Here is a 72,089-nt window from a genome sequence, read left to right on the forward strand (position 1 = left end):
CTACCAAGTTGACCTGAATTTTTGTTGTCTCCCAAGCTGACCTGAAGGATTCAGTATTTTGTTTTGTTACAAGTCCTCATAGGCAATGTCATACTGAATTTTTGTTGGACACACTATAGCGTTAGCACGGGCAATGTCATAAACTATATATTTGTTTTGTTGGTTGTCTCTGAGCAATTAATTCAACTTTTTCAGTAAATGTGGTTTGGTATTGGGTCGTCGGTTGGCTTTGAATTCCATTTCCTCAGTTAGGTTTATCATGCATTGCGAGAGTATGTGATTAAGGGTCAACTTGTTCTGACCTCAGGTTATCTATTTTAGGGACTTTGCTGCCTTTCTGGTGGACCAAAGTTGCAATCTTTAGGCAAAGTGATCCTGGTGGTGCTGGCAGCCACCATGCATGTTGTGAGGTTCAAGCTTTACTGGTAGAAAATAAACACAAAGAAACAGGCTTAAATCATTCAAAATATTCTTCACTTATTATATGTAGAGATTCAGTTGTGGAATGTTTTGCACATAACATGCATCAAGTAGCAACATCCGTGGTTAATTTAACATTATACTTGCAGAGTTACAGTTCTTAAACTGGTGGTCTGTTCCTATTTTCAAAAGGCACTTCTGTTACCATATGCACTTTCTGGATTTGATCCTCAAGTCAAGTGTGCTGAACTGAAACTGTACTCTGCATACAGTCCTGTCAATGTCGTGTGTTGGAAGCGCGCCATCTGCCTGGAATTCATTGGGAAGGTTAGCATACCAGATACCAAACAAACCAATGGCTTCAACTTTCTAAGGAGTTCATCAGCTGTGACCTATGCTGATGAAACTCTACAGTTGCTCGCGTTTTTCAACATATAATGTGATGGTCGTTTTATGTATGCAGGCCGATGTGTTGGAGTACTATGATCAGACTGTCTCTTCTCGTAGCGGATCCTTCTACATTCCTGCAGTTTTTAGGGTACATTTGTGACATGTATATTGGCTTCTCTCAATTGGGTTATTGTTGAAGTGGCATCATCTTCTCACTATGCTGTTCTGGTGTTGTTCAGGTTCCACAGTTGCTGCAGGTAGTAAAGAGAAGAAGAGTTAAGCAGAGCCTTAGCCGTAAAAACATTCTTTACAGGGATGAATTCACCTGTCAGTAAGCACTGCATTACTTACTGCTTTAACTTCACAAAATTCCCCTTGTATGTGTAAGGTTGTATTCGTTTCTCTCTGCATATCTCAGGCTTTATAGTTTCCCTTTTCATATCCTGAAACAAAATCCTCTTAGTTTTCCTCAAGTTTTAATTGAGAGATTAGTTTTGTATTGAGTGTCAAGAAAGTTCTCAATTTTCATCACCAGCAGATACTACAATAATGGAATGATATATTTTATCTTCTTTTCCAGTTTTTCAAGCCAGCAGCTTCATGCTTAATATATTCGGCGAGGCTTGAATGGGAGATTCAGGGGACGGCTTTGCCCTGCGAAGGTGCCGTTGCGGGATATATAAAAAATCTGGTGCTACAGATTTGATTTGGAGCAATTGAACCAAGCAATTCAGATGAGTCTTTTCTGTTGCCTGATTGTAAGACTGCTTCAGGCGCTCATCGACCGGGTGCGCACTGGGGACATCGACGCCGCCACGAGGTGGACCGCCTCACCCGGGCCTCCGTGAAGTGATTTCCCCTAATTGTCACACTGCTCTCGCTCGATTTGGTGATTGGTAGTCGCAGGATGCAAATCCCATGTGATTTGGTCATGTCTTGTTGGGGGTACTAGAGACGCGTGATGTTTTGCAAGAAATCAAGTATTTTTTTCTCAAATCCACATTTCTTCTCTCTCTTGACTTGGTAGATGCCAGATGTAAGACTCATGATATTCTTTCATGTCTCGCAGGGGGAGCTAGAATACACCTGAGATTTGCAAAAAGGCACGTTATTTTACCGAAATATCTTAGATACTTATCCTGTATATAGATCCACAGAATGGTGCTTTACAGAACTTAATTAGTCTTCTACCCTGTTCAGGTTATACAGATTATGTTCTAGATGGACCTGCTTCAACTTAAGGAGTTCACCATTTCAGGCTAGCTGTGCCAAATGATGCAAAGATCTATTAATTGTTTCAAATTTGTGTGCTCTTGCCTTGTATGTTAAAAGATTTCATTTCCTTGTGCGTTTGTAGGCCAATGATGCAATTGGAGACTGGAAGGAGTGAAGGGACCGTAACGCCTAAGAGGGGGGAAGGGGGGGTGAATTAGGCAACTTAAAATTCTAACTCTAAACTATGGTCTTTTTTGCTAACCTTAGCAAAACCTATGCAAAAGATAAACTATCTAAATGTGCAACTATGGTTTTGCTAGTGTGTTGCTATCTCTACCGCAAAAAAAGGAGTAATACAAGTAATGTAAATGCGGAAGCTAAAAAGCAAGGTAGAGATATGCAAACTCACGTCGACGACTCCGGTATTTTTACCGAGGTATCGAGAAGCACACAAGCTTCTCCCTAGTCCTCGTTGGAGCCCCTCGCAAGGAATCCCTCGCAAGGGCCAAGCTCCCGGTCGGGTAACTCCGTGGATAGTCTCGGACCTTCCCCACACGCAAGTGGGTCTCCGACGTGCCTTCTGGCAAGTCTCTCCCGGATGCTCCCCGCTGTCTTCACTATCAAGCTTCCGGCTGAAATGCCGCGGGCTTTGTTCCCTTCGGTACACGGTGACGGCCACACCACAAACGCGGTTGGTGTGATCTCGCAAGACTTCAAGCCCCTTCGATGTACAACACTTGTGCTCGTAAGCACGGGGTGGCAAGAGGTATGCAAACCTCATTAAACATAAGGCATAAACCTAGAGCAAGCGCATAAGCGGTGGTCTAATCAACCTAAGCACTTATGCTAATCACCTAATAAAACACTAAGCACTATGCATGTAGAGATCACTAAAATAGTGTATCAACACCCATGGTATGTTTCCTCAGCTCCACACACCTCAAATGGCCGGTTGGGGTTGCATTTATAAGCCCCACTGAGAAAGTAGCCGTTGGGGTCGAATTCCCACGAAATTGCTACTGACCGGACGCTGAATCGTCCTGACCGGACGCGTCCGGTCGTCCCGACCGTTGAGCCGGCAATATACTAATCGGACGCTGGCCAGCGTCCGGTCGCCTGCCACCGGACGCGTCCGGTCGCAGATTTGCCGCTCTGGAACCTTACTGTAATCGATCGGACGCTGCTGTCCTGCATCCGGTCGGTTGCCGCTAGCGTCCGGTCTGGGATCCGGTCGCCTGTCTGCCGAGCCACTTGCCCAGCGTCCGGTTGCAGCGTCCGGTTGCTTGTCCAGCGTCCGGTCCTGCATCCGGTCACCACAGTGAGCTCATTTCTTCGCGATCTTGCGTACGGCTTGGCTCCAATCTTCGTGCTTAGACTTTGCTTGATATCTTGGGTCTTCTCTTGTATTTCTAAGGTCTTTCTTAAAGTGTTGATCATCGGATCACCACGTCGCCTTCATCCAAGTCATGTCTTACACCCTATTGAACTACAAAATAAACACTTGCAAATTCATTAGTCCAATTTGGTTGTGTTGACACCAAAATCCAAAGTAAATGGGCCAATTGTCCATTTTCCTTACAATCTTTCCCTTTTTGGTGATTGATGCCAACACGACCAAAGCAAGCAAATAATAAGAATTTGGAAGTTAAAAACTACCTACTTGCTAGGATGCAATGCAAAGGGCAAGGTTATATGATACTAATTGACAGATACCAATTAAAACTTTACTTAAAAGCTTGTCTTGCCCTTGCAAATGTCCTCATATGATATTATGGATTAAAGCCTAGCTTTCTAAAAAAAATTCTCCCATTATTTAGACTCCCATAATTCACTTTCCTCCCTTTCTTGGACCATTACTACTTGTAACTAAATGCTTGTCTTTGATCCTTCAAATTCTCCCCCTTTGGCATCAAACACCGAAAAAGAAGACATTAGTAGCACAAGAGAGGGTCAAACTTCGTGATCCTTTGTGTATAGAGTGAAATGAATCACAAAATTTGACTCTCACAGTATATAGACTAAGCTCCCCCTAAATATATGCATACATATGGTAGAAAGCAAAGCATATGCATAATTAGCAATTTATTGTACAAGAGAGTTTAATCTATAAAATGCATGGAGAAGGCATATAAATATGAAATAAAAACAACAAGATGATGCCAATTGAAGAATGATGCTTAACTCCGGGGACTCCAATTTCCTTTCAATGAGACTACTACACATGTGATAGGTTTGAAAGATTGATACCATTTGAAAAAGTGTTAGTCTCAAGGCATCCAAGTTATAGAATTACTCCCCCTAAATATGTGCACACAAATGTTGAATACTTGTAAAATTTATGCACATTGATTTAAGTATCAAAATACCATTTGAAAGATGACTTTTCATGAATGTGAATCATTTTCAAGAATGATATTCGGGAGAGATTATCTATAATTTGGACTTTGGCACATATTAGATAAACAAAAGTAGGACAAGCTATGTGCCGTGCTCCTAAATAATTTTAAACCATGTAGGTTTGCTCCAAGGGTTGACAATGAAACCAAGCAAGCCTACCATATGATATACCTATTGAATGCATGACAAAAGATTTAAGCATGTAAATGCAAATATAGGCATGAAAGATAACTAGATGCTTTAAGAGTATATCAATTGGAAAACAATGCAAATTGAAATGAATACTAATTGAAAATAATGACATCTAGTTACCTAACATGGGAAGAGGAATTTGGGTCCATAGTATTCACTAACCCACTTGGCAATTATTTTGTCCATCATGATGCACCCCATGAAATGCATCCAAACTTTGCCAAGTCTCCAAATTCCCGAAGTCCGACGGACTTCTCACTTCCCTTTCGGGATCCAAACCTTCTTGGTACTCTTCATGTTTGAAATGATTTCCTTTGGCACCCAAAAGCGTTTGGCCCCATTGTTGGCTTGCTTGTTCACCTTGATGGCCACCACCTTGTCATTTTTTTCTTCTTCAAGAGATAAGGTGTGCAGGCCTTCTTGTCCACCTTGTTGGTGTAGGTGTTGGAGAGCTTGCTTGTTTGTTTTTTCTCCTTCGTCTTTGCTCCTCCCCCATTCTTCACCTTGCACTCATAGGACTTGTGACCTTCCTTGTGGCACACGTAACAAACCACAGTTTATCCTTCATCAAGCTTCTTCACTCCCTTGACGGTGTTATCTTGATGAAGTTGGGTTTGCTTCGTCTTGTCTTTCACTTGAGTCAAGTTCTTGGTGAGGCAAGCTACTTCTTGCTTGAGTTGCTCATTCTCCTTTGCAACCTCTTGTGTGCATGTATCTACAACAACTTTCTCAACATAAACTTGGTTGCACAAATGTGAGTCTAAACATAAATCATTACAAGAAGTAGAGGCATCCCTTTTAGACATGTTGAGGATAGGACTTTTTCTTTTTGGATGCCTTGGTAGGGGTTGTGCTAATGGCTTCAAGATTAGTAACTTTATTAGTTAGCTCATCACAATGTTTGCACATGGTTTCCATTTTAGCAAGCAAACTAGTATATGCCTCTTGTGAGCTAGCTAACTTTTCTTTTAATTTTTTATTTTTCTTTTCAAGTTGCTCATCATTGATTGTGCATGTATTTGTTGTTGCATTAGCCTCAAGTTTCTCAATTTTAGTAGATAGTTCAACATTGAGATTAGCAAAGTTCTCATATTGTTCAAGCAAGATTTTATATGCTTTTTGTGAACTATCTAGCTTTTCTTTTAAACCTTTGAGCTTATTTTGTTGACTAGTGCAAGCTTTAGCATAATTAAGATTTTCTTGCACAAGTTCACGATAAGAAGGCATATCATCATCACTATCACTCTCACTAGAGGAAGAGCTTTCGTTACCTCGTGCCATAAGGCACACACGAGAAGAGCTTGATGATGATTGCTTGCGGCCTCGCCTCTTATGATGGGGTTCTTCTTCACTTGAAGAATCATCCCATGATCTTATTGATGTGAGGGCTTGGTTCTTGCATGCCTTCTTCTTTGTCTTGGGTGTGAGCTTGTTTGGACAAACTTCCACAAAGTGCCCCAACTCGCTGCATCCATAGCATCCTTTCTTTCTTTGCTCTTTTCTTTGATTTGTGAAAATAAAATCTTGAATTTGGATGGGCACACCCTTGACATTGAGCCTTTGGATTATCTTCTCCACCTTGTTGATCACTTTGATTGATTCTTCATCAAGATCGGATGTGGAGGAGGAAGATTGATCATCACTTGAATCTTCATCATCATCATCATCGTCCTCATCTTCTTCTTCATCTTCACTTGAGGAACTTGAGCTTGAGCTTGTCTCAACTTGCTTGCCCTTCATCTTCTTTTTCTCGCTACAAGCGAGAGCTTTGCCTTTGCTTGATGAAGAAGCTTCTTCTTGACCCATCTTACGTGACATTTCAAATGCCACTAACTTGCCAATGATTATGCCCGGGGTCATGTTGCTTAAGTCCTCCATGTTGTGAAGGATGGTGATGATGCTTGCATATTTCTTTTGTGGTAGCACGGAGATGATCTTCCTCACGATGTCCGCATCATCTAGCTTTAATAATCCTATAGAATGGAGCTCATTGATAATTAGATTCAAACGAGAATACATATCACGAACAAGCTCATCATCATTCATAGTAAATGAATTATAGTTTTGCTTTGCTAGATAATGTTTTTGCTCACGGACATTGCTTGTGCCATCATGGAGTTCTTGGAGTTTTAACCAAATTTCATGTGCCGTATTTAAAGTGAATACTTGGTTAAAAACATCCATACTAAGTGATTCAAACAAGTAATTTTTAGCTCTAGCATTGAAGTGCATTTCTTTTTTATCACTCTTTGTGGGTTTTTCGGGATTCTTGATGGGTTTCATCCCATCACGAGTGTCTCTCCATACACCCAAATCAACCGCCTCAAGGTGGCAAACTATTCTAGCTTTATAGTATGGGAAGTTAGTGCCGTCAAAGTGCGGAGGCCTAGCGGTATCCATCCCAATCACTCTAAATAGCGTCGGCTCAACGGCGGTTAAGTCAAAGGTCCAAATTGAGCCAATCGGCTCTGATACCAATTGAAGGGACCGTGACGCCTAAGAGGGGGGGGGTGAATTAGGCAACTTAAAATTCTAACTCTAAACTATGGCCTCTTTTGCTAACCTTAGCAAAACCTATGCAAAAGATAAACTATCTAAATGTGCAACTATGGTTTTGCTAGTGTGTTGCTATCTCTACCGCAAAAAAGGAGTAATACAAGTAATGTAAATGCGGAAGCTAAAGAGCAAGGTAGAGATATGCAAACTCCCGTCGACGACTCCGGTATTTTTACCGAGATATCGAGAAGCGCACAAGCTTCCCCCTAGTCCTCGTTGGAGCCCCTCGCAAGGAATCCCTCGCAAGGGCCAAGCTCCCGGTCGGGTAACTCCGTGGATAGCCTGGGGCCTTCCCCACGCGCAAGTGGGTCTCCGACGTGCCTTCTGGCAAGCCTCTCCCGGATGCTCCCCGCCGTCTTCACTATCAAGCTTTCGACCGAAACGTCGCGGGCCTTGTTCCCTCTGATACACGGTGGCGGCCACACCACAAACGCGGTTGGTGTGATCTCGCAAGACTACAAGCCCCTTCGATGTACAACACTTGTGCTCGCAAGCACGGGGTGGCAAGAGGTATGCAAACCTCACTAAACACAAGGCATAAACCTAGAGCAAGCGCATAAGCGGTGGTCTAATCAACCTAAGCACTTATGCTAATCACCTAATAAAACACTAAGCACTATGCATGTAGAGATCACTAAAATGGTGTATCAACACCCTTGGTATGTTTCCTCGGCTCCACACACCTCAAATGGTCGGTTGGGGGTTGTATTTATAAGCCCCACTGAGAAAGTAGCCGTTGGGGTCGAATTCCCACGAAACTGCTACTGACCGGACGCTGAATCGTCCTGACCGGACGCGTCCGGTCGTCCCGACCGTTGAGCCGGCAATATACTGATCGGACGCTGGCCAGCGTCCGGTCGCCTGCCACCGGACGTGTCCGGTCGCAGATTTGCCGCTCTGGAACCTTACTGTAATCGATCGGACGTTGCTGTCCTGCGTCCGGTCGGTTGCCGCCAGCGTCCGGTCTGGGATCCGGTCGCCTGTCTGTCGAGCCACTTGCCCAGCGTCCGGTCGCAGCGTCCGGTTGCTTGTCCAGCGTCCGGTCCTGCATCCGGTCACCACATTGAGCTCATTTCTTCGCGATCTTGCGTACGGCTTGGTTCCAATCTTCGTGCTTGGACTTTGCTTGATATCTTGGGTCTTCTCTTGTGCTTCTAAGGTCTTTCTTAAAGTGTTGATCATCGGATCACCACGTCGCCTTCGTCCAAGTCACGTCTTGCACCCTATTGAACTACAAAATAAACACTTGCAAATTCATTAGTCCAATTCGGTTGTGTTGGTCATCAAACACGAAAATCCAAAGTAAATGGGTCAAGGGTCCATTTTCCTTACAAGGAGGAAGGTGCTGCTGCAAGAAGATAAATTACTGATATGTAATTATGTTCCATTTTTTCCTCTATTAAAGTACAGGTTCTTTTAGTGCAGTAGTGCAACATTTTGAAAAGCTAATAAAATTCATAGATGTCGCTAAGAATGCCTTCGTGCTGTTATTAATCTCACTGATGAGATCAAATCATGCATAACTTGGTACAAATTTATTATGTCCATGATTTGCAGTGTGACCTTCTGGAAACTGGTCATCTCTGTATGTCCTGGTGTTTCTATTCTACATTTATTTTTTATGACCTTTCATTTGGCTTCTTTTAAATTTGATGTTGAACAATGAATGCATGATTGCATATCATCCTCGATAAGTGCTTTGTGGGCATCGTCAGATGGGTCTTAATTTTGTGTTTTAAAATCCCTCATTTTTTGTTGTTTCTTGTGTTTTGAGTGTCTTTATTTTTCTATCTAATGTAATGCAGAGATCTCTCCTTTAAGTCTCTTAAGGGTGATCTATCACAAAGTTTTGAGAAACGTGCATCTGATTGTTTTGATGTGCATCTCTGAAATGACGTCATTGCGTTAGCACGGTATAACTTATTATTACTTGGAATATATTGCTTGTACAAGCAGTCTAGTTTCTGTTTCAAAAAACAAGCAGTCTAATTTCAACTGGTATGGTTTGTAGATCGAGCCGGTGTGGTGCAACTAGAACATCAGCCCGCCTACCCGTGTTGTTCGCCTCGCCGGTGTCGAGCGGCGTGTAGTGTTGAGGTAGGTAGAGCCGCTCGCCGGTATCGAATGGCGCGTAGTGTCGAGGTTGGTGAAGTCTCTCCCGTGTCGTCCACCTCGCCGGTGTCGAGCGGTGCGTAGCTGGTGTAGTTGATTGAGCTCGGCGCGCTCGTCCGGCATCGAGGCGTCTGCTCTGGCGTGCACGCGCTCCTCCAGCGTCGAGGCGCCTCCTTGCTTGCGGCGTACACCCGACGAACATGTCGGTGTAGTAGTACTTGAGCACGCGGCTGCCCTGCTCATGTGCACAAGCATATACGTGCGCATGCATGTCGCCCTGCAGCTACGTGATCTGTGAGATGCAAATGAAAAGAAAATGGGATCAACCTGCTCGGGTTCCCGTCCTGATCTTCTTGATGAAGGAGCTCTGGCACTTTGATACAAGAGAGTCGAGAACCGGCTCTAATCTGTTTGCAAGCAGCTTGGTGAAGATTTTTTTGTAATTGCTATGTATGAGACTGATAGGCTGAAGATCTGTTATTCACGAGGCATTCGATCTCTTCAGTAGATCGAAGGATAATGTTTGCCGAGTTCAGTAGCTCGAAAAACCTTGGGCGTTTAGCATGAACAGGCCGGCTGTTCAGAGCTGCTATGACGTCCTCCTGAATAATGTCAATGGTACTTGGTAGAGGGTGATGACAAGTAAATAGTTTTTGTATTCCTTTACCGTACAGACTCGAACCTAAAGATGGCCTGGTGGTTTGAGAACTGATGGAAAGGCGGCATGGCGTTGGGGGCTTGAGTGTTTGTGTTGTGTCTGTGAGTGTCCTTGGCCCAAGAGTTCGTGTACAGGGCTTGGCCCATGATCTGCAGTGCTTTCTGATACGGAAACTCTAAGTGACGACCCGTCGCGCTTCTGCGCGAGTGCGCGACCAGCGCTCACGCGGCCTGGCCTGCCTAACGCCCATGTGGCCTGGCCCGCCTAGTGCATGCGTGCGTATACCGTTTGATAGTGTTTGCATGATTCACGTCATGTGACCGGCCCGCCACCCAGTGCATATGAGTGTAGACCATGAGATGTTTTCGCTGCAGCTCCTCATGAGAGATGGAGGTAGGCTGCTCTATACATTTTTGTTTTGCTTTCTTTCTTTTAAAAATACAATAACTTTCTTATATTTAGTCCGTCGTTAGTTTTATATGCACAATTGTATTTCTTATGATGAGATCTATAAAACTAGACCCATGGTGCCTATATTTTAAAATATATTCTTTTATAGTGGTTACTTATGTTGTATATATAGTAGCTACTTACGTATTTTATAGATTATGGTACTCAAAATAAGTGGCCACTTGCTAAAAAACAACTTGCCGCATACTCAAAATTACGCTTGACAGAAGCTCTAATTTTAAACGAATTTGCGGAATGGACTAGTATTGTTGAGGCCCCCGATTGACATTTTTTTGTGTTTTCTTGTTGATCCGAGTATTATGATAAGTATTTACGTATTTTACGGAATGTTTTTCTTTAGTTGTCATTTTTCTATTTGTTAATTTCAATTTAATTTTCTAGTTGTCGATTTCTGTTTCAGTCATATGTTTCAGTTTTTTGTTTTTTATTATATCTACTTTAGTTTTGAGTTTGTATTTGTCATTAACCGTTCAATTTTCAAGTTGTCAATTTTAGTTTCATTTTCTAGTAATTTCAGTTTTTGTAATATGTTTTAGTTTTAGTTTTTTATTGTGTTTTCTTTATTTTTTTCTATTTATCAATTTAAGTTTTATTCCTGATTATCAATTTCTGTTTCAGTCTTACGTTTTAGTTTTTTGTTCTTTATGTGTCTACTTTGGTTTTTAGTTTCTATTTGTCAATTTCAGTTTTATTTTTGGATGCCAATTTCAGTTTCTGATAATTTCAGTTTATGTAATATGTTTTTGTTTTTTGTTTTTCATTGTGTTTACTTTAATTTTCATTTTTTAAATTTTCAATTTCAGTATTATTTTCTGATTGTCAATTTGAGTTTCAGTCTTATGTTTTAGTTATTTGTTTTTTGTTGTGTCTACTTTAGGTTTTAGTTTCTATTTGTACTATTGAGCCACTTGTGATGACATCTACGAAATAAGACTATGATACATGTGTTTCAAAATAGTTTGTATGTACTGGTAACTTATGTTATATATGTAATAGCTATTTATGTATTAAGCGTGTAACAACCTATATATTAACCTTCCAACAAATTATGTATACTAGCAAGCGTGTAGCAACTTACGTATTATTAAACGTGTAGCAACTTAATTTTCATTTTTCAATATTTTTCATTTTTTTACATATTTGTACTATTGAGCCACTTGTGATGAGATCTATGAAATAAGACTATGATGCATGTGTTTTAAAATAGTTTGTATGTACTAGCAACTTATGTTATATATGTAATAGCTATTTATGTATTCAACGTGTAGCAACCTATATATTAGCCTTCCAACAAATCATATATACTAGCAAGCGTGTAGCAACTTACGTATTAAGCGATTTTTCAATATTTTCATTTTTTACATATTTGTACTATTGAGCCACTTGTGATGAGATCTATGAAATAAGACCATGATGCATGTGTTTCAAAATAGTTTGTATGTATTGGCAACTTATGTTATATATGTAATAGCTATTTATGTATTTAGTGTGTAGCAACCTATATATTAACCTTCCAACAAGTTATATATACTAGCAAGCGTGTAGCAACTTACGTATTAAGCGTGTGGCAACTTATTTTTCATTTTTCAATATTTTTCATTTTTTACTTATTTGTACTATTGAGCCACCTGTGATGAGATCTATGAAATAAGATCATGATGCATGTGTTTCAAAATAGTTTGTATGTACTGACAACTTATGTTATATATAATAGCTATTTATGTATTCAGCGTATAGCAACCTATATATTAACTTTTCAACAAATTATATATACTAGCAAACGTGTAGCAACTTATGTATTAAGCATGTAGCAACTTATTTGTCAATTTCATTTTTCATTATTTGTTGTCACTTTCAGCTCTAGTTTATTGTAATGTTTTGTATAATAATTTGCTCTCCTAGTTAACGGCTTATGCAATGCTTGTTTTAATACTTTGCCCCTCTATGTTGCAGCTTGTTTTTGAGCCGTTATTCTCATTAGGGGTTAATATCTTTATGTAAATACTATTATAACAATTTTATTATATTCCTATGATAATAATTTCAGTATATTTTTTAGTAACAACTTTAGTATTATATGTTAGTAACTTCTTTGATAAATCTCCTAACACATATTTACACATAAATTACTCCTAAAATAAACTTATTTTAAACATAGGTAAGTAGGGTCTAGTTTTGTTCGTTTCGTCACGTAGAACATATTGGTGTAGACAGAATTAAAAACAGATACACGATTTAAAATCCGTGGCAATTCAAAGAAAATACGGAGTAGTATTTTCTTTTCTTGGTTTGCGTGCTGACCACATGCAGGCAATGGCGGCAACAGGCTTCTCGGGGCACAGCCGCACAGGCTAGTCGGGGCGTTCACTGCCTCACTGGCTTGCTGCGCGCCGGTCCCCACGTGGGCTGGGTCTCGCGCGCTTCAGGTATGCGCGACGGGCAAGGATGAAAACGATACGGTACCGAACCGCATCGTTTTTTATATTTAATTCGATCGAAATCGTATTTTCGAACAAATTTGAATTTGATTCGAAATTCGAAATACCAAATTTGAAATCGGAACGAAAACGGTTTAGATATTTTTTTTTACCGTTTTCTACTTTTCTACTTTTAATTCGGAATATCTCAAATTCGAAATTCGGTTTAAACCAAATTTGGCCACTACAAGTCTAACCTTAGAAAAATTATATTTTTTTCATACGATCTCGGATGAAGATGATTTTTATATGAAAATTGTAGCTCTCGACGAGATCTACAACTTTCTAGTTCTTAGTTTTTTCATTTGATGTCTTGAAGATGTTCAAAAAAATTAAACAAAGTCAGCAGTATATTAATCACGTACAAGCGCTTGTTGCCTTAAAAAAATCATATCTTCATTATGTCGTGTCGAATGGAGATACTTTTTATGAAAGTTGTAGGACTTGTTAATTATTATATATTTGTTAATTGTTATGCACTTGGTCCTACAGGTCAATATTCCGTATTGATTTTTCGTATACCGACCGTGTTCGACATAATTCCGCTCGAATTAGTTCATTTTCGAAATTTTTGATATTCCATAAGTTTGTGTTCGTTTTTGTGTCCGGCTTTACCGCTTTCGTTTTCGTTTTCGTATTTAAATGTAGAAGTAGAAAACGATTGACATGTTTTCCGACCGTTTTCATCCCTAGCGACGGGTCGCGCTATATCCATCTCCTTTGTGATAAGCCTCGTCGTAACCCAGGACCACAGATTTATCAAAAAAGAACCAGGACCACAGGATGTAATCTCCAAGTGACTGGATATTAATTAATAAACAATCTTGTTTTTGTTTCTTCTCTCTTCTTTTAAGTTATTACATGTTCGTTTGATCGTTTCTGTGGCTTATAAACCAGCTGATGTTGTTTTATTATGAGAGAAAAATACTATATCATAACTGATAAGGCTGACTGATACGATGCGAACAGACTGATTATTATTCTTTGTCCGCACTAAAGGCCGGAGGAGCATCCATGACGGAAGTGCCCTTCGCTGAGAGAGCTGCTGCCATGGCAATGTGGCGGCACGACACAAACAAGGATTCGCAAGAACGGTGGCAACGTCAAGTGACCAAGGCACGGCGCGACGCCGCGTTGGTGTCCCAGCTGCCGCCGCACATACGTGCCAACAACAACCGGCCGGTTTAACATCAACAACACTTCTGTGGCATCGCTGCTCCTTGTCGTCAGCTGCGCCGACGACTACGAATGTCCTAGCCGGCAGCACCTGAAGGCCAGGTCAGATTAGTTCACGTGGTAGCATGAGTTGCATGCGCCAGTACAAGATGAGCTAAAAGGAAAGAAGCTATAATCAAGACCTGTACAGACGACGCAGAACTTGCATCGTATGTAACAAGAGGAGTATCCACGACAATTTCCTATATGTCCAATACTTGGTTTGGACACCGCAGAAAAGGAAATTGCCAGCCCTATCCCTGAAGCTAGACATACACAAAGCCTTCGACGCGCTCAGCTTGAGCTACCTCCTCGAGGTGTTACAGGCATTAGGATTCAGCCCACGTTGGCGTGAGTGGGTGTCCATCCTTTTCTTCACCACTTCGTCGAGAGCATTGCTAAATGGCCTTTGGTCACAGGAGGGGAGTCCGGTGGGGAGACCCTCTGTCGCCCATGTTGTTCATACTTGCCATGGACCCGCTGCAGCGCCTGCTGGACTTAGCAACACAGCACGGCGTCCTCACCGCCATGCCTCTGCCTGCGGCAAGATGGAGAACGTCTATGTATGTAGACGACGCAACAATATTCATCAACCTAATAAAGGATGACCTGGAAGCCACCATGACCATTTTGCATGCATTCGCAATGTCTCAGGCTTACACATAAACCTTCAGAAGAGCTCAGTCCACCCTATCAGATGCCAAGACATCGACATGGATCATGTATTGGTCTCCTTCCTAGGGTCAAGAGATCCTTCCTGTGCCGCTACCTGGGGCTGCAGCTACATATGAGATCCTTGTAGAAAGTTCATGTACAACCACTCATTGAGCGCATCGCCAAGAGGCTACTGGGATGGAAAGACAAAATGCTCAACAGAGCAGGCAGGCTAACCATAGTCACCTTGGTACTCTCTTCACGGTGTTCCCACTGGTGGTTTGGGCCAAAAAGAAGATTAACAAAATAAGAAGATCCTTCCTTTGGAAAGGAGATGAGAATGAAAACATGGGACACTGTCTAGTAAATTGGCCAACGGTATCATGCCAAAGGAATTGGGAGGCATGGGGTTTCCAGACTTGGAGAGATTTGGGAGAGCCCTACGTCTCAGATGGTTATGGCAGGAATGGGTGGACGGATCAAAACCTTGGGTGGGAACGGAAGTGCCGTACAATGACACTGACCGCCTTCTATTCAACTCCTCTACCACAATCACATTAGGCAATGGAAATCACTACAAAAAATACCCTTGTACATGACGGTTTACTTTGGTCACAGACAAGCGAAAATGCGTCACAGTTAACTCATGATGACGATCGAGAAAAACGTCATGTATTCCGCGTCGTACATTTGTTGGACCAAAATGGACCATCACAGATTGGCTTTTTTGTTCGTCATGAATTAGTTGTCTGTCTCCTATACCCAGCCCATATCGAAGCCCAGATCCAAACCATAGTGACGAAAAAGAACATCACAAATTAGTACCAAATCATCACAGCATTAACCATGCAATCAATATTAACCATGCCACACATTAAAGCACACTCATGAAACACACATAAACTGGAACAAAGCTCACAATTGATAAAATATTGCTCATCATTTTCATTGAAACCATCAACATTTGTACTTGTACAATATTTCACACGAAATACTAAGGCAATAACCAAGCTACACTCAAGTACCTACAAAACTAAGATGTTGGCTTGTACAGCAACAACTCATATGATTTGCTCGCACAACAAAATCTTTCGTGACTAATGAAAACAACCACCATGAGCGCCTTGATCCTCTTGCCGCAATTCACATATAGCCTCATCAAACATCTGCAAACAATACTTGATCAGTAATAAAACTCACATGTGCAAAGGTACTATCTTTGAAAAAAGTGCAAGGGTCTTTTGGCCAAGTTAAAACTTCTACATCACAACTGTTATTTATTTGAAGATTGTTAACTTAATAGGAAGAAGACAGGAGCATATTGAGAGCCTAGATAGGCTTACACGACATGAGGTGAACATAACAGCATAGCACTTAGTCAAGTGTTTGCACTAGATCTCTACATTTAAGACTTCTGTAAAATGATTGATGAATGAATGGATCGATAAAGATATTCACCTGAACAATCATTTGGTTTTCTCTGCATGAGGCATCATCTATAGAGGCAAAGAAAGAAAAAGAAAACACAATTAGTCTTTGAGGTACATGACAAACAGAATGCATAGACTTGCATCAGAAAACATAGCTGAACTTAGCAGATCAGTTCGTTAACAAATCAGAAAACATAGCTGAACTAGTTATAAGACAAGTTCTGCAAGCAGATCAGTTCGTTAACAAATCAGAAAACATAGCTGAACTAGTTATAAGACAAGTTCTGCAAATCTCCTAATTTAATTTATCCTATGCACACTAAAGCTGGAAACATAACCAAAATAATTTGGCTTGGCAGTTGCATTTGCACTGCTAGTATAGTAATTTTTTAACACAACTAGTATAGTAATTTGCACTGCTAGTATAGTAATTTGGAAAAGGGGTACCTCACTGTTGATAGAATATCGTCGACAGTCCTCCGAGGGGTATCCCACGAAGGTAGATTGATCGGCAGAGGAGCGCGTGATCAAGAACAAGAAGGCAACAGAGACACACAAGTTATACAGGTTCAGGCCGTCAGTATGACGTAATACCTTACTCATGTGGTCTGTTGGTTTGTATTAGCTATCGTATGATATGCCATGATTTTGGAGGGGGTCCCTGCCCGCCTTATATAGTCTGGGGGGCAGGGTTACAAGTCGGTTAGATCTAAGAGATAACCAGAAAGTAATAACATATTACAAGAATTATGGGATCATACGTATCCTATCAGATCTCGTAATATCTTCAGGATATCCTTCCCATATCTTGCGGGAGGCGCCGAGTAGAATCGTGTCCCGCAAGGCTTCATCTTGTGGGCTAGGCCGCCCTCTGGGGGTGCAGCCCATGTGGTCCGCCGTGGGTATCCGGGGTCGTACCCCCCATAGCTAGTCCCCGAGCGCCTTGTACCCGTTGTGCAACGCTGTCCTGAGCGTGTCCGAGCAAGTGCAAACCAAAGCCGAGCAGTTCGACTCATGGTCCAACCACCGTGATGAGTCGCCGAGCAGTCACGAGCAGTTGCCGAGCAGCGTGCAATCATCGCCGAGCAGCGTGACCCACAGCCGAGCAGCATATCCCAAGTATGGCTTGCCATAAGGGTATAAGGAGCTCTAGTCCAGAATTGAAAATTTCTTCACAGTGGACCAAGTGTGCCCACTTAGAGTCCGACCACGAGAAAAGGAGATAACTTTCTTTAGCTTCAGGAGGCACGAAGTCTTCCAGAAAAAAAGCACATTCACCACGAGGTGAAGTGTGCCCACTTAGTCCCCGAGCCTGACAGTAGATGACGTAGACATGTGGTGCCAGGGTCCCAAGCAAAAAATAATAGAAAACCAGCCGAGCAGGCAGCCAGTCCCCGGGCATAGCCCCCAAAACGAGATAAAGCACTTTCACCGCAAGGTGAAGTGTGCCCACTTAGTCCCCGAGCCTGACAGTAGATGATGTAGTCATGTGGTGTCAGGGTCAGAAACAGAGAAATAATGAAAACCAGCCGAGCAGGCAGCCAGTCCCTGAGCTCCAAGCGAAGATATCGGAGAAATCAAACCATGGAGAAAAAGTCGGAGTAACGGTTGTACAGTAACAGTTACTGAGCCTCGGTAAATGGCGGAGAAATCAGCGAGCAACAACAGACGACAGCGATAAATGAGCGACGTGGGCTACGGCTGCATGAAAGCCCAGGTTGCGGCCCATTAAGCCGCGTCGGAGAATTTGGAGCGGCGCAGATCGTGGGAGTGGTTTCCTAAAAACCCTCGAATGCGAAAGGGTCGGGAAAAAACTTTATAACGGTGCTGCCGCATACCCCGTTCCCACCTTTTCCACTTCATCTTCCTCCTCATCTCCCGCATCCCCGAATCCGCAACCATATTTGCCTCCGCCCCCAAACCCTAACCAGATCTAGGAGATGGTGCCGAAGAAAGGATCTGCGAAATCGAAGAAGGCCAGTCCCAAGAAGGTGGACACCATGGCCTAGCGCGACGAGGAGTGGGTGCTGTCACGAATGGGAGAGGCGGAACTAAACAGATTGGTGGAAGCCAGCGTTCTCCCTGACCGTGCTACCGCCGGATGGCGGCCAGCCCTCGGTAAGTCCTTCCCAACACCTCATACTGACGAAGCAGTGGTATTCGAGGATTATTTCTGGCGTGGGTTAGGATTTCCTGTTCATCTATTTCTGAGGGATCTGTTGGAGCTCTAGGCGGTTAGTCTGTGCAACCTCCACCCTAATACCATTTTGCACATCTCAATCTTCATTCATTTCTGTGAGGCATACCTCGGAATCCTACCCCACTTCAATCTCTTCCATCACCTATTCTGGCTGAAGAAGAGAGGCGGCGCTGGTTCCAAGGTGGTCGGCAGGGTGTACCATCAACTCCATGATGGGATGGCGAGTGAATACCTCACTGTGCCGCTGAACACATCACTGAAGGGGTGGAATGCCAGGTGGTTCTATATGAAACAAAACCACCCAGCAGTCCGCTGTGACACCGACCACATCCTAGAAAACCAGAAGAGTTGGTCGGAGATGCCGAGCAACGACGATATGGAACAAGTAAAGGAACTCCTTGACTTAATAAAGAGCGTGAGGACCAATGGCGGATTGGTGGCGGCGAGTTTCATAGTGCGCCGCATTCAGCCATGCAAAGAGAGGGCGCACCCAGGCTTCGAATTCAAAGGGGAGACCGACGGTACCCGAGAGAGGCCGGAGATACTGTCCAGGAATGCTGTTGAAGAGTGGACTGCTGAGCTGTTCACTCCACTTGCTTCATTCAGATTGTCAGGGTACACAAAACCCTTTAACTACAAGAATCTACCTCCTCAGGTGAATATCCCAACTGTATATTTCCGAAAAGTTTTTTCTTTTGTCATTACCGAGCAGTAGACTAATCCACTCATGTGAAGATCCATTCGCAGGATAGGGCGGTATACTTCTCGGGCGTACCGAGAAGCGATTGGCCGCCGGCAGGAGATGCACGACCACCAGCGTAGCCTGAAGAAAGCTCCATTGGCGTCTCTTTAGAATCTAGAGGTATGGACGTTGGTCGGACGGAGAGTCCCCCACCGGTATCGTAGAAAATCCAGGGGAAGAGGCCGGCGGAAGACGAGCTGGCCCAGAAGAAGAGGAAAACAGCAGCTGCTGCTCCCCCACAAACCAGGCGGCATCTCGCTTGTCGACGATCAGACCAATCGAACACGAAGGACCGTGCTATTTGATTGGTCCAACGACGATGAAGTTCCATCGGCTCCTCTACCGAGCAGGGAGAAGCCTCTTCCCGAGCATTTGGTGGAGGGAGTTTCTATGCAACGGACAATAGAAGTCCCTATGGGGCAAGTGATGGAAGTCCCCGAGCAACAAGCAGAGGTAAATCCAGAGGAGTAGGCAGGAAAGGTCCCAGAGAAGTAGGCAGAACAGAGGTCGACTGAGGAGGAGTCGAGAAATCCCCAGTAGAGCACGAGAGTCGACCCCGCAGCTACGCCTAGAGGCTCAGGTAGGCATCGCCGGTTCAAAAAATTTAACCGCCAGACCAAACCGTAAGCGTCCTTGTGATGGAATGACTTTGCTGTAATTTCTTAATTTCTATGGTGACTGACGAACTGTTTTGATGCAGTGCAAAACGAACGACGGACCCAGCCCCATCCGTTCAGACTGAGCAGCAGTCGGGAGCTGGCCCTAGAGCAGGGGTGAAGCCTGTGGACCCCATCCAAGAGTCCCTGAGTGCTCGGCAGCGCGCAGGAGAGCCCAACACTGCCCCTGGTGGACTTAGCAGTAGCGAGCAGTTGTCGACGACGATGAACGTGTCTGCGGTGGCACCCTCGACAACGGCGGAATCTGGAGCGGAAAATCTTGTGGTGCCGATGGAGCCGACGGCACTCCCCGATGCTTCAGAGGGCATGGTCAGTCCTGTTATCCGGCCATCGAGTCCCTAGATGGTCCCTCTGGCTACAACAGAGGAGGACGTGGTGGAGGAGATCGAACATGACGAACCTCGCCCCCAATCAGTCCGGATCCTCCGAAAGCGCGGCGACGATATTGTAATTGTCGAAGAGGAGGACACCACCAAGGAATTCAGGAGACTAGAGACCTCCCTTACCAGGGTGATGAGGCAGATCAAGGTTAGTACTATACCTTGAAGGGTCCTGGTCAACGTCTGGAATTGAATATCGACACTATTATTGTGCATTTGCAGGAGATAACTCAGATTGCTGAGCAGCGTTGACAACTGATAAAGAGGATGGAGCCCCTCGCCGAGGAAAACAAAAAACTCAAAGAGGCGATGAACCTCTCGGAGAGAAACATTCAGAGAGCCCGACGCGAAAGAGACCTAGCAGAGTCCAATGCGCGGGACTTGGAGTACCAGAATGGGGTCCTGGCTGGAAAGCTGGCTGCCTCGTCCAAGCAGGTGCAGAGCCAGTCCGAGCAACTAGCCGTTGTCTCCGGCCAACTGAAGAGTACCTCCGAATAGTTGGATAGGGAATCCAAGCAGCTAAAAAGTGTATCCGAGCAGAAAGCAGGTTCAATATATCAGCGATTGTAATTTCATATTGCTATACAACTGTATTTTTGGTGATAATTGTTGCACTTGTAGAGCAAGACGCTGAACTCGGCCGACTGCGCCAAGCCATCGATCAACTTCGCCAGCAGAAGGCGAAGGAAACAGAACGGGCAGACAAATTGGCTGAGGAGTTGAAAGGTGAATTCCTCCTGGTCGGAATTACTTTCAAAGTAGCTTCCTTGTATGATAGAACATTGTAACGTTTGCAGGCTATCGTCATAAAGCCAAAGCACAGTTTGATGTGGTGATGCAGGAGGCCAAGATCCAAAAGGAGAACTTCGATGTAGTAGTTGCCGCAATTAAGCCGGTGCTTGACTACGTCGACCTGGAACCAGCTTCACAGATCGACGGCAGGCGGCAACGTTCAGACACCATTATCCAAAGGTGCAAGGCAGCGTGGGAGAACTTCGAGATCTTCAACCGCGATGCCATTGTGACTGTCGCTACTCACGTTCTTGCGGTGGTTCGATCCCACTACCCAACCATTGACATTCCATCGATAGGGTGCGGTTTCGCCGAAGGACTGAGCGATGCGGAGACACAGAAGCTGGAGGATGAGGTGGAGGATGTAGCGAAGAATCTAGCCGATGATATAGACCTATTCGGCGAGACGGACGGCAATGGTGGAGCACAATGATCTGCTTGGTGGATATCATCTATAATTTCTGGACAATGTAGTTAGAACGCGTGAAAGCATAAAAAACACTTATATACATGATAAATGTTATAAAGTGCATGTGTATGCAGTCAGATTGTATTTCGGCGAAAAAATCTTCGTAGTTACGACCATAAGGTATTTATACAGAGTATAAGTAGAGTCAGAGCAGTTAGTTCGCTTCTGATCTCCATGGCCTCAGCTAGCCCGTAGTCCATAACGTCGAGCGCAGAGCCCGTGCACATGTAGGAGGTACGGACGTAACCAAGGAACCGCAGCCAACCACCCATAACGCAAAGCGCGGAGCCCGTAGCACGTGTAGGGAGAGACCGAAAACTGGGTCTTTTCCAGAGAGAAACAGAACAGAACATGCTCTGCTCAGCGTTATGGAAATAACTTGGAGATATGGACAGCATAAGCAGCATGTGAGCATTTAATTCTATGCTGAGCTCTAGGCCTTAGCTAGCCCATAGTCCATAACGTCGAGCGCGGAGCCCGTAGACGTGTAGGTAGAACAGGCGTAACCAAGGAACCGCAGCCGACCACCCATAACGTAGAGCGCGGAGCCCATGTCACGTGTAGGGAGAGATAGGAATCTGGGTCTTTTCCGAATAGAACAGAAAAGAAAGTCTGCTTCTCGCGGATCGGTGACGTATCTTTGTAGATTTGGAGTAAAGTGTTTGGTGTTTTGGAGAAATACGTTGGTGAGTTGGAGGAAAAGTATTCGGCGCTATGGAGAAAACGTGTTTGGTGATTTTGGCGAAAACATGTTCGGTGATTATGGCGGATACGTGTTCGGCGAATATGGCGGATACATGTTCGGTGATTATGGCGAATACGTGTTCGGCGATTATGGCGAATACGCTTTCGGCGATTTGGAGAAAACATGTTCGGCGATTATGGTGAGTACATGTTCGGTGATTATGGCGAATACACTTTCGGTGATTTGGAGAAAACATGTTCGGCGATTATGGCGAATACGTGTTCAGCGATTATGGCGAATACGCTTTTGGCGATTTGGAGAAAACGTGTTCGGTGATTATGGCGAATACGTGTTCGGTGATTTGGAGAAAACGTGTTCGGCAATAACGTTGGAGTCTTGGAGAGACGCAATCAGCGCGGTTATGGCGATTTCATATTGGTGTTCGCTCTGAGGTGGCATAGAGCTCGGCGACCGTAGGTGAGTGTTAAACCACAATGGAGACAACATGGAGACAAGTTATGGAGAACAAAAATTTATTCACCACAAAGTAGAGAGTACATATCTAGAGCGTTTCAAGGATAGAAACGTATAAGGTGCTCGATGTGCCATGAATTGGGAACATCGATCCCATCTAAGTCACACAGGCGATAAGACCCTGGTTGGGTGGCCTCTTTGATGACATAAGGCCCTTCCCAAGGGGAGGAGAGCTTGTGCAACCCTTCGGTCTTTTGTTTTCTACGGAGAACGAGGTCACCGACGGTGAATGAATGACTTTTTACGTTGCGGTTATAGTATCTCCGCAAGCCTTCTAGATATTTAGCTATGCGGACGCAGGTGATCAGGCGTTCTTCCTCGGCCCGGTCAATGTCCTCTGTCCGAAGAGCTGCGGCTTGTTCATCGTCATAATTCTCCACCCTAGGTGCTCGGAAGGTGACATCTGCTGGTAGTATGGCTTCTGAGCCGTAGACCAAAAAATATGGAGACACACCAGTGCTGCGACTAGCTTGAGTACATAGTCCCTAGACCATAGCTGGTAGCTCCTTGAGCCATCTGCCCGGATGCTTTTCTTCTTTCTGGTATAGCCTCTTTTTGAGGGCATCAAGAATCATGTCGTTCGCCCGCTCAACCTGGCCATTGGCTCTCGGGTGGGCAACGGAGACGTATTTAACAGAGATGCACCGATCTTCGCAGAAGTCCCAGAAGTGATGGCCAGTAAACATGGTTCCGAGGTCGGTGATGATGCTATTTGGAAGGCCGAATCTATGGATAATATCTTCGAAGAGCTCGACTGCTTTTTTTGCGGTAGCTGAGATGAGCGGTTTGTACTCGATCCACTTGGAGAATTTGTCGATGGTGACATAGACATCCCGGAAACCACCCGGAGCTACCTTGAAAGGCCTGATCATATCTAGTCCCCAGCATGCGAAAGGCCAGGAAGCTGGGATGGTCTATAGTTCTTGCGCTGGTACATGTATTTGCTTGGAGAAAAACTGACATCCTTCACAACGTCGGACGATGTCTTCTGCATCGGAGATGGCCGTGGGCCAGTAAAAACCTGCTCGGTAAGCTTTGCCGACCAGGTTTCTCAAGGCCGCATGATTGCCACAGGAACCAGAATGAATTTCATGAAGCAGCTTCACTCCTTCATCTTGAATGATGCATTTCTGCAATATCCCTTCCTTGGCACTCTTCCTCATCAAGTTACCGTTCACCAGCACGTAGTGCTTGCTTCGGCGGATTAGGCGTTCGGTGTCGATCTTGTCAGCGGGTACTTTAGTGTTGGTGAGGTACTTGATGAACTGCTCCCTCCAATCGGCGATCGGCGAAGGCACCGCAAGAACCAATTGCTCAGCAGGGGGAACCTCCTCAACTTCCTTTTCTTCTGTAATGGATGGCGCCAAGAGATCTTGAACGAAGACCCCGGCGGAACCGCGGCACGAGAAGAACCTATTTTTGAGAGCTGGTCGACTGGCTGATTTTGATCTCGTACCACGTGGTGGTATTCGATACCGTAGAACTTCCCTTCAAGCTTCCCGATTTCGGCGCAGCATGCATCCATCTTCTCACTGGAGCAGGACCAGTCTTTGTTGAGCTGGTTAATAACCAGCGCGGAGTCCCCGTACACCATGAGATGTTTGACACCGAGCTCAACTGCTATACGGAGACCGTGGAGGCATGCTTCATATTCCGCGGCGTTGTTGGAGGCCAGAAAGTGTATCCAGAGGACATAGCGGAGCTTATCTTTGGTCGGTGTAATGAACATAATGCCCACACCCACACCATTGAAGTTAAGGGCACCATCAAAGTACATCACCCAGTGCTCAGGGCAAGTGGCGGCAATGGGTTCTTGGATCTCAGTCCACTCAGCAATGAAATCGGCAAGCACTTGTGACTTAATGGTAGGTCTACTTCTAAATTCGATGGAGTAAGTGCCGAGCTCAACAACTCACTTGATGATATGGCCATTGGCCTCTTTATTGTGGAGAATGTCCCCCAGAGGGAACTCGGTGACCATAGCAATCTTGTAGTATTTGAAGTAGTGTCGGAGCTTGCGCGACGTAATTAGAATTGCATATAACAGCTTTTGTACCCGAGGATAACGAGTTTTGGGCTCATTAAGTACCTCGCTGATAAAATAAACCAGACGTTGCACCTTGTAGGCATGCCCAGCTTCCTCGCGTTCGATGATGATAGCAGTGCTGACAACGCGAGAAGTAGCGGCGATGTAGATCAGAAGAGTTTAATCTAGTCATGGCGCAGTCATGATCGGAGGCCTTGTTAAGAACAATTTAAGTTGCTCAAAAGCTGTGTCTGCCTCCTCTGACCAGGAAAAACGCTCGGAGGCTTTGAGTAGCATGAAGAAAGGTAGCCCTTTTTCGCTGAGGCACGATATGAAGCGGCTTAAAGCAGCCATGCAGCTTGTAAGCTTCTGTATATCCTTGACGCATGTCGGCCGTTTCATATTGGTGATGGCAGAGACCTTGTCAGGGTTAGGTTCGATGCCTCGAGCATTGACGATGTAGCCCAGTAGTATACAGGATGGAACTCCAAAGATGCACTTTGAAGGGTTCAGCTTCCATCGGTACTTGTTCAGGTTGGTGAAAGTTTCTTCGAGGTCAGCGATAAGGTTGTCAGCGGTCTTGGTCTTGACGACCACATCATCGATGTAAGCTTTGACATTGCGGCCGATCTGTTGGTCAAGGCACATCTGGATGGCCCTTTGATAGGTAGCCCCGGCGTTCTTGAGTTCGAAGGACATAGTCGTATAACAGTATGCCCCGAAGGGCGTGATGAACGACATCTTGATCTGGTCTTCTTCCTTGAGGGAGATCTGATGATAGCCGGAGTAACAATCAAGGAAGGAGAGTAGTTCACAGCCGGCGGTGGAGTCTACAACCTCGTCTATCCGAGGCAAACCAAAGGGGTCTTTAGGGCAGTGTTTGTTAAGATCAGTATAATCAACACACATTCTCCATTCTTTATTATTTTTTCGAACGACAACAAGGTTCGCTAACCAATCTAGATGATACACTTCTTTTATAAATCTGGCCGCTAAGAGCCGTTTTATTTCTACCCTAATAGCCTCCTTCTTGTCTGGCGCGAATCGGTGGAGTTTCTGCTTGATCGGTTTAGCGGTCGATGAGACATTCAAGAAGTGCTCGATCTTCTCCCGTGGTACCCTCGGCATGTCTGTGGGTTTCCACGTAAACACATTGGTGTTGGCACGTATGAAGGAGACGAGCACGCTTTCCGATTTGGGGTCAAGGTGAGCCTTGATCTTCATGATCTTGGAGGGGTTGTCGAGGCTGAGGGTGACCTCCTTGACTTCCTTAGACTTGGCGGAGGCACAAGGAGGCTCTAGCTCTAGGATCTCCATGTCATTGGCGGGCGCCATCTTGGCTTCGACGACCACGCTAGCCATATGGATGGAGAGGTCGGTGGCTTCAGCGAGAGCGAGACTCTCTGTCTCACAGGCGTAGGCAACAGAGAGGTTGGCCCGCAGAGACAGGACTCCTGCAGGCGAAGGCATCTTCATTACCAGATATGTGTAGTGCGGCATGACCATGAACTTGGCCAAAGCTGGCCGACCAAGTATGGCGTGGTAGGCGGTATCGAAGTCGACGACGTAGAAGTTGATATGCTAGACGCGGTAGTTGCTTGCCGTGCCGAACTATACTGGTAGGGTAATCTCTCCCAGTGGTCTGGATGCCCTGCCAGGTACCATGCCCTAGAAGGAGGAGTCCAAGGGTGTGAGATCTGTTATCCCGAGGCCCAGCTCTCTTAGGGCCCCGACGAAGAGCAGATTCAAAGCGCTCCCACCATCGACGAGGACTTTTCTAAAGAGCACCTTCTGGACGGTTGCATCGAGGATGCCCTATGTAGGGTATGTCCGCCCACTGGTTGGCCCTGCTGAAGGTGATGGGGACCTCGGACCATGGGCGATAGCTAGGGTTGTTGGTGGTTTCCTCTGAAGTGACGGCGAGCACTCGCCGGGTGGCGAGCTTCCGTTCTTTTCTGCTTTCGGTAGAGGCGAGGCCCCCAAAGATGGTGGCAACCACCTTGTCGTGGTCCTAGAAGGCATTGTTATTGCCCCTAGGTGGTCGGCGGCCTCTATTCCCGCCGTTGGCGTTGTCGTCTAGCTTTTTGTCCTAGAACTCCTTGGCCAAACCGAGGCAGTCTTCCATCTTGTGTTTGGCGTTATTGTGGAGGGGGCACGGGCCGTCGAGGATCTTCTTGTACTGCTCATCGTAGTTGCGCTTGGCGCGCGGCTCATTGACGGCAGCGACAAAGTGGTCTGGCCGGCGACGGTGATTCTGGCAAGGCTTAGATCCTTCTGGTCGATCACGGCCGCTGTCCCGGTGGAAACTGTGGTCGTCATAACGGCGGTCATTGTGGCGTCGGTTGTCGGGGCGGTCGTCATAGCGGTGAGGCGGGCGATTCATGCTCGTATCTTCGTTGAAACACACCTCAGCTTCCTCCGCATCAGTGTACTGGTTGGCGGTCGTGATCATCTCGCCGATGCCTATAGGTGGCTTGCGATTGAACTTGGAACGGAGCTCGTGGTGATGAAGTCCTCGGACGAAGGTGGTGATGACCTTAGCTTCCATGATGTTGGAAATAGAATTCCTCATCTCAGAAAAGCGTCTGATGTAGCTGCGGAGGACCTCGAACGGCTTTTGGGTGATACGATTGAGATCATGCTTGGTGCTCGGCCACGTACATGTAGCCATTTAATTGTCAGTGAAGACTTTCTTCAGCTCTTCCCAAGATCCGATAGAATCCAGGGCAAGGCTTGTGAACCAGCTCATGGCGGTTGGCGTGAGCATGACGAGGAGATAATTTGCCATGACGTTGGTGTCTCCTCCGGTAGCGCGGACAGCAGTGGCGTAAGCCTACAGCCACAGAGTTGGGTTCATCCTCCCTTCATAGGGCTCGACCCCGGTGATTTTAAAACCACGAGGCCACTAGAGTGTTCGGAGCACCCTGGTGAAAGCTAGGGGCCCTTCCGGGTTGTCGGCGCCGTTGTCTATAGCGTTGCCAGCAGCGATCGGCTCTAGAGCTGAGTCTGGATTACCGTACTCTTGCTCATACTCATGGCGGCGGCGTACTTCTTCTTCATGGCGACCAAAGCAACGTTGCTCGATACGCCGTCGTGCATCCCGAAGGTTACTGAGGTGCACACGAGCATCCTATTTGACCTCCAGGTCGTGCTGGCAATGATGCTTGGCGCGGTGGCCCCCGATTCCCCCCTGGAGAGGTAGTGACTGGTCGGCGAACCGGCTTTGACTGGGGCGGCGATTGGATCTAGGCACAGCTAATCGGTGAATCGTGCTCGTGGAGCACGAAGGTCTGTGATCCTCTTGGATCTCATTAATTTGATAGTGTGCCGCTTTAAGCATAGCGGCGACCTTGGCGAGCTCGGGCATCTGTGGTAGGCGGGCGAGCTCGTTAGCGGCCACCGCCAGATTAGCGCTTGGAGTCTTGAAGACGTCGTGGCTGTCAACGCGGAGGAACTCTTCGTCGAGGTTGCAATGGAGCGACCTTCCTTGCGAGTCAAATTGGTTGTCACGAGCGGCCTCGGCCATCGCAAGGGCGCGCTCGTTATCGCGGCGTTGTGCGCGGTTGACGTTCCTGTTTTCACGAGTGACGCGTTCCTCATCGGTTTCGCCGTTCTGAGGGGAGCTGTCGATGCTGACGTTGAAGATCGCCCCCCCCCCCTGGAAAGGCGGGAGATAGAGTTGCTCGGTGAAGGTTTCGGCGAGGGTCTCCGTGGAGCCCTAGGATTCGGAGTCCGGATTTTCCTCCAGGATGGTTTGGAGGGATGCTCCGGGACCTCGGTTGGCATGCTGATCAGTGATCTAGTCGGCGAGAGGATGGATATCCCCCACCTGGTTAGTGAATTTGCCCCTCAGGGCGTCTTGGTAAGTAGCGGCGGTGTTGGCGAGCCCAAAGGGTAGGGCCGTAACCTCCGGAGTTTGCCGAGCAGCTTCCGATAGCTCCGGATCAGAGGGTGATCGGTGCTGAACGAAAGTGTCCAGAGCTGACTCGGCGATGGAGAGGCAATCGGCGAGCTTTAGACCGACCCGATCGATGGATTCGATCAGATCATCATTGTTGATATGCCTCCTCTGGTAACGAGGAAGCGAACGGCGAGTCGTTGATGAAGACGACCTCGGAAGTAATTCCAAGATTGGATCTGCAGTCGCAGGTGCGGGGGTGGTCAGCGCAGAATGGATCTACACCGGCTCGAGGAGCTCTCCGACTCCGTCAACGTTGATGACCCACGAGATGGATCCGACCGTGAAGATCTGGCCGGGCTGCGGGAGGGACGAAGAGCCTGCAGAAAAAGCCATCTTGTTCGACAAGAAAACAGCACGCACACCCCTACCTGGCGCGCCAACTGTCAATAGAATATCATCGGCAGTCCTCCGAGGGGTATCCCATGAAGGTAGATTGATCGGCAGAGGAGCGCGTGATCAAGAACAAGAAGGCAACAGAGACACACGAGTTATACAGGTTCAGGCCTTCAGTATGACGCAATACCTTACTCCTGTGGTCTGTTGGTTTGTATTAGCTATCGTATGATATGCCGTGATTTTGGAGGGGGTCCCTGCCCGCCTTATATAGTCCAGGGGGTAGGGTTACAAGTTGGTTAGATATGAGAGATAACCGGAAAGTAATAACATATTACAAGAATCGTGGGATCATACGTATCCTATCAGATATCGTAATATCTTCAGGATATCCTTCCCATATCTTACGGGAGGCGCTGAGCAGAATCGTGTCCCGCAAGGCTTCATCTTGTGGGCTGGGCCGCCCCTGGGGGTGCAGCCCATGTGGTCCGCCATGGGTATCCAGGGTCGTACCCCCCACACTCATTGATGGTAGCTGCATAAGTTAAAATAGCTAGTGAAAGTTGCATCACAATTCCACTAGGCCTGTGTTGACTAGTTCACATTGGCCATACGTGCCTACAAATGCGAGGAACAGATCCCATGAACACTAGAAACTCTTAAGTACTGAGTTCCTGGAACGACTATCTGGAACTAAAGTTTCTACTACTACTGATTGTAGTTTGCAGTACAAGTGATAAGTTCTAGAATAAAGGTCGTTTGTGCATCTCAAGTTCTCAGAAATCATATTGGTAACAGAGCATATAAAAAATCAAATCGACTAGCTATCTTCTATAATCTAGATTGCTGCAAATTAGCACCATACCTTGTTGAATTCCAAAAGCAGCAGTAGAGCAACAACCATTATTGGTGCCAAGTATCGATTGAGAAGCATCCATTATTTAGTACAGAGCACACAATATACATTAGGTTGGAGAACTAATGTCAAAATTATGATAATAATATACCTGCAATTTATAAGTTCAGATCTCATAACTGAGACTGAGATCCTATGTTCATCAAAGAATTTCTCCTAAATTCACATGTACATGAATCAATCTATCATAAACAAATATGTTCTGGACATAAAGGTCTACCAATCTTGTTTAAGGACATGGATCAAAACCTACAGCGTTTAGAAGTTGCAGGGGCTCAAATTCGGCTAAAAACACTATAATTTTGGTACCAAATTCAGAGTTGGGTTCAGCTAAAATCTACTATTGTTTAAGAGACAAAAGCATACCGTTGCAGGCAACAGGAGAGAGGAGCAGCACAACTGCAGAGTGTGGGACGTGGGTGCCTGGGCGGCTGGCTGTGGCCTCCGAGCACCGGCCAAGGGCAGAGGTCGTAGGGCTGAGGCGGCCAGGCGGGGGCGCACCGACGCGGAGCAGCTGGCCGTCGGCGGAGGACCAGGTGACTCGGTAGACTCACGACCCTACTAGCGAGGACGGGACGGTCGGCCGCCCCTGACGGCAGCTACCCTGCCACTCGCAGCTTCAGCACGAAGCTCCGGCACCGCAGATGAACACCGCCCGCAGATCCATGCTGCCCGCATCCCCGCACCGCCCGCAGCCCCACGCCGCAAATCCTCGCCGCCACAGCCCCGCGTCGTGCGCACCTGGATGGAGAGAAATGGATTGGGGAGGGATGGTCGGAGAGGATGGCAGGGAAGGTGGAGAAAGGTTGGAGACTGGGACATGTTTGTTGCTACGGGGAGAATAGGAGAGGATAAGAGGGAGGGAGTCACTGGAGGAAAATTTTTGAGTCCCATAGGCGCGCACGGACCACGAAAGTTTGCGAAATATTTTTTCTGTGCGCTCAAACACAAAACGTCACAGACTAGGGATTTCAAAGCACTATTATTTGTTTAGCAGAGGACAAAATCTAAAACAGATCAGTACTCATCGAAAACAACGCTGCATCTCAGTGGTTAGTTCCCTACCCTTGAATACAAGATGCCTGCAGTTTGACTTCTGGCCGTGGCAATAGTTTTTGCACATTTACTTTCAAAAAAAATATTTTTTGCACATTTAACCTCATTGACAGGCTGGTGCCATCTTCTCCTAGGGTACCACTTCCCTGTTTACGAGGGAATATGATCTGTGACGTCCAACCGTGACGACAACTAAACCAGTTGTCATAGATGTATCACCTCAGGAATGAACCGTCATAGACGATAGAATTCTATGATGCTTTCTTAGAACGTCACCAGTAAACCGTCATGTAAAGCCCTATTTCTTGTAGTGAATAAGGCATGTTTTTGGCACCATATCTGGCAAAGAAGGTGAAGTACCCAGATATTTCGCACCACACTTGTTCAGGCTAGTACGAAGAAAGAACAGGACAGTGAGTCCAGAGCTACAAAATGTTAACTGGATCCGATCCCTACGTGCACGTCTCACAACATCTATACATATCCAAGAATTCATTGGGCTTTGGATCAGATGTGGACGACACAATTACTTGGAGGTGGACGGCCGACGGAAAGTACTCCACTCACTCAGCTTACAGGATCCAGTTCTAAGGGTCCCATAGAATAAAATTCCATGACGAACTCATTTAGAAAGCGCTAGTGGAAAACAAATGTAAAGTACATGCCTGGATACTGATGCATGATAAGTACTAATGGCGGATAACCTACAGAAGAGGGGATGGCAACACGCCAACACAGGATTATTGTGCATTGTGTAATGAGCCTTTGGAGACCGGGATTCACCTATCCTTGCTTTGTCCCTTTGCGAGGGCTGTTTGGGGCGAAGTGCTATCTTGGGAAAATCTCAATGTGCAGTTGCCACACCAAGACACCGCTTCCATGTCCGAAGGCATGAAACAGCAAGAAAGGTGCCAAAGCAAGAGCGCAGGCGTTTCAATGGCATACCAGTTTATATAATGTGGAACCTATGAAAGGAGAGGAATAGACGGACTTTTTAAAACAATCACAAGACGGCACAGCAGGTCGCCTCTCTGACAAAGGAGGACATTGAACAAAGGCGCAGGGTGTTTTTCATTTGTGGGATGAATCATATCCAGTGGAAAGGGGGATTTTAGTTGCCTACTAAAACTGGGCTGTCACTTTGTTTGCCATGTGTACATAAAGCTCTTTTTACTTAATTGAGCGGCAGAGCTCCTATCTTTTATAATTCTTTACGGGTTCTGCTATTTAAATATATGTGCACTTTTTTTTCAACGTTTGCAGTAATAGTAGCACTACAAATATTAGACATAAATACTTTTTGACCACAAATAGCTTTTCTCTAGACATTTACATTACAAATAGCTGATAGGTCAGGGGTGTACTTCAGTGATAAACTTCCTACTACCATTGATTTCCCTGTAAAGAGCTCTAGTAGAATAGGAACTGTTTACACCAAAATTTGGGAAAAAGAACGCATGACTCGAAGCTTTCAGGATTGTATCATTAAGGAATCGATTGGATGAGAATCAGTATCAACTGATTTAGATGTAATGTCAGAATCGGCTATTTTATGGATGACGTCAGCAGACGGCGTCAATGGGCTATACTTGAGTGGCGTCAGGGAGACGTGTCGAACTCTACAAATAAGGAAAATTGGGGTCCAAGTTATTATTAAGTTAGAAAGTTTTCTTTTATTCCAAGAATTGTAATGAGTCGTATTTGAGTAGGATTCATATTTAGGTTCTGGGTATAAATATTAGACCTTGGTTATTGTAAAAAGGGGACGAACATTCAATCAATACAATCTTACCGACTTTCGCCATCGCATTAGGAGTAGGAGTACTGTAGATCTCGGCGAGTTCTTCGGCAAACAGGGCTGCATTGACTGATCGACCTCCCGCGTGCCTGTGAGTACCATCACGACTTGTATTGTGCTTGTAAAGCTGTATCAGTTGATTGATCTTTTATGAGCCATAATATAAATTAGTTATCGATCTGTATCGTAGTTTATAAGGCTGCATCAGCTGATTGATCCTTTACGATTCATAATATAGATCAAAGTTATCGATCTTGTGTTAAATAACTCGTTGTTTAATACAATATCACCAGTTATCGAATCTGCTAAGATTAGTAGGATTTCCTTGTTGTTTTTTTGTTGATTCACCAGTTATCGATCTTGTTATAATTAATGTTTTCTTAATTATAATAAAATCACCAGATTGAGATAGAGATAGATCGGCATCATATCATCTTAATTGGTTGTCTTCTAGTCTGATCACGCTTTAAATCTTATGATTGATGGCTTAATTCTGCTAGATCAGCTATTCTATTTCTATTCCAATCAAACATAGCATGCATTCAAAGACATGTTTTAATCTTGAATAAACTCATTAGTTAACAAGATCTAATCTAATGACACTACTATAACTGCATCGATCCGGTCGAACCTCACTGGTAAGACTTTAGATTAGAAATTATCGATTAGTGGTCTTGTTCATGATCAAGATATGTACTTTGTTTGTTTGCTATGACTGCATCGGCTATTTTAGTCGATTTGCCTATACCCTCACGCATATAGCATGTTTTTATGAATCTGTCAACATATAGATGGTTTTATAAATTCTTTGGCTTTAGTTTGTTATCATTATCATAGTTGCATCGATCCGATCGAACCTCACTATTGATGATAATAGATTAGATTCAAACTGTTTGTAGATTCATTTATATCCTACAGTCGATTTGTTCGCATGTTATACTCTTTTCATGGATACGCTGGATATCGACTGTTTAGTCGATAGCCTCATTGAATCGGCTCTCTAGCCGTATATTTGGAACTGTTTGGTGCAACACCGACATGTTCCACCTTAAATTACTGATAAGATTTTCTTTCCTTGTCAATTGTAGGTCAAATTGACTGGCACGTCGTTGGGTTTTCAGAATCGACTGGTTCTGTGTTGAAGCCAAGCAGATCTCTGGTCTCGTTCCACTCAGATCTTTCGGCTTACTATGTGTTGATCACATCGCCATATTTTTATGTCAACCGGAGCTAAATTGCAAATATCACTCTCCACCTTGGAAGTGGAAAGGCAGGGTCTCCATAGTCTTTAATTCTGTTTATTTAGGCAAATATTCACATAAACGGTGAAACCTCCCCCTCCCCCCCCCCCCCCCCCCCCCCCCCCCCTATTTTAATACTAGTCTTTTACAATTAGCTGACTTTTGCACAGTTGTACTACAATGGTATTTTAGTGCGGTATCTTCATAAATTCATTGACTAATTCTTGCTGCACAACCACAACTGCCGCCGCAGAAATGGCCATCTAGGCGATCATATTGGATCGCCTCCACATCACACTCGAACAACCTGATCGCACTCTTTAGAGTTGGCCTCTTTTCTGCATCTTCATTTAAGCACTCAGATATCACCTTTGCAAGATTTTCAAGATGGCTACAAAATTTCACATCCAAGAGCTTCTCTAACCCACAATTTCTAATATGATTATTAGGTACCTTTTCCCTTGTGAAGAGTTCCAGTAGAACAACTCCCATACTGTAAATGTCCGCCTCCTTAGTCAATACTCCACTTTCAGGAAATTTGTGATCCATATAACCATTGTTCTCCTCTGTTTCAAATCTTTCCTGTGCAGACTTTTTCATAGAAAAATAAACAGAAGCGCCAATGCTTGAAATTTTTATTGGGACATTCTTCAAAAAAATGCCCTGGGGAATATCTCCCACAAGTATGTTCGAAGTTCTGACATCTCCATGGGTAATGCCTAGTGAATGCAAGTAATCAAGACCTGTAGCAATAGATATTGCTATATGGAGACACTCTTCAGAGTTAATTATCCAGTTTTTGCAACTATCGCCAAAAAGGATGTCATGCAGGCTCCTCTTAGAAAACTCATAAATAAGGATTGGCATGTTACGATGATCTAACCAGCAGCCCTGAAACCTAATGACATTCTTATGGTCAATTTTTGACTGCAGTACCATCTGACGGGAAAATTCCTCCATTGATTCATCGTGAACTTCAAATGACATCTTTATTGCAACAAATGGCATTCCGTTCATGTCTCCTTTGTACAACTTTCCCATAAAACATTCAGTTGGAATATTCTTGAAGTAGCTCGTCACCTTATATATTTGTTCATCAGTGATGAATCTTGTAAAGCCAGATTCTTTCAAGAAAGACTTCAACCTTATCACCATGAGTTTTTCTTGCTCTCTTTGAAGCTTCTGAAGACATTCAGAGACATCTTTCATCTTTGGCCTTTCTTCTAACTCGAACTTTAAACACTCGAGTGCAAGCTTAACAATTCCATCAAGAACCTTGATATTCTCACTAGAAGCGATCTCTTTGTCAAAAGAATCATGAGTTTTAGCATGACCAAAAGATTTTGCAAGGAAATTTTTGTTATTATCAATAGCCTTTTTTCTTGTGATGAGCTCTAGAAGAACAACGCCAAAACTATAGACATCACTTTTTGTTGTTAGGCACCCAGTTTGACAAAACATGGGGTCTATGTAGCCCATACTTCCAATAACATATCCTGTGTATTCATCTGAACCCATGGAAAGCAACCTTGATATTCCAAAGTCAGAGAGTTTCGGCATATACTTGTTATCAAGAAGTATGTTCTCTGGTTTAATGTCACCATGAAGGATCGGATGACTCTGAGAGGTGTGCATGTAAACAAGTGCTTCTGCTACTTCTGTGGCTATCTTTAAGCGTCTGTTCAGGGATAGGGGTATTTGTTGGCTTGAATTCTTGCCGTGCAGAAGGTCAGAAAGATTTCCATTAGGGACAAACTCAGTTACTAACATTGGAGCATCTGCTTCTATGCAGCAACCCAACAATCTAACAATATTTTTGTGGCTGAATTGAGATTGTATAATCACTTCTTTTGTGAACTCCTTCTTGTTTGCTGTAAAGATATACTTTTTTACTGCAACTGGACGGCCGTCGTCAAGTCTCCCTTTGTACACTATGGAGAAACCTCCTTTTCCCAGAATAGTGTTGTAGTTGTCTGTTATGCTCACTATTTGTCTTTTTCTGAAGCACTTAATGTTAAGCTCGCTATCTGCCTTTCCCAGTACTGAACCAGCAAACTTAGTTAAAAATAATCGGAGTTGTCGATGTTGCTCCTCCATATTCTATCACAAGTTAATCCAATTGTCTGGAATAGAACTATGTTAATAAATTGGATGGCAAAAGCATCTGGTGCAAATTTACATAGTCACATTTGAGACCCAAACTTGCATAGTCACATTTGTAAATTCAAACATAGGGTTATAGATACATCCAGCAACCAAACACCAACTCTTTGCATTCTATTATGCTAGCTTAAGATAATGCTTCGTAAGGCCCAATGTAGGCTCAAGCTAGTGCAAGTGAGCAATAACACCCATCGCAAGACGTGGTTTGATTTCCATTGGCGAGGTGAGGGACGAGAGAGAGAGAGAGAGAGAGAGAGAGAGAGAGAGAGAGAGAGAGAGAGAGAGAGAGAGAGAGAGAGAGCCTAAGACCCATAGAGAGAAACTCCAGCTATGATGAAATCTAGCCTTCCCGATCCACCAAAACTAGGAGAGTACCCTCATGGTGCATTCGCCTTCCCCCTATCCAAGTTTAACGGCCAATGAGCGGTTGTAGGCTCACCAGGGCGCCCTTCCATGGGGGAGCAACTCATTGTTGGTGATGCATTAGGGTTGGCGAAGAGGCAATGAGGGATCACTAGGGAAGTCACCAAGGCAGTACAACACAAAGGAGGGAGTGATCTGGGGCCTCGTCCTGCTACTTGGATTAACAAAGTGGGATCATGGATAAGAGAAAAAGCGACAAGCGGAGGAAATTTGAAGTGTGTGGGCCACCCTCCTAGAACATCATTCAGATATTTATTTTGGAGTGTCGTAGATATGACCCCTGATAATTATCATGGAGGACATAATTGGCTCCTTGGACATAGGATGGGCCCGGCCGACTACATGGAGTCTAGAAGACATCTTGTGTACCCAATAGTGAAAAGAAGACTTAATTAACTTGGGCACTTAGTAAAAGTGCATCTAGATCCTAAGTGAGTTTTGGCGGATTGAATGAAAACACGGTTAAGGGAGTAATATACTTGATGATATTATATGCAAGTGTTTAATCCCAAGTTGATCGTTGTATTTGGGCTCAAATAAAGCAAATGACATGCAAATGAAAAATAAGTTCAAGATTAATGAAATGAATGACAAAAGAGAGACATGGATGGATGTATATCAAACAGTCTCACACATGAAGCTTGTTCATACTATGGTTTATTGAAATTAGGACTTCATATAGTTGATCTAAGAGCAAGCATAATTATTAAATGAAGAAGGGGACATGACTATGGATGAATCACACATAGAGAGCTTGCTAAATCAAATTAAGAATGTTGATATTGGATTTCATATTCATCAAAGAGCAATGATAGGTTACTTGATCACACTAATCGTTTTCATATATCCAAGGATGAAGAAAATTGATCAAGGTCATTGCATTCCAAGAAAATAAGACATCAAAGTTTGAATGGTTTCAAGATTGATATTCAAGTAGGCACTCAAGAAAGAATCATACTAATGAAGAAATGGTTTTCAACTGAGTGGTCAATGTTGATTGAAGACAAGGTATGACTTGATGATGGCTCTATTGTGTGAAAGTGGCAAGGAATGAGCTTCAAGGGGATGATGAAGGGCAAATGACGGCTTGGCGGGCGAGGTACCATGGATAAGGTGAATAAGAGAGTACTTACATAGAGCCAATGTACTAATCAAGCTAATGGGGAGTAATGTTTTGTGGAGGATCAAGTCATTGTAAGATGACGAAATGACATTTGGATGAAAAGCATAGTCTTGATCATATGATTGGAAAGGAACACATGCTCACAGCAATGGAAGTGTTGAAGACCTTCAAAATGTTGAAGATTGAAGTGACAACACAATTTCAAGAAATAGAGGCTCAAGTGTGGTTAAATTGTGTATCTTTGACCATGAGTATAGGTATGGCGTGCTACCAAGAGATAGACAATACTAGTTACTAAACAATGCCTAAAAGTGCTCAAAACAACTTATGAGAGAGACCCAAGTGATTAATGCTAGAATTAGGATTTCGTGGGTAGTTGCTGGGAAAACTGGCCATCCAGAATTTTCAAAATAGTAATGGCTAGTTCTAGAAAACCGACTAGCCTAGTTTCTGAAACCGGCTAAGATGGTTTTCATTGACTATGTCCCAACAGCTAATTTTTGTGTGAGCCCTATTTATACCCGTCCCATGCCCCTTGGGCTAGCTGTTTATGCTTTCTAAAATAGCCAAAACTTCATAATGGCCTTGAGAGCTCTCCCAATCCTCTATTTGTTGGAATTGTCTGTAAAGTGAGATATCATTTGGACTAGAGAGTGAGAATTGAGTTGCGAGAGTTTGTGTGAGAACTTGCAAACCCATCCTAAGCCTTGAGTACTTTTGTAATATTGTCAAGTTTCATGGCGAAGCACTTATTGCTCTTAGAGGTTTGCTCCTAGATGGCTAGGCGTCACTAGCGAGCATCCAACATGTGGAGTGCCAGGGAAAAAATTGTGCGGGCTGTGATCTCACCCCTGGAAGGGAAAAGACTAACTAGTGAATCAAGGAAATGAAGTGGTTGAGAGCAACAGGCCAGAGCTTGACCGACTGCTCATGGCTTCCATAGCAGAGACATAGGGTCCTAGTGGGACCTAAACTTCGAAACAAATTGGTTTCTCTCTCTCTCTCTCGTTTGCTGAACATTTAAATTTTTATCATACATTTGTGCTTCCACTTGTGTCTACTTGGTTGTGCATGTTTGTCAGCATAGGGGTTGTGTGAACCTGTCAAGAAACATATGAAGAATCTACAAGTTTGGTTTTGGGTATAAGAGACGTGGGGGAGACTAACATTGTTTGCAGGCTCACTGAAAAATCAGCCTAGCCGTTCTGGAAACCAGCCAGGCTAGTTTTTGTAGTCTACTGAAGCTCCAAAACTAGCTAAGATAATTCTGGTAGACTCAGTGTAAATTGCTCAAAATTGTTGGATTTTGTTTTTGAACCCATTCGCCATCAACTCAATACTTTTACTCGGTCATGACGACATGAAACACCGAGGCACCAAGGCACTCGAAACACTCAGACTTCACTACTACAGCAGAGATTTCTAGGGGCGGCTGGTGACCCTCTAAACCGTCCCTAATGAAGGATGGCTACAAATGCCAGATTTATAGGGGCAGTTGACTAGCCGCCCCTACAAATCAGTTTTTTAGGGGCAGTTGAATATTTGTAGGGGCGGCTGAATATAGAGTTATTCCTATAAATTATTTTCTAAAAATTCATGAATCCGAGCCAAAAAAATACGTTTTTTTAATTCGGGAGGCCCCTAAGGGTTAACCAAAGCCTTCATTTTTCCACGTAAAATCATGCGCTACATGGCTGCTGGGGCTGCTGGGGTTCGAACTCGTGACCTTAGGTTCGTAGGTTCCCTCCTCTAACCACTCTACACTACTACAAAAACAAATTTGCGCAGCGTTGCGATAACGCTCTCCGCGGCGGGCTCCTATTTTTGCCCGCTGCGGTAAATCCCACGATTTACCGCGGCGGGCATTTTTTATTTACTGAGGCGGGCACTTTTGCCCGCCACGGTAAATCGATTTACCGTGGCGGACCTCTTAATATGCCCGCCACGGAAAATACCTATTTTCCGTGGCGGGCATATTAAGAGGTCCACCACGGTAAATCGATTTACCGCGGCGGGCATCCTATAAAGCCCGCCTCGGTTAAGGCCGAGGCCCAATAGGCCCAGGGCGAGGCCCGTAGCGGGTACTGGTATAAAATGAACACTTAGGGTTTCAGTCCTCTTACCTCTCATTCCCCTCCGCCGCCCTACGCGCAACAGGTCCCCGTCCAGATTCATCCACTCCTCTTCCCCTTCGTCTCGGTCAGCTCCGCCCCTTTTCCCCTTCTCGTTGTCGCAACCGCCGCCCATCCGGGGCTTGGATTGGACTTCCCCCACTGCTGCTGGTAGGCAAGGAACCCCTTCCGCTCTTCGCTCCGACGGATTTGCTCGTTCCATTTGTCTCTGGTAGAATCTGTTCGCCTACCGCTGCCTCGAATCCGTTTGTCTCCGGAGCAGCGATGGAGCACTAATACTTACAATTTTCCGATGGTTTGTCATGTTCCTAGGTGGATGTGCCCTTGACTGCCCAGTGCCCGCCCACCCGCCCGCCTTCCCGCAGCAGCAATGGACGACGGGGACCTGGATTTGTCCAACCCGGACACGTACCTGTGCCCGACGCTCGGCACCGACCCGCCTAGCAGCTGCTCCATGGACAGCTACTTCGACGAGATCCTCAAGGACACGGAGCACCACGCCTGCACGCCGCCGTGCCCGGTATCTCTCTCTCCCTCTCTCTCCTCTCAGTACCTCCCTCATCTCTCTCTCGTAGGCGAGGAGCTGCGTGGCGCGCAGGGATGGGTGATCCACACGGCGGCGGATCCAGGCGGCCGCGTCGAGTCCCTACGACGTGGATCCACACGGCGGTGGATCCAGGGCGGCCGTGTCTACTCCCTGCTCCCACGACGTGGATCCACACGGCGACGACACAGATCCACGGCGAGACGGCCCCAACCTGCGGCAATGGCGCAGATCCTGCGAGGATGACCTCCCCGGCGGCAAATCCGGCAAGGTGGAGACCCCGGCGGCGGATCCAGCGAGGTGCGGTGGCGCCAGTATTGGGTTGTGAATGGCCTCGTCAGTGGGCTCGAGAATGGGCTCGCTGGTGGGTTCCTGGGTTTTTTTTTTGTTTTTTTGAAACGTTTAACCGCGGCGGGCATCCTAACGTGCCCGCCGCAGGAACTCGATTAACCGCAGCGGGCAAAGCGGTCCGCCGCGGGAAGGCCATGATTTACCGTGACCTTTTCACGCTGGCGGACGCGTTTGCCTGCTGCGCAAAAGCAAATTCGCCCGCCACGGAAAACGTTTCTGTAGTAGTGCTACCTAATAATCACTTGTGTCTATAATGTATTTTGGTTCCCAATATATTATCCTATACCGAGCATAAATTGATTGTTTGAGGCCCTAACCGAAATCAAATGAAAAAGTTTTCAACTACAAAGTTTTCTAACTTTTTGAGATCTACAACTTTCATTTTGATAGTTTCACCATCCGAGGTCGTTTAAAAAATTCAAATTTCAATTTTTTGAAAATTCAAACGCAGTTTTTCTTGACAAGATGATTTCAAATCAAAAGGTTGTCAACTACAAAGTTTCATAACTTTTTGGGATCTACAACTTTCATTTTGATAGTTTCTCCATCTGAGGTTGTTTACAAAATTGAATTTCAAATTTTGGAAATTCAAACGTAATTTTTCCTTAACAAGATGATTTCAAATAAAAAATTTATCAACTACAAAGTTTCATAACTTTTTGTGATCTACAACTTTTATTTTGGTAGTTTCTCCATCTGAGGTTGTTTACAAAATTTGATTTTTAAATTTGAGAAATCCAAACGAAGTTTTCCTTGATAAGATGATTTCAAATAAAAAATTTGTCAACTTCAAAGTTTCATAACTTTCCGAGATCTACAACTTTTATTTTGGTCATTTATTCATCCGACATAGTGGTAGCAACATTATTCACAAATGTTACATATCCCTCTTATAGTTTATGAAACTATAAGAGAGGTATGTAAATTTTATGAATAATGTTACTACCACTTTATCGGATTAAGAAATAACCAAAATAAAAGTTGTATATATTGATGAGTTCTACAACTTTTATGTTTCTGACTTTTTCAGCTGAAATCGTTTAGTGTTCCAAAATGACGTTTGAAGTTGTCATTTTTTTAAATTCAAAATTCAAATAGATAAAACATAGTCACATGAAAAGATGGATAAAATAATAGCTGTAAGAACATAATAAATTGATAAAGCATGATTTTTGAAAATTTTAGGGAAAAAATCATCAAATTTGAAGTTAGTATGAGGGAGAAAGACTAGTTACAAGTTTTAGCCAGAGATTAAAAAGAGAAATCAGAGTTCTTTGATAATTTCAAAATTAAATTTCAAATAGTATTTTGAAGTAGTAAATGATTTCAAATGAAAAAGTTGTAAATAACAAAGTTCCATAATTTTTTGATATCTACAATTTTTATTTTGGTCCTTTCTCCATCCGAGGTCGTTTGAAAAAATTCAAATTTTAGTGCTTAATTTTTATTATTCAGCATCTATTTGCGCCCCTACAAATCCGAATTGTAGGGACGACTCATAATACCAGCAGCCCCTACAAATGGATTTGTATGTAGGGGCGGCTCATTTGGCCACCATTTGTAGGGGCGGCTCAATATAGAGCCGCCCCTAAAAAAAAAGAGGACGTTGCTACAAATCGTTTTTGCAGTAGTGCTTGAAGCATTCAGACCCCAAAGAATTCTGACTCAGTCTGGAACATAGTTTGGCAAGAAGAGAAGCATTCAGAAGCCAAAGAATTCAGGCAGAGGTTATAAATTTGGGTAAGAAGAGAAAGAAAAGGTAGCTCAAATACGAAGGACTCGAGTGCTATATATGGTTGTAGATAAGACCCTGGATATCATCATGGATGGCATACTGGTTTCTTAGACATAGGGTGGGTCAGGCCGACTACATGGTGTCCCGAAAAATTCCGAGGTATCCCTACCACCAACGACTGATGTGATACATCATCCCCAAATCTTAGGGCAAATCCAACCTGTAGAATTCTACCCTTGGACAATAAGAGGGCTTGGGGTCCGACTATATAAGAGGGCCTGGCGTTGCAACTAGAACCAAGAGATAAATAATCAGAGGGTAGCTGCCGGATGGAAAATAAAGGAGGAAAGTGTCACCACTATAAACATGGAGGGCGCACGTAAAAAGAAAAAACCATGACCTGGTGACAATGCAGTCTAATAAAGCAAATTAAAGAGGAAGCACGACCGAGGGATTCAGAGATTATACACAACCAAATAAGCAAACAGAGGAGGCGTGTGCGGTGTGCCCATACCTATAAGTCTGTAATGACTGCAACTAGCCACGTCGACGGTGCAGAGCTAGCTTGCATGCGAATGCGAATGCAAGCAGTGGATGGATGGATCACTATCGGCGCCGCCGGTGATAGAGGAGCGTCGGACGCTCGCCGGCTTGCTGGGGCGGGATATATGAGGAGGTGGCCGCCGCAGATCTAGACGACTCGGGCCGCAGAGACGACTGACTTGACTGCGATGGTTGTTGTACCCGTGACCCGTCGTGTTAGTTGGGAAATGATAGCTGCAACTTTCACATGCAGACACGTTAACCCACCTAAACAAGGCGGCCATTAACAATGGCAATTGTCAACTGACATAAAATAACTAAAATCCAGCTAGGCGTCACACATAACGTGACCCGTCGTGTCAGTTGGGAAATGATAGCTGCAACTTGCACATGCAGACACGTTAACAAACCTAAACAAGGCGGCCATTAACAATGGCAATTGGCAACTGACATAAAATAACTAAAATCCAGCTAGGCGTCATTAACCCACCTAAACAAGGCGGCCATTAACAATGGCAATTGTCAACTGACATAAAACAACTAAAATCCAGCTAGGCGTCACACATAACGTGACCCGTCGTGTCAGTTGGGAAATGATAGCTGCAACTTGCACATGCAGACACGTTAACCCACCTAAACAAGGCGGCCATTAACAATGGCAATTGGCAACTGACATAAAATAACTAAAATCCAGCTAGGCGTCACACATAACGAGGACTGTGTTCTGGAGGAAAGCAGGCATGGAGATGAAGCGTTCGGAACAAAGGAATTCTCACTTCCATTCCGGAGGAAAGGTAGCAGTCCATGTACGTTTCATAGGAAATAAAACATCCCACTCTCATCCAAGGGAAATAAATCTTAATGCTCGCTCTCGTTCTCCTGCTCCTGCTGGATCCTGCGTTTGCGGTGCTTCCATGAGTTTGTCACAATGCTATGGCATGGTGCACTACTACAATAAGCATTTGTAGCGGCGGCTGGCGATTGTTTGTAGAGGCGGCTCGGCCAGCCGCTCCTACCATACCGTCTCTACAAATCATGTATTTATAGGGGCGGTTCCCAGACCGTCCCTACAAATCGTTTTGTAGGGGCGGCTAGTACAATACCTGTTTGTAGGAGCGGTTCAGTCTAGAACCGCCCCTACGGTACATTTTTTCACAAAAAAAAATCAAATTTACAATTCAAATTCGACCCGAACATATATATATATGGAGAGTATATTCAGTAGCCAGCTACCAAATAAGTTATTCTGTAGCCACCTCCATTTACGATAATTTTATATACTAATTTACGATAATGTCAATACATCACTACCGGAAACCGGCACTTTGCCGAGTGCCGGAGGCTTTGCCGAGTGTATTTTATCGGGCACTCGGCAAAGACGGTCTTTGCCGAGTGCCAAATAAAATACACTCGGCAAAAAAAAACACTCGACAAAATTCGTCTTTGCCGAGTGCCTTTTTTCTGGCACTCGGCAAAGATGTATTTTGCCGAGTGTTTTTTTTCGGCACACGGCAAAATGCGTCTTTGCCGAGTGCCTTTTTTCTAGCACTCGGCAAAGATGGAGTTTGCCGAGTGCCTTTGTTTTGGCACTCGGCAAAGAGGCATTTTGCCGTGTGCATTTTTTTTGGCCCTCGGCAAATCAGTTTTTCGAATCAATTTTTGAGGCCCTAAATGAATTCAAATGAAAAACTTTTCAACTACAAAGTTGTATAACTTCTCAAGATCTACAAAGTTTATTTTGGTCATTTCTTCATTTGACAAAGCGACAATAACGTTGTTCATAAAATCTACATCTACATCTCTCATATCTCTCATACTAGTTTCATCAAAGTAGAAGAGAGATATATAAGATTTGTGAACAATGTTAGTACCACTATGTCGGATGAACAAATGAACAAAATAAACTTTGTAGATCTTGAGAAGTTATGAAATTTTGTAGTTGGCAACATTTTGATTTGAAATCATCTTGTCATGCAAAAACGACGTTTGAATTTGAAAATTTTAAAATTTGAATTTTTCAAAAGACCTCGGATGGAAAAACTTCCTAAATGAAAATTGTAGATCTCCAAAAGTTATGAAACTATGTAGTTGACAACTTTTTGATTTGAAATCATCTTATCATGCAAAACTATGTTTGAATCTCTCAAATTTGAAATTCGAATTTTTCAAACGACCTCGGATGGAAAAACTTACTAAATGAAAATTATAGATCTCGAAAAGTTATGAAACTTTGTAGTTAACCACTTTTTTATTTGAATTCATTTAGAGCCTCAAACAAGTAATTTACTCTCAGTTTGCCGAGTGTCGTTTTTCTGACACTCGGCAAAGATGGACTTTGCCGAGTGCCTTTGTTTTGGCACTCGGCAAAGAGGCATTTTGCCGTGTGCATTTTTTTTGGTCCTCGGCAAATCAGTTTTTTAAATTAATTTTTGAGGCCCTAAATGAATTCAAATGAAAAACTTTTCAACTACAAAGTTGTATAACTTCTCAAGATCTACAAAGTTTATTTTGGTCATTTCTTCATTTGACAAAGCGACAATAACGTTGTTCATAAAATCTACATCTCTCATATCTCTCATATTTGTTTCATCAAAGTAGAAGAGAGATATATAAGATTTGTGAACAATGTTACTACCACTATGTCGGATGAACAAATGACCAAAATAAACTTTGTAGATCTTGAGAAGTTATGAAATTTTATAGTTGACAACATTTTGATTTGAAATCATTTTGTCATGCAAAAACAATGTTTGAATTTGAAAATTTTAAAATTTGAATTTTTCAAAAGATCTCGGATGGAAAAACTTCCTAAATAAAAATTGTAGATCTCCAAAAGTTATGAAACTATATAGTTGATAACTTTTTGATTTGAAATCATCTTATCATGCAAAACTACGTTTGAATCTCTCAAATTTGAAATTCGAATTTTTCAAACGACCTCGGATGGAAAAACTTCCTAAATGAAAATTGTAGATCTCGAAAAGTTATGAAACTTTGTAGTTGACCACTTTTTAATTTGAATTCATTTAGGGCCTTAAACAAGCAATTTACTCTCGGTTTAGTATAATATATGAGGATAGATAACGGAATGTAGACACAAGTGATAGTGTAGTGCAGTGGTAGAGCAGCAGAGACGCTAGGGAGAGGTCGTGAGTTCGAATCCCGCCGGCCGCGTTAGCCGCGGATTTTGCGCAAAAAATGCAGCGACTTCGATGGAGGCAGGCACGCGCTGGCCGGTTGCTGTCTCCCCCGAAAAAAAAATTTCGGGTTTTTTTGCTATTATTTTTGGGTTTTTTCGCATTTTTATTTTGCCGAGTGTAAATCTTTGCCGAGTATTTTTTCGGCACTCGGCGAAGTCTTTGTCGAGTGCCCGACAAAAAACACTCGGCAAAGTCTGTTTGCCGACTAAAATTCGCCGAGTGTCGACACTCGGCAAACCCTTTGCCGAGGGTTTTTTAGGCTTTGCCGAGTGCCCCTGGCACTCGGCAAACCTCCTGATTCCCGTAGTGCATAGGCCCCGTTCGCTTGGAGGAATCTGGATGAATCTGGAGGAATCTGTGAGAGAAAATCAGTCGTCAACAGTTCATTTTTAGCACCAGCCGAACAGGCCATATTTACGATAGTTGGGTTACTATAACACATGGGGATATTTACCATAACATTATAATAAACCACTTAGTAAGGAGTTATTATAATCTCGTAAATTAACATCGTAATTATCGTAACTCAAAGTGGCTACAGAATAAATTATTTTGTAGCCCGCTACAAGGTAGTAGTTCTATATATATATATATATATATATATATATATATATATATATATATATATATATATATATATATATATATATATATATATATATATATATATATATATATATAATTCAAATCTGACCACAAGCACAAGAGCATTATATAAACTACCATTACAAGTTCAATTCACAAGAATATATACAATCCATCATTAAATAGACATAATTCAGGATCATCATACTTGCTTGGATCATCAGACAACAACTTGCTTGGATCATCAGACAACCAGCTCATCTAGCTGCTCGTCAAGCTACCTAACTACACACCTGAATTGGAGATTGGGATCATCATACTTGCTTGGATCACCCGATAAATTTTGGTATAAGTAATGTAGGTGAGCTCACCATCTCATCTATTCATTTATAGAGACATGGTTATTGTCCAAAAACCATCATAGGCCAAGCATCCTGTAATAATATCTAAGTTTAGTGCATCATATTGGTAGAATGGAAGACTGAAACATTTTCATTTGTAAAATGCAAGATTGAACTCTAAAGCTAGCATGTATTTAACAATATAAATTTAGCCTTTTTTATCCAACTATTTACGGTCTCTTCGAAACATTTTTTAGCATGATTGGCGGGTGCTCTACAATTACTTGGTAGCACCTTTTCAATTACTCTACAATTCTGTGGACACCTGGAGCTAACTAAGTAAAAGCAGAAGCAGCATCAAAATGCTAGACCTGATTTTGCTTTAGCCCCAAACTACAAAAGGTACTCATAGAGCAATCAATCAAGAAGGATAGTGAGTAATTTTATTTTCATCTAGAATGAGAGGTTTTTTAGTAACCTGCACATTCTATCGTGAAGCCTCATCACAGTCTATCCTTATCAATGCACAAGGCACAAAGCACTTTTCACGGACTATTCTTGAGATAATTAAGTATACTAACCAAGAGGCACAAGACAAACTTACCAATGCAATAACTGGAGAGAACCAGTCACCTTTCATTTCGGATTTTTACTCCACCACTGGTAAACCCTCAACTATCATCATGGTTTTCAAAAGACTGCCTCCAAATTAAAGAACAAAAGAAGTGATTGATCAACAAATTAATTTTAACGCGGTAATAGAAACTTTGAAGTGTAGCTACAAAATCTAACGCTTACATGCATTGGCAGCATCTTGGTTAGCAGAGGAACTGCTAGTACTCTTTTTTTTCAATCTGCATAGGAGAGGCACATCAATTAATAAGTAAAATGGTCAAAAACTAAGTAACAAAATAGAAGAAAATGAGACATTCATTTACAGAGCCTTATAATTTCTGTATAGCATTCCAAACGGTATCACATAATAAGGCACATTCCATACTACAGTATCGCATAACGAAATGTTGTTTTTATACACTGAAAACGAGATATTTGTAATGCTCTGTAATTTAATAAGGCACATTTCAGATCACAGTATCAGATGACGGAGCATAAATGCCAGGAGGCTTACTTGCACCAGTGATTGCACGAGCTTGTATCACGCATGCATATAATTTTTTTAGCATTAACCATCACACATGCACTCATGCAATAGATGAAGACTAATCTAGTTAAATTAAACATGCTAGCATCACATGAAAAGCAACTAAAAGAACCATATCGTTTCTTAATCCCAACCTAATGGTACCTAAGATCATAGACCTCAGGTTCATCCATCTGCATTGAAACTGAGAGCAGTAATAGAAAATTGAAGCAAAAATAGAAAAAAAATCATAAGGACATGGCGCTTCACACCTGAATGCCTAAATCCCTAAGCACATACATCCGATCCATGAAGTAAAATCAGAACCAACATGTAAATGCAATTAATGGAGAGAAGCACACACCTTTCGTTTGAGGATTATCACTTTGCTGAGGGGAAATCCTCTACCACCTTCCTGTTTTCAAAAGATGGAAATGGAACCTGATTTTGCTTTAGCCCCAAACTACAAAAGGTAGTGATAGAGATCAATTAAGAAGGACAACGGGTAATTATTTTATTCATCTATAATCAGAGGTTTTTTAGTAACCTGTGGATGGCAACTCTCTTCTCAAAGCTAACCAAGCCATGAAGCAGATGGTAAAAACAACTCAAGCATTATCCAAGTAATTTCACCTTATCATACACACAGGACCAATGCCTGTGCAATCTCCATCCTAACTTTGATCTGTTGCATCCTCTCGGCAATAGGCAGGCACCTCCCTAGGTTGGCTGTGTACGTGACCACCAATCACAAGAATAATTAGAAGAGAATGGAATGGACAAGAACACCTCATCGGAGTAGGGAGCCATGGTGAGGAGCCGTGCCTGCTCTGCAACAGACAACTTCAGCCCAACCTGCAAGAAATGGCCCTCTATAGTGGCACCCACAGCTGGAAGCCTCCATGCCAAAATTAAAGGAGGAACATAAAAAAGAGCAAGGGCCAACGAACCTGTGCGGAAGCCGAAATGAACGGAGGAACACGTGCCCATGAGCGGAGGGAGGTGGAGCACTAGGGGCAGACACGCGGGAGGTAGTGGCCTGTGCCATCACTGGCCCACGGTCGTCCACCATGCCACTGCCGCCCTTAGCCTCCGGCGGCTTCGTGATAGGTGACCTGCGCAGATCCGATGGGAGGACGATGGATCCGGTCATGGAGGCACCGGATCCGCCAGATCCGCCGGGGGCCTCCGCCAGTAAGGAAGACCGAGCCGACAAGTCTAGATTGATGTCCATCCCGGCGCCGGCGAGGGAAGGGGAGGGGGAGCAAGAGAGGGAGCAAAGCACCTTAACCTGCACAGCGACTGGGCAGCAGTTGTTCCATGTCCAGCTCGCATGCGTCCCACGGCACAGTGGCGGCGGCCGGCCGGCGCGGCCCGCGCCCAGTCGGGCTGCAGGCGGCCAGCGGGCCTGCTCGCAGCGCCACGCTAGCACCGCGCCACCACGCCACCTCCGCATGGGGGCCCGCAAGCCATGACGCTGGGGCCACCACGCTGCCACGCCGAACCACCACGCTTGGGCCCTCCCGTGCCGCTAAGAGAAGAGGGAAGGAGGAGAGCGGACACAAGAGAGAGAGGGAGCCACCGCCGAGAGAGGAGGGAGAGGGAGAGGCGGATGTGGATGCATGAGAGGGAGTTAGGGTTGGAACCATTTTTTTGCTCGGGTGGGAAAGAGTGGCCGAGGTGGAAGAAGGTGGCTGCTATATATACAACGGGCCGCCCCTACAAATGGACACAGCAGGGGCGGCTGGCGACTCATTTGTAGGGGCGGCTTGTATTACTAGCCGCCCCTACTGTGCCATTTTGTAGGGGCGGTTGTTGTGCTGGAGCCCGAGCACGCCACTGTAAGGGCTGCTTCAATGCCAGCCGCCTCTAAAAAAAGCTCCGTTACTACAAACTGTTTTTCACGTAGTGGTGGCATGGCCGACTCCGACAACCGGAGTGCATGAATGCTCCACAAACCTCAAACCAGTCAACTTGCAGTGGTGGTTGAGGAAGTTATTGTCATGCCATAGCTGGCGCAAGAGACAACAAATAGTTGTAGCACCGAGTTTTAAGGACAAAACCAGATGCACACCATATGTGAGCCTAGGAAGTCAAATCTCATATATAGCTACAAATAAGGGTAATATCAAAAGAAAATGCTTAAATACATAGCATATTAGTATAAAGATTATAACCTCAGAGTATAGACAGCGGAAAGACAACTCCAATCTTCAAGCGAAGACTCCAAATCCACAGGGACAACTGACTGGTTGATCACAAGCCTAATTACCTCCAAACTCTAGCAATCTGGTACCCATCCGGGATTTTACCAAAGATTTAAAAAGTTAAGCAAGCGTAAGTACATGTCGTACTCAACAAATATAACATGGGGTTCATGAGGCTCAAAAGGCTGACACTGGTTTAACTATGACTAGCTTTTAATGAGCCATCTTTTAGCAATTGAGTAGCAACAAGTTTATCACAAGCCCGTATAAACATATGATCAGGTAAACATGAATAATGAATAGCATACACAATTAATCATTAGAGAGCATCTTTTTCATCAGTGTTTATCATCATTAACCATTATTGATCATCTATTCCGTAAGGGTTCCAAGGCCGCTCGTGACCGTGAGCACGACTGATATACCAGTTTTACACTCTGCATGGGTTGTACACTTTCACTGTGAGTCATGATTTACCCTTTCGCCCAAGGTGGCCAACCTCTTGACCCACTACCAAGGAAGGTCAGCAGGGTTCACTATGAAGCATTTCAAAGGTTCGTCTAACAAGTTAGGGCCGCTAAGGTTTCCCCAACAGTAAGCATGAACCCCCCCTCCAAGGAGTGACTAACAAAATACAAAGAAACCAAAGTGCACCCTCTTGGCAGGCCGAGATTATACAAACCGGAGCCCCTCTTGCGCTATAAAGGTAACCTCTAACAAGCTAGAAAATATCCTCATACTGAGCTAAAGCCAGAGCCATATAGCCCTCACAGCTGTATTGTAAGTCTCGAATGATCACTTACAGATAAGTCATCAGGGAGAGGAATCTAGAGCATTTAGAAAGTAGCTAAACACTCCAGCCCCCTATTTCCATGTTGCTAGAAAGCATCTTTTAGTGTTTATTGCATATACCATTAGTCAAGTTACAAGATCACGGTTTTGGTTGAGCACTAGCATCAAACTATCCAATGCAATAACCCAAAGGTATCAAGGTACAGGGTAACAAAGTACTAGGAAATCCTTAGTGGCAGTCAAGGTAGACACATGCAGCATGAATTAAATGATTAAAGGTGTATAGGACAACAAGGAAGATCCCATGCTATACTTGCCTTAAACACCGATCCTTCGGTAGGCTTTAATCTTCAACATTCTTCTTCTTCTTGATCACCACGTATATCTCACCGACTGGACATGATCATAAAGCACCACACAAGCATCCATACAATCATACATGAAGCAAACAATAGATCTAAATTAGAACAGTACACCAAACATAAAATCAAGATAAAAAGTTTGTGAAACGAATCTACGTCTCATTACGAACACACAGACGTGAAAAACACACTAATCGGAGCTACGGTTGAAAAGATACAACTACCGATAGATTTGCGTTATACGTGGAAAAGAAAACTATATGATTAATTTATTTTAACTATATAAAAGCTTATATAAATTGAATTAAGTCAAATTTAGATTCGAATTATAAAACTAAAGTAAAACAAATCATATTTTATTTACAAAACCCAGTTGCATAATTATTAATCAAGATATGATTTAAACCATGAAATTTCAGAAATAGTAATATGATAACCACTATTACTAACGCGTATATCTCATTGCTATGAATCTAATGCAACTTGAATGGGTCAAAACAGAGCTAAAACGCAGAAGATATGAAATAAACAAGATTTCCTTTATTAAAATAATAGATTAAATCTAACCTCATATTTCAAAAGTTTAAAACATATATAACAGTAGTATGAACATGTAGATTATGAAATTACGAACCTAACGCAAGTTGAACGGGTCAAATCGGAGTTAAAACGGAGAAGTTATGGCTAAAACAAAATTAGTGGCAAAACTGTAAATAGGTGAAAACGTATTTTGGATCTAAACCGAGGAAACTACGCTTTCCAAAGAAGAAAACGGATTCTGAAAAAGTGATATGTACTACGGGTTCAATAATAGAAAAACTCAAGGGCTCTTTAGCAAAAATGTCTGCGAAGGGGACCGTTGGATCTACTTTGGACGGCCGAAAACAAAAGCAAGGGAGAGAGAGAGAGAGCGCGGCTAGAACAGTAGCTTGGCGCGACGGTGGCCATTAACGGCGACGAATAGCTCGCCGGCGTGCACAGGGAAGTGCCTACGAGCCACGTTTCGACACGGGGAAGGCACCGGGAGAGGGAGCGAAGCACGATGAACTCACCTAGAAGGTTATCGTCGATGGAGATGGCTTGGTGAAGGCACGAGGCCGGACAGGGCGGACGGTGACCACTTGCAGGCATTCGGCAACGTCTGGTGAACAACAGAGAGCAGCAGAGAAAGAGGGGAAAGCGTAGGAAGCTTCGTACCCTCGACACGGAACTCGGCAGGAGTACAAGAGCGTCGGGAAAGCAACGACGGTGAAGGGCTGCAGCGGCGGGTGACTGGCTCCTCGGCGAGATCCGTCGTAAGTAGGACGGTGATGCTAGTGCTTGGGCGATGTTGCACTAGGGTTTGGGGAAAGCGGCGCTGGTGCGGCTGCTATTTATGAGGGGCAAAAGCATGGCGCGCAAGGCACGGCAGAGGATGGGGCAGCGACAGACACTCGGACGGCAGCGGTGGAGTCCGTGTTGCTCACGGGTGGAGGTGGGAGATGGAGCTGACAGGCGGACCCAGGCTGTCAGCGAAACAAGGCGGGGGAGGGCGCTTGCACGGCAGCTTCGGAGCTAGGCCGAGCGGAGAAGCGGAGCTGGGCCTTCGGGCAAGGAGGAGAAGGGCAGCCCACGGAAGCTAGGAAGAGGCAGTTGGGCCACAAGAGAAGAGAGAGGATTTTCTTCTTTTCCTTTTCCATTTTCAAACCGAATTCAAATATGAATCAAATCAAATTGGAATAGGGTTTAAAATACAATTTTCAGTTTAAATAAAAATGAACAATTTTGGGTAAGTTCCCAAAAATAAATTTTACAACTTTAAAAAAAATACTTTTATTTTCAAATTCTCTTTTTCTTTGTTTTCTTTTTCTTCACAGCCATTTTTAATTTCATTTGCAAAAACAATTTAAACCACTCAATCAAATACATCAAATGCAAGGGCATGTATGCACAAACTTGTTGCTAAACCTTATGATGAATTTTAATTTAATGAAAAAAATTTATTTCCCTATATTTCATGAGCACAAAATTCCAAATTAAATCATTTTAGCTCTATTTCCAAAAAATTCAAAATTTAGGGTGTTACAATAGTGAAGAAGAAACTGAGCAGCAAATGGATAAGGAATAAAGGAGGGTGACTCAATGGACAAGAGCAATTGCTGTGTTTGCTTATGCTTAGGGGGAAAAAGAGAAAGGGCCCACTTTTGGGCCCACATGTCAATGTGTTGGGCGAAATATTGGTTGTGCTTTCCCTCAAAAAAATATTGGTTGTGCCACTGTTTTTACTTTGGTAAATAACACTTGTTGGTTCTTATATTTTGGTTCCTGCATTCCAAACACCTCTTCTAAAAGTTTTCTACGATTTCCAATCCTATGTTCTGTCAAAAACCCTCATACCTCGCTCATGTGTTTTTTTTCCTATTCCTGCATTTTGCAATCATCCTTTTTTCTAAACAGGCACGTTTCCCATACGACTGGTTAGAAAAAACTCTAAGTCCTGTTTGGATTGCAGCCTCGCAGGCAAGCTCCCCGCTAGACAGCCATCCTAGCCCTAGGCGCGAGAAATCGTATGCCTGGAGCCGCGCTCACGCCAAACAGCTTTGCCTGGGTCTGACCCAAACAAGCCAGTACTTGGGTTTGTATAAAATGTTAGTAACATTTGTGTATGCAAATATGTTTATCATGAAAATAGATTTAACGATCTATCTAATCATACTAATTTGTACCATAAATATTAATATTTTTTTATATATTTGGTCAAAGTTGATTAAGTTTGACTTCTCAGAACGGGAGAATGACAATTTAAAAGGACCGGATGGAGTACTTATCAGTCTTTGTCGGCACCTACAGGATAGAGGATTATGACTAGGTATGGAACTCGTCATACCTCAAATTCCCGAGTCCTGCCTGACTTCCGCCATTGTTCATTCTTAGCTCCGGTGGCTGAAGAAAGAAGATGAGACTCGGTCACTTTGGCTGTAAGAACGGTTCATTGGGCTTTTCTTGGGGTGACCAGTGTGATTTCCGTAGCCTGAGCCCATGTGCTTTACCTCCATCTGCAGCTGATCGATCCCCACGTCCTGCAGTATTTTTTTCAAGAACGCGCATTTGCTCGTATTTTATTAAGAAGGAGTTTAGAGTATAAAAGCCCAAGAGATTACTCTGAGGTACCGTAGCCTTCTCGGAGCGGATAAAGGAAAAAAACGGAAAACCGAAACGGCGCACGAGCTTGTGATTTACATGAAAGGATTTTGCGACCAGGCGGCTGACGAACTAACTAGCTGCCCCCCGCGACGAAGAACATCGACAGCGCCGAGAAACCTGCTGCAATCCATGCATCCGCCTCCTGGATGACGAGCTGGTGCAGTCAGTGCGGCAGTAGATGCGCTCCATCGAAAACACGCCGATTACGCTCCTTTCACAAAGACCATGCGACAAACATGAGAGCTGAATTGAAGCTCTTGCGCAGAGATGATGGCGCATTGGCTCTCTGCTGCTGCCACCATACCGCCAGGGTGTCATCACCATTCGGTGCCCAGTGTTGTAGCCCCACAGAACTGAGCAGACGAAACCAGACCTCGCGACTGCAGTGGCGAATCTGGATTTTAGCTTACGTAATGCCGTCCAAAAATTTTCATATACAATTCGATAAATCAATTTTAGCAATTCGGTAACAATTGTAAATTTTGCAATGTGATTTGGTAAATTCAAGGAATAGGTTGAGAACATCCACTAAATAAAATATAAATAGTTCAAATATAGGCATAAAAAGAGTACCAAAGACTTACAATTCAGAGCAGGGCGGAGGGCGGCAGCCGGCAGGCACCAGGGGCCATGGCGGCAGGGCCTCACCAACTCGACTCACCGGTCTGCTGGGCGTCAGATGTGGATGGCGTGTTCCTCCATGGCTCCGTACTTAGATTAGGAAATTGAAACGTCGTATACAGAGTCGGAGACTCAGAGCGCATATACCGTATGGGTTCACTTGCCGAGTGGGCCGCGTTACATGGGCCTCCCGTCATCACATGATGGTGTTCAGGTATGTTTTTTCATTTTTCTTTCCTACATACAAATACAGCGTACACACTATACTATGGCCCTATTTGGTACAACTTACAAGCTGCTTATGACCAAAATAAGCTGAAATCAATAGCTAAATGCCACACTTTTAAGCAGCTTATTCTAGCCACGCTTATTTCCACAGCTTCCATTTGTACTAAAAAACAGAAGCCGGATTAGACCAGCTTATTTTGACCGCCGCTTTTACTCTATTTATGCAGCTTATCTGATAAGCGCTTCCCAGATATGATGTACAAAACAGGGCCAATATAGTGTGTGTGTGTATATATATATATATATATAAGCACTACTTGCTGCCGTTCTGCAGGGTATGCCGTGCATACCCGGCATACCCTGTGGCTCCGCCACATTCTCGTGAACGAACCAGGGATCTACAATCATTATGTGGATGAGCTTCTCCGGCAGCCTCTCCCTCACCACCCTCTTCCTCTTCTCCTTGGTCTTCTTGGCACCGGCCGGCTGGGCCTCCTCTTCCGTAGTGGGCTTCGTCGCCGGCAATTGAGATCCTTCCTAGGGTTCCTCTTAATCAGGTCGTTGTCGTGGTCACCCCCCTCCGACGACGCCGACGCCGTTGGCTCCTCGTCCTCTTCCACTTGAGGTTACGGTGGCCACGGTATCCCATGGCGCGCAATTGCCGCGATGGATGGATGGATGGAAGGATCGAGCGATGGATCGGAGCGATCCCTAACAACCTCACCTCTCCGCGGTCTGGTAGTTCGCGACAAAGATGTGGCGACGGCTAGGAAGCGAGATCGATCGAGGAGGCGGATCCGAATGGAGTTCGGAGAACATATATGGCACGCTTATCTCTGCGGAAATGCACCTCGATTCTGAATCCAAGTCGGAGCCTAGGCGGTGGCTGGGCGGCCTGCGCAGTGCCAAAGAAACACTCGGATGGATGGGTTCCAACCGAATGACTCAAGCGTGGTGTATGTAATTTTACTTACGAACACCACTAATGATTATTTGAATTTTGCTAAAAAAACTAATGATTATTTGACATTTCCATGTTGACGAATTTTACCTTCTTTTTAGTTCAGCATGATTGCAAAGTTGTTTTCATGATCTAGTGAAGCTCACCTTTGGGCATTTTCCTCTCTCTCAAGAGCATGCTAATCACCTCATATTACTTCAGTTCTCAGCATGAGGCTCATGCTGAATACATTGAGATAAAAAGTTTGGGATATCATGCAACCACATACATTTAGAATTTAAAATCAAAGCAAACTTGGCTGTATAGTGCGCAGCTCGTTTATCCGGTTGTGCTTTTCACTCTGACGCGTGGACCCTGATAGTGGCTTGCATGAGATGGAGATGAGCCCATTTCCAGCCATAGATAAGTGCCATGGCCCGATCCATGAGTCAGGCAATACGACATATCTCTCTCACTTTTGAAAGGGATATCAACGACAGAACACACACCATGGCATCCTTAACAGAAAAGTAAAAAACAAGCACAAGCTGTAGTGGCATCTTCTTCGTGACCCGCAACGCCTCGACGCAGAACTCTCCGTCTTCTCGCAAGCAACAGCAAATAGGAAAGGACAACCTCCATAACCATCCTCTCGAAGATGCATCAGTCTTTCATTAACAGAGGCAACCAACATAAGACGGTCGCTTCCGTTAGTGGTTAACAAAGACCATCTCATAAAGTGACCGCCTTCATTAATCATCTATTAACGGAGGCAGGCATCGTAGGAAGACCGTCTCGTTAAGGGATCATTAATGGAAGTGGTCTCCTAAGGACGCCCGTCTCCGTTGATCTTTTAATGGATACGGTCACCTTAAAGTGTACGCCTCCGTTAATGGAGGATTAACAGAGGTGGACTTCTTAAGGCTATCGCCTCTGTTAAACTTTAACATGGGCGAGCGCTTCTCTCTGGACGACCCCCTCCATTAACGAAGATGATGCCCTATTGCGCCCGCCTCCGTTAATATAGGGGGTTTGTCTCCCAAAATCTGCTTAATTAGTAGTAGTGTATTAATTGAACTAGAATGCCGGACTCAAATGAACCACTCTGATTCCACTTCTAGATATAGTTGGCCAAATGGGCTAGGACCAATGGGCCGGCACTAGCATGGCTCGAATTAGCACAGCACGTGCCCATCCTAGCACGATGCACGATGCCCACCGTGCCAATGCTAGCAGGGGCACGAGCTTAGCCCGCAGGGCAGCATGACACGACACAACTTATTGGGCTGCCACGATGGGGCTCAATGCTTTCCAATCATTGATTCTCTCAAGATGAACCACGACCGTTGGATCACAAAGAACATCATATATATAGGCTACTCCCTCTAAATCCTTAACTCTCTTTCTCTCTACACTTGTCGCGGTGCCTCCTTTCCTCCTGAGTCCCGTCTCCCTCTCGCTCAGTCTCTCTTGCATGCAACGATGACTCATGTGCACGGCTTTGCGACGAGGCGCGATAGCGGGGGTGGGTGAAAGCTCTAGTTTGGTTTTGGTGAATTGATGAAACCCTAAGTGCTAACCCTTTTACTCTAAGTGATCATGAGATAGGGTAGCACATTCCAAGTGGTGGAGCAACTGATGATGATCATGTTGGTGGTGATGGCCATGGTGATCAAGTGCTCGGGCTTGGAAAAGAGGAAAGAGAAAAACAAAAGCTCAAGGAAAAAGTGAAACTTGATAGAAGCTTTTATGTTTTGGTGATCAAGACACTTAACGAGTGTGATCACATTTAGGATAGATAGCCGTACTATTAAGAGGGGTGAAACTCGTATCGAAATGCGGTTATCAAAGTGCCACTAGATGTTCTAACTCATTGCATATGCATTTAGATTCTAGTGAGTGCTAACACCCTTGAAAATGTTTGTGAAAATATGCTAACACATGTGCACAAGGTGATACACTTAGTGGTTAGCACATTTGAGCAAGGGTGGTGAAGTTTGGGGTCACAAGGAGAAGTCTCAAAGTGACCAGACTCTATTTTGGGCAGTGATCGGACCCTGACCCCGCGTCCGGTCAGTGGCGCGTAGTGAAGGCCGTCCTCGGTCCTTTGACCGGACGCTAAATAGTAAAAGTGACCAGACGCGCAGGGCCTGCGTCCGGTCAGGGGTGATGTACGCTGACGTGTGCTTCGTTGCTGAGCCAGAGAGGCCCTGACGTATGGGAGCGTCCGATCGTGACTGAATGGACGTGTCCGGTCATCAGAAATCATCTCTGGAACCTTACTGGATGTAACCTGACACTGCGTTGCTGCTCGGAGCGTCGCGTCCGTTCACTCGGTGTTGTTGTTGGCACACGCGGGGGCTATCTATGCATCGGCACGTCCGGTCTCCTTGGCCGTGCGTTCGATCGCTCTTAACCGCGCGAGGAAGGCTGACTAGCCGTTCGTATCGGGCGGCGGTGGTTGAATGGAGGCGACACGTGGCAGCGATCCAGTGATTGGTCGCAGGGTGCTGAGCGTCAGGTCGTTTCGACCTGCGCGTCTGGCCACCCCGAGCAGGGCTCTGTGATGAGCCCAACGGCTCTATTTCATGGTGGCTTCTATTTAAGCCCCATGGCCGGCTCTAGCTCACTCTCTTAGCCATTTTCATTGATATAGCAACCTAGTGAGCTAAGCCAAAGCCCTTCCACTCATCTCCATCATTAATTCATTATCTTTGTGAGATTGAGAGTGAATCTAAGTGCATTGCTTGAGTGATTGCATCTAGAGGATCTTGGTGATTGTGTTTCGCTACGGGATTCGCTTGTTTCTCTTGGTGGTTGCCACCACCTAGACGGCTTGGTGCAACGAGGATCGTCGAGCAGAGGAAGATAATTGTCTCTGGCTCCGATCGTGGTGATTGTGAGGGGTTCTTGACCTTTCCCCGACGAAGAGCTAAAAGGTACTCTAATGGATTGCTCGTGGCTTGTGGATCCTCATCTTGTGCTGGTTGTGCGACACCCGATTGCAGGTTAGGCGTATGATGCCTATTAGCGCGTAAACCTCCAAGTGAGTGAATCGCCACAACGGGGACTAGCTTGCCGACAAGCAAGTGAACCTCAGTGAAAAATCTTGTGTAATCATTGTCTCTGAGGATTTCTATCGTGATTGATTGATTGTCACTTGCCACGGCGGTATATCTTTACTACCTCACTCTTGTATTTACATTCCTAGTGTAGCTAAGCTCTTTAGTGTAATTAGTTTTGAGAGCTAGCTTGTGTCTTGTCTAGTGGTTAGTGAGGCTCTTTAGTTAGTCCTTGAGAGCTCACTAACTTAGTGGTAGTGACATAGCCTCTGTATGTGAAATAGAGATCATAGCAACTAGAATTGTGGATCGAAGGCTTGCATTTTGAGTAGGCTAGCACAACACTTGCTTCACTTCATAATTGTCTAACCACTTGGCTTAAGTGTTGTTGTAGAAATTTTTATAGGCTATTCACCCCCCTCTAGCCATTAGGACCTTTCAGCGGGGCGACAAGCGAGGCTTAGAGGTGGGACAATGTGCGATGGGATGTGCTACGTTGTGGCAACATGCTGAGCAGAGGCGGTGCAGTGATGTCTCAAAGGTTGTTCCCTGGCGGCAGTTGGCCATGGCCTGACGTGTCGGGCCAAGGCTAGCACGAACAATATGGGCCGCCGTGCCCAATGGCACGGCACAACATAGTTCAAGGGCCATTAGTGCCTAGTATTGAGATCGTGGAGGAGGCATAGAAGATGGTGGTTTGGGCCTCAAAACCACTGGCGGACGGTTTACCAGGTTTGCACCTCAAAACCTGGGATGGAGTTCGAGATGGTACATGGCACCATCAGGAAGCTTGCGCCGAGGCAAAGCATTCCTGTGAAGGGCTCATGGCCATCGGATACACGGATCTCAACTTGGACCATTATGCCCCTGGGGTTAAGTGGTTCATGCAAAATATCGAAGGGTGGGCTTGAAATGTGTAATGTGGATCTATAAATAAGAGGGGAGGCTGCCCAAGCTAGCCACCTCTTCCAGTTTTAGTTTTAGTTTCCCTATCTCTAGGTTGTTTTCTCTTAGGTGTAGCCAGAGTCGGTTTCACTGAGTTGTGATACTGCAGATGAGAGATTAAGTGCCTTTGTCCTCTGTCTATGAGAGATTAAGGTCATCGGGTCTATCAGTGGTGTTCAATTTTCTAATAACTCATTATTAGAAATGACATGTACCTTATATAGTGTAGTCATGCCTATTTTTGCTTCAAAGCTGATTGTCACTTTCATTGTTTGTGGTACACCATGTCTCCTGGCATGGGTCCCATCGCTGATCTGAGGCGATCTCTAGCTACCAAGTTGACCAATCTTATCATGAATATGAAGGTGAAGGGGACTATCATGCTTTATGTGGATGACAAGACGAACATGACACAACATTGATGAGAGGAAGTTAACGAATCATCGAGACACCGAAGAAGGTCGCAATGAAATTGTTGAGATGATGTCGGAACTTAATTATGCGCTGAAGATTAAGAGATCTTGTTCGTTTTGTACTTATGTGTCTTCAAGCTTAGGCTAAGTATTAGCCTTTTTTATGCTGCAGACAGTACTTTCAATGTTATCTTTAGAACATGAGACCTATTATGATTGAATGATTCCTTCAGTCTATTATAAAGGAGGCTGTGAAGCCATCTTGTATATTATTCCCTTGTTTTTTTTTTGTCACTGATATAAGCTAGAGTTCTGTTTTGTAACTCTAACCCATAGTCACAATGTTGTAAGATCTCTCCTGGCAATTTTGTCCATGTTATAGGGGATGCTCATGTCTATAGAACTATTGATCGAGCTTTGGAGGTGCAAATTCTGAAGATGCCAAAACCATTTCTACCGAGCCATTCCTAACAGAACTGTTCTATTGAAAAGATGAAATCTGCTTGTTCAGATTGCATGGTTTGATGTTTCTTTTATTTTTTGTACTTTCTGTGCATATGTATATGCTAAGTTCTATATAGGCGTTATGTGCAGATTTTGAAGATAAATTCTTCAAAGAAGGATATACATTCTTTCATGGCATTAGAATTGAAGCTGGCTAGCTATGATCCTCACCAGAAGATAGAGATGAAAATTGCAGTATAATGGCAATATTCTATCATTTCTACTGATGGTTTATTGATTTATGTTTCCTTTTCTCATTTCCTCATGAGATACATGGTTGGCTAATATGTTTTACTCTTGAACAATAGGCTGTAGGAATACTTGGGTTCAGTCTTGAGGATCACATAGGAAAGGTTGGCTTTCCTCCAGTCTGGCTTTCCTCCAGTCCAGGCAGTCCCATCATTCCCTTCTTCATTTCCTCATCGGGCCAACTGCGGCGTGCCTTATCCCATGTGCAATAGATTAGGTACAAACATCTTCAGTATAGTGGTCTTTACTAGCATAAATGAATGTATATCAACTTGCTAGGATACTTGTAATATTTCTGTTAGCGCAAATTTGAGCTAGTGCCTTTTAAGTTCCTAGTTGTTTCCATCCTAAATTTGAACTGAGCCCCACATAAGAAATTAGGGGTACAATTTACCGTTTGAATTGGTGCTTTTATCTTTGTTATTTATAGCGCTACATTTGATTGTGCCCTCCAATATGCAAATTAAGAGTAAATCACTCTTCCCACACAATTATCAATAAAATGTAGCTGCTTAGTGTTTTCATTTATAGATGCCAAAAGGTTGGCATATGTTTGTGTTTTTTGTTTTAAAGTTTGACCCATACCAATACATTTTGGTACATCTTTGAGTAGGCTTTTTTCGTGCTAGATCCTTATTTTACGATGACTCATGATGTTGCTCCTATTATTGGTTATCAAAAACCGTCACTGATTGAATCTAGATTTTTCCCTGCCCTTCAGGTTTGTAGACCTTGACTGCTTCTAGTTTATTTAACTTGCTTCTGATTTCTTTTACCTTTTCATTAATTAAACGATTATGATTTCAAGGGCACTAATTTTATATGTGTTTTTTATTTTTTAAAGGGGGGGGGGGGGGGGACACAAAATGTCGGCCAGTGACCCAAATTCGGCGATTTATGTGACAGATAGTTCTGAAGAAATAAAGAGAAAGGTCTGCCTGCTCTGTTGTTTTTAGCTGAAAAAATACTTGACTAGTTTTAGTTGTCCCCGTTAAGTTATTTGTGAAAATGATTATTAGACTGAACCAAGATTTAGCAGATCATAATTTGTTTCCAATGTTCCAGGGGTGAATAAATATGCCTTCTCAGGTGGTCAGGACTCCATAGAGCTCCATAGAAAACTTGGAGCTAACTTTGATGTAAGCCTTTTCCCGTTTATACTTGAGGATTTGTATTCCAAATAGTCTGCCTGCATTATGCACCTGACATTTTGCTCTGTACTTAAAGCTTAGATTTTTAATATGAATAATATATCGATCACTGGAAGCTTCCAGTTCTAAAATTCATATAGCTCTAAAGGCCTTCTTTTTCTTGAAGGCTTTCATTTCACACTTCAGTGGTACCATGCTGAAGGTTGTGATGTGTTTCCGTTTCCATATAGGTGCTAGATATTCTCGTTAATTACCATACTCTTAAGTAACACAAAACTAGTTTGTGAATAACTGGATTTTTGTTATCAATTGGCTTATTGCAATTCTATCTGAGATTGTTGCTAGACATCAAAGAGCTAGAGGTCAAGTGACCGAAGAGGTACATGATTCATTGGATCTGTTGTCTTGCATATTGATTTTTTTTTTCTCAAACGACGCAGGAGAGCTACGTGTCAATGTCATTCTTCATTGTCAAATGTACAGCGTGTCAATGTCATTTTTCAATAACAAATGTACAATCTTGCACGATTGGTTTCTTGCACCTTGTTTCCAAGCGAGACGAACAATTTATTTATCTTGCGTGCACACATGCACATCATCACTTGATGTGTAGTATTTGCACATAGATATGCAATTCTCACTTATACCCTGTCTGAATGGAACTATAATCTATATAATAGGAATCCTGCACCAAAAGCATGCCAGCAGATCGGGCGACATCGCCCGTTAACCCACGAAACGTGGTGGACGGGATTCATGCATGCAAGGATTCAGGTTGCGGTGCTGCTCCAGGCTAGAAGCAGGAAGCTTTTCGTGCTTTTGGTGTCCCTCCAAGGACTTGCACTGAATGAATCTGATGCATCAACACTGAGAGCTCGAGTTCCAGCTCCAGGTCCGTCTCATGTTCCCTCTCTCCTCTCTCCAGTTCTACTGGTGTCCCTCTCTTTGGTCCTTTCACAGTTCCCTTCCTTGCCTGCTAGGGATATCTTCACTAAAATTGATGAGCAGAATAGAAGGTTGAACAAATAGGCACTCCCAAAAAAATATTTACATCCTTATTGTATTTTGTATTATTCTTGCAGCTAAAACCATTTTCACTTCACTTCCGATTTAGGTTTACATATTGGAGTACAAGCTTAGCCAAAAGGTGTTTTTTTTCAATTAAGAAGTTTTCATGTAAATAGAGTGTTGCTGTTTCCAGATGACAGTACCTACATATATATATAATATAAAATTTATCATGTCGATTCATATTAGTATTACGTCTTCAGCGAACCAAGTAAAAAAAAAGGGATCACTACTGAAGACGGCCTCTTTGCCGAGGGCCTGAGGTCCTCGGCAAAGGCCCATTAACCCTCGGCAAAGGCTTTGCCGAAGGCGGCCCTCGGCAAAGAGCTCTCGGGGAATTTTGAGTCGGCGAAGAGGGTCTTTGCCGAGGGCCCTTTATCGGGCACTCGGCAAAGCCTTTGCCGAGGGCTGGAGCGGCACTCGGCAAAGAAATGTGCAGAAATGTGCCGACGCCTGGGACGGAGTCTTTACCGAGGGTCATCTCCGGGGGCCCTCGGCAAAGAAATTTTTTTTTTGAAAAATCTTTGCCGAGGGTCTCCAACCATGGCCCTCGGCAAAGAAATGTCCAGAATTTTTCCAAAAAATCTTTGCCGAGGGCAATGGGACGGCCCTCGGCAAAGAATTATAATTTTTTTTTGAAAAATCTTTGCCGAGGGCCTCCAACCATGGCCCTCGGCAAAGAAATGTTGCAGAAATTTTATTTTTTAAAGAAAATCTTTGCCGAGGGCAATGGGACGGCCCTCGGCAAAGGACCCTTCTTTGCCGAGGACCTTGGTCATTGCCCTCGGCAAAGAGGCAGAAATTTAAAATTTTTTTTTGTTTTTTGCATTCCATCGACACAAGCATTTCATATATATACATATATATATCAACCATCACATATATATATCACACAAAACCCATTTTCTCACAATATATCAGAACCATAATTGTGAACCACAAATCACAATATATTACAACGACAAGTCACATGTTCATCATCATTCACATGTTTATTACGACAAGTTCATGAAATCCAAGCACAAGTCAGAACCATAAACCACAAATATTACAATAAAGTCCAACCACATCACCTAGCACTAGTCTTGATCAAGGTAGCCTATGAGACGGTGGTGAAGGAAAGGCGGGATCACCTGGTGACACACTACCAAATTGATTGGAACCCGCGGACGGAGGCTGCACAAAGGAGCAGAGATTGCATGTGTGAATAATCCGGGAAAATAGTTTTGGAACTTAGAGATTGCATCTAGTAATCTAGGAATACAAAAAGATTAGACTCAATTGAAAATTTCGGCAGCACCTCCCCAGCACAGGGAGGTTTCCAAAACCTGCAAGAAACAACGGCACGAACGCCGACATCCACAACGGCACGAACGCCGACATCCACAACGGCACGAACGCCGACATACATGCAAAACACAAGCAAAAAGTGAACTTTCTTACTTACAGGAGTAGCTGCAGGAGTAGGAGGAAAAGGAGCTGAAAACTGCACATGTACACCCAATGCTTGCCCAAGACTTTGCATGATCACCATCATCTCCGCCATCTGCTTCTGCGCGGCCTCGAACGCGACCTGCTGGGCCTGCAGCTGTGCGGTCAGTTCCGCGTTCTGCTCTTGACTTTGCCTTTTTGTTTCTTGCAGCTCAACCTGCAATATTTCACTCCAATGTATCAGTAATGCAAATCTAATTTAGGTGTGTAAATATCAACGTACGACGAGTAAAACAGGAATTACCTGGAGTGCCTGGACCTGCTGCAGTGCTGGAGAAGGCCGTGAGCGTATGGGCTGGCTGGAGCTCGTGCTCCGTGCTCAGATAGCGTCGAGGGAGGGAACAGTAGTGGAGTCGATGGCGCCGTCCGCAATCCACAGCCGCCCGTGCTTCTTGCCTCCTCCGAGCCTCATGATCGTCTCTGCATCAATGGGCTCAGTGCACACATTGTAATCTTCCTCATAGATCTCCCTTACCGAGGACGTGTACTCTTAGACTTTAGTGTATACGTTCAGGTCGGAGTACACCTGGGGCGGGGCAGCCGGGTCGAAGGAGACAGAGGACGACGCCCTGCCCATGTGGGACATAGCCCACGCAGAGAACTCCGAGACCTCCTCGCCCGGGTGCGCAGCCTCCTGCGAGAAAGACGGGAAGATGGTGAGAAATCAAGCAGAATTGAGCATCAAAATAAATGAAAGAACTCACTTATGTATGCTTGTTTGTATCCAGGGAGGCTGCGGCTGCCTTGATGGTGAGTTGGACCTTGCCTCATCAGACGAATCATTATGAAATTGAACCTACAAGTCATCGAGTATTTGACATATAAGAAAATGAAATTGAACCTACTTAATATCAAAACGAATCATTATGAATGTTATTCGTCTACCTCAAGGTACTGGTCCCGGGTCAGCGTAATCAGTCTTGCTTGAGGCTTGGGGAGGGACTGCTTAAGTACCGACCTGTAGTAGTCTATGTGGGCTTGGACGCGCCCATGGTGATGCATCTCGGTGACGTACTTCCTACAAGCTGCGGCAGCCGCCCGATCCGCCTGGGCCTCAAGTCCTTCTTTGGCCTTGAAAATTTTCTGCATACAAAACCGATGTATCCATTCATTATTTCAATAAAACATTTAACCAATGAATGAGATGTATTAAGCAATGTTGTGCGAGAGAAACTTACCCAAAACTCCGCCAATACCCGCTCCTGCTTGTTGCGGTAAGTGTCATCCGTGACCAGCGCGTACCTGTCCTAGTTGGAGGCCGGCTCCCGCACCACCGGCTCTTCGGATAGTTGCACAATGTCGGGGTACCATTTCCTACACAAAACACCAAGGATGCTCGCGGGGGTGCGTGCTGGAGTACCTGACAAAACCAACCAGGACATGCACAAGTGATTAAGAAAATTTATCAGTTTCTCTTATGATTTCCAACATATCATATGAAGTAGTTGTGATAACATCTATAGTTACTTACCTCTTTGCCATAGGCCGAATCACTGGGCGGTTGTGAGGAAGCGGAACCGGAGGGAGGCTCGTGGGACCTCGCTCGTAGGGAGTCTAGGTAGCGGTACCCCCTCTATCGCCCTCGAGCGCCTCGCCTCCCTCACCCTCGAGCGCCTCGCCTCCCTCGCCCATCTGCTGACCCCTCTCGTCCTCCGACGAGGATGTGGCCGTGGCCGTCATGTGCTCCTCCTCCAGCACCTCGTCACGTGGCGAGGGAGGAGACCGCTGCCTCCTGCGGCTGCTTCCCCTGGTCGTCCTCTCATCACCTCCTACGGACGCTGCCCCAGACAACGATCCCTCACATCGAAGGAGAGGGCGGTCTCTCCCATAAACCGAGGGCGTGTCACGGCGTGGACGTCTGCTCGCCATCTTTGTTCAATCACCTACAATCACAAAGAATGAACAAGACTAATTAGTACATATATTAGAAATAGATTCAAAATATATAAACAAAACACAAATTAAAAAAACATAGTATTACATGTACTAGGAATAATCTTCATGATTGGGATCATAGGTCTCATCATCACTGTCAAAATTATCCAAATGGGCAACACTATCCGAAGGTTCTATGTTGTCATCGTAGTCATTGCCTAGAAGTAATCGCTCAAGCATTGCTATGTCCTTGGCATTTACCACCACATCTCCATCGACCTCGCCATCAACCATTTTGTTGTCTACTTCCATTTCGATTGCTTCGGGTAAGACTATCTCAAACGTGCCTGGTAGCCCATCTACTTGATAGAACTGTCCATCATATGTGTTTGCGTTGAAGTTGTAATCATCATCGTTTGGGGCAGGTAGTTTACCATGTGGAGATACGTGGTGCACAATAGCCCAACCCTTAAGATCCTCTTTGTCTTGGTTGGCGTATGGAGTATAATACACCTGCATGGCCTGTTGAGCCACAATGTAGACATCTTTTCCAGGATAGATGGAATCTTCTCGAATCTTGACTAGCCCAAGATGAGGGGTTCGTCTCGTTGATCGAGGATTAAACCAGTGGCATGTGAACATGATAGGTTTAAGAGGTTTGTCTCCATGAAATGAGAGTTCATAGATTTCCTCAACTCTACCATGATAGTCGAGGCCATCAGTGCCAGGCGTACAAACTCCGCTATTTGTGGTTTTTTGTTTGGGCCGAATCTGCTCATAACTTGTTGTGTGGAAGCGATATCCGTTCACGTCATAGCCGGTAAATGATTTCACCCTAATGTCATAGCCATTTGCAACCTATTTCAACTCATCACTCATGGATGAACCGGTCTGGGCCTGCAAGGTGAAGCATGATAGATCGTTATATTAATCAAACGTACGATCACCTTGGACGATCGAACGTACAAGCTAAATTGGACATTACCTTTTGTTTGAACCAAGAAATAAAATCAGGCCTCCCCGCTCCCGCACCCCACGAAACAAGGGTGTCTTGTTCATGCGAGGTAGGATCCCTTGATTGATGCTAGAATTCACAAACAAATTCCCTGTCCGAACGAGAATCAATGGGGTTGGATGCAGAATAGTGACGGCGTATTGAAACAAGTTCGTTGAGAACTTACTTGATGAACGGCTGCACCTCGGTAAGGTTATTCAACACATATAGCATGATACTGCGCCACTCTTCATTTCCCAATAGCTTCGGGGTTGATCCACTTGCGCCGCCGAGTTGGCCTTGGAAAAGGCTGAGGGTCGATTCATTTTCGCCAGCATTGTAATGAGGGAGTGGATTATGATTGCTAGGAAGGTTCGGCTTGTAGTATTGCGTTGTGAAGTTTGCCACCTCCTCCCGAAGGCATGCCTCTGCAATGGAAGCCTCAATTCTGGCTTTATTTGTACATTTTTTGCGAAGAGTCTTTAGACATCTCTCTATTGGATAGCACTAACGGGCCTGCACAGGCCCCCCAAACATGCCTCGGACGGGAGGTGCACAATCAGATGCTGCATCGGCAAGAAGCCGGGTGGAAAGATCTTCTCCAGCTTACAGAGCAACACAGGTGCCGCTTTTTCCAAGTCCTGAGCGACGGTCCGAGATATCTCCTTGGCACAAAGCTGGCGAAAGAAAAAGCTCAACTCTGCCAGCACTAGCCAAACATGCTCAGGGACATAGCCTCGGACCATCGCCGGAAGAAGCCGCTCAATCCAGATGTGGTAGTCATGACTCTTCATCCCGTTGACTCGCAGAGTGCCTAAGTTCACTCCCCTACAAAGATTCGTTGCATATCCATCTGGGAACATTAACGTCTGGATCCATTTTAGTACTTCCCTCCTTTGATCGATTTGCAAGACGAAATTGACCTTAGGCCTTTCCTAGTTCTTGTTTTGGCCACTAGGAGGTTGCATCGCTTGATTCGGTCTATCGCACAACGTCGCTAGGTCCACTCTAGCCTTAACATTGTCCTTAGACTTGTCAGTGTCCATGAGAGTTCCCCAAAGTGCCTCAATGATATTCTTTTCAGTGTGCATTACATCAATATTATGTGGCAGAAGAAGGTCATCGAAATAGGGGAGCCTCGTCAAGCCGGACTTATGAGTCCACATATGTTCCTCACCATATTCCACAAAACCACCTTCTTCATTGGGCATGAGAGCATCTATCTGAGCACGAACCTCAGCACTAGTCCTCAAGTGCGGTTTAGGGTCTGTCACTTTGACACCTTTCGTAAAGCTCTTGATGTCTTCTCTGAATTCATGGTCTAGAGGGAGGAACTGACGATGCTGGTCGAACGATGAATACTTGCCACCCTTCTTCAACCAAATGAACCTCACAGCTTCCTTGCATATTGGGCATGGGAACTTTCCGTGAACACACCAGGCGGCAAATAACCCATACGCCAGGAAGTCATGCAGGGAGTAGTGGTACCAAACGTGCATTTTGAAGCTTGTCTTTGTAGCTCGGTCGTATGTCCATACCCCCTTCTCCCAAGCGTGGATCAATTCATCAATCACGGGCTCCATGAACACACCCATATTACTCCCCGGGTGTCCAGGAATTATCAACGACAAGAATACGTTATGCCGTTGAAAGGAGATGCCGGGAGGGAGATTGAGGGGGATAACAAAAACGGGCCAGCATGTGTATGGGGCAGCCATCATTCCATAAGGATTGAACCCATCTGTTGCCAGCGCAACACGTACATTATGGGCCTCAGCTGCTTTGTCACGATGTTTGTCATTGAAGTACGTCCATGCTTCAGCATCAGACGGATGTACCATCTTCCCAGTATTGTACCGTTTGCCATCTTTGTGCCATGTCATCTGTTTCGCGGATTCCTCGATCATGAATAGCCATTGGATCCTCGACAGGAAAGGAAGGTGCCGTAGCACTCTCGCAGGGATCGGAAGCTGCTTTTTCTGACCATCACCAGAGTCTACCTCCAGGTACCTGGAGGATTTACACTTCGGATAGTAATTTGCGTCCTTGTGTTCTTTCCTAAATAGGACGCACCCCTTTGGACAAACATGTATCTTGTCATACGGCATCTTAAGCATACGAAGGAGTTTCTCTGCCTCGTACAAGTTCGTCGGCAAAGTGTGCTTCTCCGGTAGCATGGTGCCAAACACGGCCAACATCTTATCGAAGCCTTCTCAACTCAGGTTTAACTCGGCCTTCAACCCCATTACGCGTCCAACTGCATCCAGCTGAGAAATCGTTGTATGCTCATGAAGGGGTTTCTGTGCCGAGTGCAACATTTTGTAGAAGTCCTTTGCGGATTCCTCCATCTCCTCCTTCTCACGTCGTTCAGCGAAGTGAGCTTGGTGGGCGTCATCTAGCATGTCTGCTACCCCGGCATCATCATCAAAAGCCTCGAGGCATGCTCTCACCACCTCCGCTCTTATACGATCTGCTTCACCATGGTAGATCCACTGTTGATAGCTAGGCATATAACCATTGAACACAAGATGTCTACCCATGGTCTTCTCGTCTACCTTTCTCCTGTTGTCACATTTGCTACAGGGACACCAAACTAGAGAGTGTCCTCCTGCTCCTGGGCCAAATGCATGTTTCAAGAAATGATCTATCCCCTTCACCCATTCATAGTCGTAGTCACTGCCGCTTCTCTAGCCCATGTACATCCACTGATGGTCCTCCATCCTTTAACATTTACATCATAGAGTATTGTGACCATCAATTGCATCTACGCGGTGTTCCTAATGTCTAATAGGTGAGGATAGGTCCTAATCCCACCCGAGGATGCGTAGATGAGATCAGTTTCCAGGCTCCGCTCCTCTCCGAGATAGAATTTCGACAGCACCTCCCCGCTGTTCTCCCGATACACGTCCTGCTAGGGAGAGTGTGTATCCAGAGAACAACATGGAAGAGCTGTCGAAACTCGGTCTTGGACCGGAGCAGACCATGGAAACTAACACATCTACGCATCCGCGGGCTATCCAAAAAACGAGGACAATCTGAAACAGATACGGTCGTAGATATGCAAAGATCCGCATACCTACAACCGTATCTCTTTCGGACGGGAGACGCCTAACTAGGTTACGTGATCTAAGACAATGATACAGGAGGAGGGCTTATTTATACCTAGGGTGGCGGTGGAGTCAAGCTAGCGGGGCAGTGGCGAGTCGGGGCAGTGACGAGGCGATGCTGTGCAGGTAGACTCGCAACGCCGACGAAGAGGATCGGGGTCGCTGAGTCCCCTCTGACGTGCACTTCTCTGCAAAAGAAGAAACATAATACTATAAGTTGAAAATTTTGGCAGAACCTCCCCTGTACAGGGAGGTTTCCAAAACCTGCAAGAAAAAACCGGCACGATGGCCGATAACCACATATCAAGGGAACAAATACGGCACGATGGCCGATAGCCAGATATATATTAATCCACCACCAACACACCTCCACCTCCACCACCATGACCACACCACCACCACCATGACCATGACCACACCACGACATCCACCACAACGACCATGACCACACCACCATATCCACCACAATGACTACACCACCACATCCACCACAACGACCACACCACCACCACCTCAACGAACACACTACCCTCCTTCTCCACCTCCACCTCCACCTACACCTCCATTATTGCACGCCACCACCACCTCGACCTCCACCTAGACCTCCTCCTTCACCAGC

At 44.6% G+C, this 72,089-nt stretch overlaps 1 protein-coding gene across 1 annotated transcript; it reads right to left on the bottom strand.

The window, feature by feature from the left end:
- Positions 1-34,149: 34,149 nt before the first annotated feature.
- Positions 34,150-43,106, bottom strand: LOC136506529 (uncharacterized). The gene is made up of 2 exons (XM_066501450.1): positions 42,983-43,106; positions 34,150-36,120 (listed from the first exon to the last, which is right to left on the bottom strand). The coding sequence occupies exon 2, from the start codon at positions 36,092-36,094 to the stop codon at positions 34,208-34,210; it is 1,887 nt and encodes a 628-aa protein (XP_066357547.1). The 5' UTR covers positions 36,095-36,120; positions 42,983-43,106; the 3' UTR covers positions 34,150-34,207.
- Positions 43,107-72,089: the final 28,983 nt, after the last annotated feature.

The sequence above is a fragment of the Miscanthus floridulus genome, chromosome 15, assembly GCF_019320115.1.
Source record: "Miscanthus floridulus cultivar M001 chromosome 15, ASM1932011v1, whole genome shotgun sequence".
Taxonomy (NCBI): domain Eukaryota; kingdom Viridiplantae; phylum Streptophyta; class Magnoliopsida; order Poales; family Poaceae; genus Miscanthus; species Miscanthus floridulus.

Coding starts and splice junctions, on each gene's coding strand:
- LOC136506529 (XM_066501450.1), bottom strand. CDS start 36,094: ATGGAGGAGCAACATCGACAACTCCGATTATTTTTAACTAAGTTTGCT.